This window comes from Prionailurus viverrinus, chromosome D2 (assembly GCF_022837055.1).
Source record: "Prionailurus viverrinus isolate Anna chromosome D2, UM_Priviv_1.0, whole genome shotgun sequence".
NCBI lineage: Eukaryota > Metazoa > Chordata > Mammalia > Carnivora > Felidae > Prionailurus > Prionailurus viverrinus.
In genome coordinates, this window is record NC_062571.1 from 20,176,128 (window position 1) to 20,247,859 (window position 71,732).

Consider the following 71,732-nt stretch of genomic DNA (forward strand, 5'->3'; position numbering starts at 1 on the left):
TTTCAAAATCTGAAACGTGCACGGGCACCTGGGTGGCTCATTTGGTGAAGCATCAGACTCCTGGTTTCACTCAAGTCATGATCTCGTGGCCCACTAGTTTAAGCCTCGCGTCAGGCTCTGCACTGACGGTGTGGAGACTCCTTGGAAATCTCTCTCTCCCTCTTTCTGCCGCTTCCCAGTTTCTTGTAAGTAAATAAATAAATGCAAGAATACACACATACATACATACATAAATGAATAAATAAATATACAAACAAATAAACCAATAAAATCACACAAAAATTTAAACGTGCATGGACTCCTGGTGACTCAGTTGTGCGAGCTATTGACTTGTGATATAGGGGTTGTATGTTTGAGCAGCACACGTGTGTACGGATGACTTAAAAAAGATAAAATCTTCATGAACATTTTTAACATGCACGTGAAATACAACATTGCAAAAGAGCCAACAATCTGCAGCCTCTGCGGGAGGGTACTGTGTCTCTAACACACCCCGCATGCACACATCAGTGTATAACTGATGCCTGGCAGGGATTTTAACGAGGGACAGGAAAACCAGCAGGGCCTGCAGGGACAATCTGGCAGCATCCACCAAAATTTTACCTTCCACCTTCTGTGACCCGGCAATTCCTCTTCTAGAAATTTACGCTTCTTAATAATCACTTCTGTCAATGACACAAGAGAACAAGATTTTTAACTTCAAAACCTGCACAGCGCCTGGATCCCATGGTCCAGAGAAGAAGGACGTACCTTGGGAGACTTGGGCCCTTCACACGACTGGGGCTGAGGTGCCATCCGAAGGACGACAATCCCCCTAAACCCATGGAAGAGACAGGAGTGCTCGCACACGTTCAGGTAAAAAGGCTGCGTGAGTGTAATGTGGGCCTGTCTCCCCAGGTCCTGTTCTGGGGACGCAGGAGGCATCCCACACGAGGGGGCCCCAAGCGGTGAGCATGTGCTGCCACAGGCTGACCTTTCTGTGACTCGTGTTTCTCGGTCATGCCCTGGAAATTGAAGTCCACGACACTCTTGTCCACGTGCTTTGCCTTCAGGCTGTACTTGATGCCAAAGTCGCTCGAGTAATTTTTTTTTTTTTTAATTTTTTTTTTTTCAACGTTTATTTATTTTTGGGACAGAGAGAGACAGAGCATGAACGGGGGAGGGGCAGAGAGAGAGGGAGACACAGAATCGGAAACAGGCTCCAGGCTCTGAGCCATCAGCCCAGAGCCTGACGCAGGGCTCGAACTCACGGACCGCGAGATCCTGACCTGGCTGAAGTCGGACGCTCAACCGACTGCGCCACCCAGGCGCCCCATCGCTCGAGTAATTTGAGGGGACTGGACAGGGCTCGGGGACAGAGACCGACGATGGACTGGTCTCTCGTCTATCACTCACGACAGCAACATTCCGGAATTAGGAGTCACCAGGACATGACGCACACGTTTGAAAACACCACCCACGGTCACACACCAGGGAGCCGGCCTCGGCCTACAACTTGTGCACTGGGCAGCGAGGACCCCAAGCCTGTGATGGGCACCTGCTTCCTGGGGCAGAAACGAGCCGCGTTCCCACTCGGGAAAGTAACACTTTGGAAGCTACGCACTTATCATCCCTTTCTAAAGGGACAGGAAATGCCCACACCTGGCCACAGCACCCGCACCCTGGCTCATCTGATGGCAAGCAAGAGGTGGAAGTAACTGGCTTGCTCAAGACACATCAAGTCCTCTGAGAAGGTGACACTCTTTCATTGCTAAAAAAGGTTCTAAAACATGGGCACAACTGAAAGGTCAGCTAATGATGTATTAGAGAGCACCCGTGTCCAGTAAAAGTGCACCATCATTAATTGAAAGGCTCGGGTTTACATTGTTGGGGGGGAAGTTAGCTCTTCACTGACCGGGCCCCAGAGACAACTTTCCAGGGAACACTGCTCAGAAAGACAGCTTCCGTGGCAGTGACACAGGACCCACACACCCGGAGAGCACAGTCTTCCCCAGAGGAGACACCCCACTCGCCAGGAAACCACCTCCGGGGACATTGGCCTCTCCCCCCGCTCGACTGGCCTCAGGCCTTACCTTTCTGAGAGGCGTGTTTCTCAGTTTTCCCCTGCTATTCAAAGCCCACAGCAGAGTGCAATTACCACAAGAAGGGAAACACGTTTTTAGAGGTCTCCAAAACAGGTCATCTGATCCCAGAATGCATGTGAAAGGATTGAAACCGCAAACCGTGTTATTTTTTGACCTCTGCCTTCCTAAGCCATGGGCAGGCCAACCTCATGCCCAAAGCTCTGGGGATGGAATCTTTCGGCCATGAAACATTCTGCAACGCCCAGCAGGCAGTGCGGGTGGACCGGTAGCCACCCGCAGGCCCTGCACGGCAAGTTGTGCTCGTGGACTTCAGCCCCCCAATGCCAACCCTCGGCGACCCCCTCCCGCCACACGCACACCTGCTTTTCCATGAGCTCTTCCAAGAACAATACTATCATCAGTAACGACAACGGGCATGGTGGGGGGGCATCTGCGCACACGGCCCTAGGAGACAGGAATCCCCGTCGCCCCGTTTTACAGGCAGTTAGCCCAGAACCGCAGCTGACATGTAGTAAAGCCTGAATGCAGACAGAGGGTTAACTCCAAAACCCAACTGCTGTGATGTAAAACAGGGTATACACGGCCCTCAGTCAAGACTGAGAGACTGAGGCCCAGAGGCGCCAGGACACCGGGCTTTGGCCCTGGAAACGGTCACATGTGCCGTACTCTGCCATGCCTGCCCTGAACACCACCGGGTCACAGTGATACCCATGCAGGGAGGCTGGCTAGAAATGGTCCCCATGGGCACAGTCTTAGGCAGTGGAAGGCTGTCTGTCCCTGGTCTATGTGATCTGTAGATACCAATGTGGGGGATTTCTACAAGAAACAGTGTTCCTCTTCTCACTTCTTAACCTGGCAAATCATCTCAGAGTCAGGGACTGGGGCGGGGGGCTTCTAGAAGCTCTGCACCTGGACGGCCACCCCACAGGCCTGAGTCGAGGCGCTATCTCGAGAGGCCCAGTGCATACCCTGGTCTAGAGGGAGGGGCTCCATCACCTGCACTCTGGTTCCCATGACGCCTCACTCACCTGGTCAACGCTGTCCACCTGGACACCAAACTTGCCTCGAATGCCCCTGATGGAGTGGACCTGGGACGAGTGCTTGGAGAGCTTCGACTGATACTCGTGGCCGACAGCTGACTGAAACAGGTCGCAGAGCAAAGGTGTCAGTGCCGGGCATAGAAGCTGTATCAGACACCCCCGGGCATGGTCCTCGAGGAACAGGCCCCACCTTTGTCCACACCAGGGCTCCTCCTGGGAACAGGCTCAGTGTGCAAGCTGGTGGAGGAGGGATCCCCGAAGCCACCCAAGACCCTACCAGGTGGGGCTTGTGATCTGAGGGGCATGGGGAAAGGGCCATGGGGCCGGGACCATCCACAGCCGAGTCTGACACCTGGCACCCACAGATGGTGATACAATCACTAGCTCTGTAAAGCGAGGCACTTGCCTACCTTGTGGCATAGGAATGAGGACCAGGGATTTGCGGCGACAGGCGGAGACAGACTCACGCGCTTGGTGACAACATGCACTCCACCACTCTACACAGAAACTGCAATTGCAACGCCCGCTCTATCCACATACAGGGTCTGCCACGCAGGAAAGTCTAGGCTTCCTGCCACTCTGGCCTCAGCGGGGTCAGCCACCCATAGCCTCCGTGCCACTCCGGGCACCACAGCACTTTGCAAACAAAGCTTCTGGAATGCAGCCCCCACCGAGCATTTATATATAAGCCCGGTTCTGAGATCTGCCCACCAAATTCAGTAAATGCCAGATGTGCCACATCCTCCAAAGCTGAAAATATGGACTACTGAGCTCCCAGGCAGCCCCTGGCCCTGCCTGGCCTCCCAGCACCAGGCTCTGTCCCCAGTGTGGTCGGCCCAGACGTGTGACCCAGTGCAGGCATCTGAACCTTCCCTCTTACTGCCTGGGACGCGGTGCATAGACACCCCTCCACCTGGTCTCTCAACGGCCCTACCTGATACCTGGGTCAGGAGGAGCCGGGATGAAGAGGAAATCAGGAGGCCCTTCTCAGCACAGTTCAAGGGGGAGAGCGGCGAGGTTTATTCCAAACTTCGGAGCCCTGCCACTCTCTCCCCTCCCCGGCTCTGCTCTGATGTCCATCCTGCCTGGAGACCTGAGGCACACTGGCCTCCCACAGCCTCCAGGCTTCCACTCAAAAGTGCTGACAAGCTCCCCTGGAGGACAGCCTGCGGAAGGGACTCCCCAGCACAAAACTTAGCAGAAAGAAGTTGTAAGAGAGTTTCTCTAAGAGTACTGCCAGAGATGCAGAGTGGCAATTTTTCCAAGTTTTTTTTTTTAATCAAAACAGGTTGATCCAACTGAGAAAATCATGCGTATAACTAGGCATCAGCACCAGGGAGGGTGTGGTCTGAATGCCTAGTCTCATGCTCCAGGCAGGGGGTTGGGCCAAGGCCAGGAACGAGCCCAGGAGCGAGAGCAGGAATGAGGTCCGCCTCACTGGCTCACCTGCAGACAAGGGCAGGATGCCAGACAGCAGTGCAGACTGGGGCCTGGCGGCTACCACACCTGCCCAGGCCACACTCATGCAAACACGTGCCTGCCTGAGCAGACTTTTGCTCTCCAAGACTCCATCACATTCTCCTCAAATCTTAACACAGGGATCTCAGGGCTCTTTCCAACTCAGAGAGGACAGGTTACAAATAACTTCAGAGTTATGCGTTTTTGAGTCTCATTTTCTTATCTTTATTTTTTATTTTGAGTGAGACAAAGACAGAGCATTTCAGGGAGGGCAGAGATATTGAGAGAGGGAGAATCCCTAGGAGGCTCTGCACTGACAGTAGACAGCCCAATGCAGTGCTCGAACCCAGGAACCGAGAGATCATGACCTGAGCCGAAACCAGGAGTCAGACACATAATAGACTGAGCCACCTAGATTTCTGACAAGTTGGTCCAATCTGGAAGAGCTGGAAGCCAAGCTTGCCTACAGGTGCAGGGTGGCACGGAGAGAGGGGCTGTGATCCCATGGCAGCACCCCACCAAATTCCTCTGTAAGGGCAGTCTCCCCACTATACCAGGTGTAGACACCTGAGCATTTCCGTCAGCTGTCTGGGTACCATCACTGCACCGGCTGGTAACTCATGAGATATCGCTGAGCGCCTGCACGGTGCCAGGCCAGGCACCAGGTAAGGAGGACAGGTCCCAGCCCCAGAGAGCCTCCACGGAAATACAGTAATGTCCAGGGTGAGTGAAGGACTACAGGCAGAAGACATGGGGGAAAGGCAGCTGCAGACAGGCTGGCGGGAAGGAGGGCTCCTCAGGGAAACTTCGGGGCCTAGTAAGGCCAGAGCCCAAGGTGTTGAGAGGACAACAGAAGCAGAGAAGCCAGCAGTGACAGCTTTGTTGTTACTGCCATCAAGCTTCTCCTTGATAGATTCATTGTTTGCCCCAATGTGTCATTTTGCCAACCCAGAGCTAGAGACCCAGACAGACCATGAATTTCTCTCCGTTTCAAATCCCTACAACCCCATGGGCACAGGCTTTGTTTCAGGAAGGAAAGGCCTCTACCTGTTTCTCTCACTGTCCGAAGCACACGGGGGTGACGGGTTGTCTGTACTGCAAAAGGCAACCAGGCAACTTTGTAGAATCCAAAGATGATTCCACTCCCCACTCTGCCTGTCTAGATATCTCCGGGAATGACAGCCACACCAGGAAACATCCCTGTCTGTTTCCTGTAGCTCACTCTTGGTCCAACCCCAGCGTAGGCAAATTCCAGACCTGGTGTGCGGTGCCCCTAGGATGCCCCAAATATCTGCTCGGTGTGAACACAGTTCAGTGTGGCTCACTGTGACCCAGTGGTACAGTTCTGCACTTGGATCTGAGCAGCATCTGGAATTACAAGGGACAGGTTAGAATTATAGACCAGAAATTCCGTATCAGCTGATGGCTTCCTTCTATTCAGAACAGAGGCAGACATCTGTTGGGTCAGAATAAGAGACACTGCTCAAACTGGGAAATTCACCTCTACAGGGAGGTCTGCAGAATGTACACAGGTACCTCCCTGGAGAAACATGTAACACACCCACCCCTGCACCGTAGTCTCTTGCATGGGGCATGGAATAGAGCGGCCGAGCTCCGGGTGTCTCAGGACAGAGGATGCAAAGTGCCACCAAAGGCTGATGTGTGCAGTCAACCATGCTGAACCCTACAGCTGGATGGCAGAGGAGGCCCGCCCACTGTCCTCAGTGAGTGCTCTCTCCTGGACTCACGGGAAGTGACTCTACACAGAGGGCCATGTTGGACTGTTCTGTCAAGGTCGTCAATGCCTGAAGGACAGCAAAGCACCTGGTGGCTGAAGCATCGCCTGCGCACTGAAGGACAGCCCCAGATCTGGTTCTGGCACCAGCTGGCTGAAGGCTCGCCTGCGCCGTGAAGGAGAGTCGCTGATCTGGTTCTGGTCTGCAGACCTGCTCAGATTAGGCTCCTGGTGAACTGGGGGCAGCAGTGACACCAACACCCACACTCAAGATCCTTCTGGGCTTCTGTCCTCCACCCAGAGCCCCCCCCACCGCCCCCCAGTAAGGCCTTCTACCACATTGCCCAACCCCGGCACACATGAGAATCCTAAAAGAGATTCTAAAACGCAGGAACACCTCATGAGGAAGGTCAACTGAGGAGGATCTCACCTTCACCGCATGGACTCAAAGGTCTTCTGCAAGAAGTCTGAGCCCCTACTTCACCAACTCTGTGCCCGCAGTGAACTGGTACATGCTGCCAACACTGACCTTGTCCATCCAGTCCTACCACATGCCAAACATCCTGCCATAACCATGAGAGGCTTTTGTTCCTCTTTCAAGCTCTTTTCCTTGAGGGTCTGGTGTTCTTAAAAATCATTCTCTCTCAACTTGTGAGAAGGGAAGGAAGGGAAGGGAAGGGAAAGGAAGGGAAGGGAAGGGAAGGGAAGGGAAGGGACGGGAAAGGAAGGGAAGGGAAGGGAAGGGAAGGGAAGGGAAGAGAAAGAACTGGGAATGGTGGGAGGGCGTCGGTGCCTTCTAAGATGACACGTGAGGTCACGTGGTGGGATCTCTACACCACTAGGCCCCATTCCTCCACACCCCCAGTCCCTGCCTTTGCCAGTCTCCCCTTAGTCTGCCAGGCCCATCTTGTCAGTAGAGCTCAGAGTCAAGGTTACAGGGAAAACAGAAACTAATGTGCTCCGGGCCAGTGAGTCATCCCAAATCCAAGAGTAGCTGACCTAAAATGGGAATTTTCTATATTCATATGGAGAAAAGGTTCTCTTTCATCAGGTAGCGGGATTAGGAGAAGCACTTTTGCAAGCCTCAGCTCATAGCAGAGGTGGAAACCAAGTCAACAATCCCACATCGCAGAGACTCTGAGGACGCTAGTCAAAGACAGTGAGGCAAAACGTTTAGACAGCATCTCTTTACTTGAGGTACTACTGCTTTCACATATTCTTACACATTCGAAGGTGACACAAGACACTATCAGAATTTATGATCTAAAGCCCCTTTCTACATTTAACACCGGGAATAGTGAAGCAGATCCCAAGCTGTGGTCAAAATATGGCAGATCAAGAAGCCTTTAGAGCTGTCCCAATCAGGGGACGACAAAATGGCACAAAGGCCACCCCACAGGGCTGTCCAGGGGTCACCACGTCCACACATCTGGATGGCAATCCCAGAGTATAGCGAAAAAGCAAACGAGCCCTGGCCCCTGCCCAGTGTCCTTGGGAATGGTGACGGGAGTAGAACCGGCTCCAACACCTGGAACGGCCACCGGGTGCCCACAACTGTCCCAGGGGTTCTCCCAACATCAAGCATGTTTCAAAGCCACGGGAACAGAAACGACGATGAGAGCAATGGTGACTTCACCGGCTCGGGAGTCGGCTCCCAGGGCCTCGACATCCTCACGTGGCTTCTGTGGAAGCTGTGGGCTCAGCAAGTCAGGGAGGAATATACACTGTGTCTAAAATACCCACACTACAGACTTCACCTCTTTTGGGGATGATTTCCTGGCTCTGCCTCAGCCAAGAACAGCTTCATTTTCCTGAAAGATATTGGGGCCAAGGAAGTCAAGCACCACAGGTGACCCAAACAGATCAGAGGGATGGTCCCTCACAGTAGGGACGGGAAGGTCCAATCGGAAGCCGGTGCATCCTAAAGAAAAGTCTGAGCACAGTTTCAAGGTTCCTTTTACCTACACTTCCTGACTAGGAAACACCACCGGGAGAGGTGGCAGCATAAGGCCATGCCGAGTCAGGTGCAGGGCCCGCTCTCCCACGGGACAATCCCTCGGCTCTCCTATTTGGGGATTTTCATGAGAATATTGGACTTAGAAAGCAGCTCCCCAGTATACCCCATGCGCAGTGACAAAGCAGGAAAATTAGAGTCGTGGAGGGGAGTTTAAGGTCGGACGTATTCAAAGACATTGTGTGTGGCAGGAAAGCCCACTTGCAGAGAGCATAGGTGACCGAGTCCCTTGATGAAATTTCCTCTCTTGAAGACAAGATGCTAGAATCATCAATACAGGAACTGTTTGTGATGGGAGATTCTAAGCCACCACGTACCTATGCAAACACATGTATAGAAACATGGAGTCACGTGTTGTGGGAACGTCAGCTCCCAAGACAGACCAAGTCGTGCCAGTGTGGGTTCACAGGAAAGCTGTGTCCCCCTGGTCTGTGTCTCTGCCTTTCAAAAGACCAATTTCACACCAGTATGAAGATAGTCTCTTCCTTGATGTGCTCATGGTGCCCAGAAACTTTCACTGTCTTGGCCCCCATCTCTGCTCTTTGCCACTTACATCATTCAGAAAAGTGTAGTCAATGAGGAGTGAAGCCCACACAGGGGACTGTAAGAAACACAGACAACCCAAATGAAAACAAGAGGAAAATCACCTTTGGGAAAAGGGAGACAGAAGGACACTGGTGACTCATACCACAAAAAAGGGTCAGTCTCCCATGGGTCTCATCAGCACACCCTCATCCTGGGGAATGGACATGGTGTGGCATTCCTAAGATTCCACATGTGAAAGAGCAGGGCCCGGGGTCAGGGACGCCTGGGAGAACGGCTCTCAGAGGCCACCCAACAAGCTCTCTGGCCACAGTGTGACAGCTCTCAGCCTGGGGGGGCTGGGCAGCCGGGCCACCAAATGCCCACCCTCAGCCCCGTGCAGGAATGGCTACATCAGACACAAAAGCAACATCATGTGGGATTTCTAACACTGCTCTCAAAGGGCATCTTAGACCATCAGAAACATTCCGGCTTCAATTCAATTGAGAAAATGTTCTGGAAAACAAAAAGTCACCCATGCATTCAAGTCATCCATTAAGAATACACCCTTCCAGGGGCACCTGGGGGCCTCAGTCTCTTAAGCGTCTGACTTTGGCTGAGGTCATTATATTGCCGCTCGTGAGTCCCAGCCCCACATTGGGTCTGTGCTGTCAGTGCAGAACCCACTTTGGATCCTCTGTCTCCCTCGCTCCCTGCCCCTCCCCCGTTGCAGCTCTCTCTCTCTCTCTCTCTCTCTCATTAACAAGCATCAATAAAGAAAAGAAAGCAAGAAAGCAAGCAAGTAAGAAAGAAAACATGCCTTCACTAAGTCATGACAACAGTGTTGTCCAAACATGAAGGAGCCCAACAACGTGAGCGATTCCTAGGTTCCGTGGACTTCCTCACTTCAAAGAAACAACAGGAATCATTTCGATTTCAAGTACTTCCTGGAAGGGTAATAGTGACATCCCTAACTCAGGCTCTGACAATTGTGTCCATTTTTTCAAGTCATTTCTTGGAGGGCTGCTTCACACCTCGCAGAGGAAATATCTGGCTGGTACAATGTGGACTTTTCTCCTACCGGGAATCTCAGAGGATGTGCTGTCCCCTCCACCTCCAGCACATCAGTGCTAGAAGGGTCCATCTGGCACCGAGACCAAGGGCAGCAGACTCACACCTGAACAGGACAAGACTTTTCCCACCCACAAATGTAAACTCGAACTTTTACAGGTTTCAAGAGAAAACTATGTATGAGACCCGACTCGTTTTCCACACCAGTACTAGTAACAGTTTGCTAGCAGGTAAGGCAGGATCCACACTGTCCCTTCAAGGCCACCTCAAATCTCGCTCCCCTCTCTCTAGGTATCCTAAGCCTGGCACGAATTTCCCAGATGCAATCTACTGTGGACGCAGTATTAAACATCAGACTCAAATCTCAGTCCTGGGAGGGGAAACCAGGCAGTGTCTCGCCGGGGCGCCCATTCACAAACAAAACAATGGCAGAACGGAAGTCGTGTGATTTGTACACAGTCTCTGCCTCTCCAGCCAAGTGTGCCCCATGGCCCCGAGCTGGAAAGAGGCCACCCAACTGCATGCACGACTTCAGCTGCCTGCAGTTCGGACCAGGGGAAACTGTCACACGAAAGGACAGGGTCTCTGGGGAGGGCCGGTGAGGCTAAATCTCCCGGAAGGTGAAGGTCAAAGAGGGCTTTGCCTGTTGTTCTAGACTCACCAGGAAAACTTGGCAAGGCCACACCATTCCTGGTCCTTCTGGAAGCCAGCTTCATCAGAGGGCAGGGTGAGCACCTGTGCCCGATTCCTCACATCCTGCCTGGCAGCCATGCCCACGGTCCATATGCACCTGCTCCCCAGCTCCTGAGTTCTCTTTGAAAACCACAGGCAACACTGGAAACACTGAGCTGGATTTTTTAAATGTTATTCATTTATATTGATTGATTGATTGATTGACTGATTGATTGATTTATAGGTAATCTCTACACCTAACGTGGGGCTCAATCTCACGACCCTGTGACCCCGAGATCAAGAGTCACATGCTGTTCCAACAGAGCCAGCCAGGCGCCCTCTTGACTTTACCTTATAAACAACAAAATATCCTCCCCAAAAAAATTTCTATCCTGACGTGATCTCCGCACACCCAAAGGGAGAATCCCCACCCCATCCTTGCCCAGGGACTCACCGCTGTGGTCCGAGGGGAAGGAACACCATGGTGACAAGGCACAGACTTCTTTTTTGTTTTAATTTTCTGGTTTTTTTTGTTTTTTTGTTTTTTTGTTTTTTTATAATTTACCTCCAAATTGGTTAGCATATAGTGCAACAATGATTTCAGGAGTAGATTCTTTAGTGCCCCTTACCCATTTAGCCCATCCCCCCTCTCACAACCCTCCAGTAACCCTCAGTTCTTCATATTTATGAGTCTCTTCTGTTTTGTCCCCTTCCCTGTTTTTATATTATTTTTGTTTCCCTTCCCATATGTTATCCCTTCTGTCTCTTAAAGTCCTCATATGAGTGAAGTCATATGATTTTTGTCTTTCTCTGAGTGACTAATTTCACTTAGCGTAATATCCTCCAGTTCCATGCATGTAACTGCAAATGGTGAGATTTCATTCATTTTGATAAGGCACAGACCTTTCTTCCTGGCGGAAGGTGAGAGGCTGTTCACAGGTCTCTCTCTGAAACCCAGCGATCCATTGAGGAAATCCCAGGCATCTGGAGGGATCCGTGTGTAACACGATGAAGAGTAAAAACGTCAGGAGGACGTCTGCCGCCAGGGCAAGTCATCAGGCGTGCAGACCTTTTCAGGACTCCAGGACATCCTCCCACACTTCACACGGCTTTGTGAAGAAATCCGAAGGAGGGAAGGAGGAAGTGCATTTGACTAACCAAATAGCTCAACCGGTTTTCAGACACATTGAGAAAATACAGAAAATGACAAGTTTCCAAAGATTTATAGCTGCATAAAGTTTTCTCTTCGTGCCAACAGAAATCATTACTGCAACCTGCCAGCATACATCTTCTCATGGCCTCCTGTGTTTATTCCTTGTAAATGAAGACTTTGCTACAAGTGAAAAAAATCTATTACTGTGAGTTAAACACATACTCACACACGCAAACACACACATCCACACACACACACCCACCCCACCCCACCCCACCCCCACACACCACCTGCGTGACTAACCAGATTAAGCATCCAACTTTCGACTCAGGTCATGATCTCGAGGTTTGTGGTTCGAGCCCTGCGTCCACCTCTGGGCTGTAAGCTGGGAGCCTGAAGCCTGCTTCTGATTCTGTGTCTCCCTCTCTCTCTGCTCCTTCCCTTCTCACATCCTATCTCCCTCTCTCAAAAATAAATAGACATGAAAAAATATATAAATAACCCAAGGAAACCTCTCTGAAGGGATCGTGATGCACCTGAGAGACAAGCACAGCACAGGGACTGCTGTCTGGATTAGAGCAGGGTGACTCGGGGAGCAAGGGAGAAGCCAGCTGCACTTCTCATGAACGGTCACTGCGACTGCAGAGAGACCAAGACACCAATTCATCCACCCACCGACTCCCCACCCACTCCCACAAATGATACACCAACCTCGACAGGCACTGCATTGTTACGAATTACAGAGTAGAGAAATCAAGTCCTCTCTTCCCCTAGAAACCAGCCAGTGCCAAGCATGCACCGCTTACATCTGTGAGCAACTCTGTCACACTCAAGAACCACAGGTTCCCCGAGCATCCCATCTACACATCCATTTGGTCAAGCATGTCACCGAGGACGACCCAGGCTCAAGGGGAGGCCTTAGACTCCACCTCTCAAAGGGAGTTGGAGACAAGCAACTACCTCTCATCGTGACTTTGATGTCATCATAGGCCACGTTTTAGCAGGTCTAAGATGTCACCACTTGTAGGAAGCATCCTGATGTCACACGAATCAAAATGTGAAAGCAAGGTCAAGATGGAATCGTGACGTGTAGGACTTGCACGCTGATTTGTGATGGGAGATGTGTCTCCGTTGCCGGTACAGCTCAAAGTTTGAACCCGGGCTACCTTCCGTTCCAAAGTGAGGGCCAGGGAGCAGTCGTTCCAGGCTGAGACCATCTATTGCACGGAGGGGATCCCTAAACAGCTACTAACGTTTTCTACTCTAGAAACTTCTGCTCAAATGCCAAAGGAAGATGTACAGTAAACCCTCATGAATCCATCACCCATCTTCCACCAGTATCAACCCACATGGTCACTTAATCATTGATGCATACCCTGACCTAACCCAGGGCGTCGAATTCCCAGAGGGTGGCTGAATTCACCTGTAAATCCCGGGGCATAAGGTGGCACCGTGAGCCCTTTGTGTTGTCCTCCTTGCAATCCACGTGGCTGAGTGATACATATCGCTTTATTACCTAGATGCCACTGGGTAAATCTGAAGTGGATGTGCCAGGGCTTACACTGAACACACATGAGTTAGCAGGTAAGTAACGGGACAAAACGATTAGAATACTATCGCATGGGGAAGGGAGGGGAGTAAGAACCAGGGTGGGGCAATTCAGCCGCAGTTTTCCTTGAAATAATGAGTGTGGTGGCACTTTGAGCAAAACATGAAAAACAGGGGCACCTCGGTGGCTCACTTGGCTGAGTGTCCAACTTCGACTCAGGTCATGATCTCACGATTCATGAGTTGAAGCCCTAGGTCGGGCTGTTTGGTGACAGCTCAGAGCATGGAGCCTTTTTCGGATTCTGTGTCTCCCTGACTCTCTTCCCCTCCCCCAGTTGCACTCTGTGTGTGTCTCTCTCTCCCTCTCAAAAATAAACAACCATTAAAAAATTTAAAAGAAACAAAAACCAGGGTCACTCAGCTGCCACAGTGAAGGGAGTATACAACTCTTGATACCTGGGTCGTGGGTCTGTGCAGAAGTTACTTAACATCTTTAAAAATAAACTGAAATTAGGGGTACCTGGGTGGCCCAGTCAATTAAGCACCTGACTCTTGATTTCAGCTCAGATCATGATCTCTCTGTTCATGAAAAAGTTCCCACATCAGGTTTGTGCTGACATTGGAGGGCCTGCTTGGGACTCTCTCTCCCTCTCTGTGACCCTCCTCCCCTCTCCCTCTCTCTCAAAATATATCATTTTTAAAGTTTAAAAATTAACATAAATAAAAAAGAAAATAAGATGTTGGAGACTAAGACAATCTTAGCCCTCTATTTTTGCCATGTGACAATGCCTTACTCACTGCTTTAATCACGAGTGAAAAATTTTTTTATTTTTGTAACTTTATTTTTATAACTTTATTTTGAGACAGAGTACATGCGTGAGTGGGGGAGGGGAGAGAGAATCCCAAGCAGGGTCTGTGCTGCCAGCCCAGGGCTCGATGCGGGCCTCAAACCCACAAACCATGAGATCGTGACCTGAGCCGAGGTCAAGAGTCAGACGCTCAACCAACTGAGCCACCCAGGCTACCCTAATTAAAAAATTTTAAATTAATTGACATTATTATTCTCCTGAAAATGTTTACAAATAGCTTTTACTTAATTTTCCCAAAGCATCCTGGCCTGAAAACCAGAGCCATGGCCCTGAAGCACGGAGGCTAGGCTGTGGGCCTCCCCTCAGCACCAGTGGAGAAAGGTTCTGTTTGCCTCCTCTAAGGATGGCTGGCCGGACGCACTGAAAACAATCCAAGCAAGTGGGACGGCAGCCACCATTTGCGCAGGAGAGGCTGACCTACCCTCTAACTGCTGGATGTGCTCTGGTGTGTGTGCCCCGAAACCCTGTGGGCGTCACCCATGCCCATGGCTCACAGCGGACGGAGGCCTTGGAGGCGGCACAGTGGGACACAGGCCTCCCTGCACCTGGCCCTCACCACAGCCCAGCCTGGCTGGCATCCTGGCTTCCAGGCCTGATGCTGCTTCCTCTCATGTGTGGCAGGATGGTTTCCTCTTGCATCACTGTCTCCCCCGCACGTCCCAGTGCCTTTCTAGACTGGTTCCTGTCTCAGGGGTCCCTGAAAGTGCCTTCTACCAAAGCAGAGAACACTCACCCTCACCAGGCACACATAGGCTCGTGGCTAGGAGAGACCCAGCACACTCGAGTGAGAAGATCAACCGGCAGTAATCCTGATGCACGCCAGAGGTCCTCTTGACTAATTTCCATCTTCCACCTTCTGCCTGGACAGTCTAGAGCCTGTTGTGTGACCCAAGAGTCCTCTTCCCCGTGGGAGGGTTGGGCCCGTCCTCCCCACCCTGATGCCTCCGGGGTAGGACCGGGCAGAGCAGGCCTTCTCCAGAAACAGGTGGACTGGGGAGGTGGTCCCGTCTATGTCCAAATCTCTGGAACCTGTGCATGTGACTTTATTTGGAAAAGCAGTCTTTGTAAGTGCAGCTACGTGGAGGACCTGGAGACCACCCTGGACTCCCTGGGGAGGGGGCTGGGCAGTACACGGATGAATGTTCTTAAAAGAGGAGTCAGGTAAGATACACCGAGAAGGGACAGGGCACGGGGGCCAGCAAGCACCGAAGCCGGGCAGGATGGAGCCTCCCTGCTCCCGCTGAAATCTGCCCAGGCACCGGGTGGTGTGGACACAGCGCTGGCCTCAAGTCAGGACTGGGAAAGGTGCCGCAGCAAGACAAGGAGGAGAATCAGCAGAATCCACGCCACTTCTTCCCACCGAGGACTCAAGCGACAGGGGGGTAGGAGAAAGCAGAACATCAGAGATGTTGAGAAACACCATCAAGTGAAGCCACATCATCAGGAAGGAGGCAACAACCCCTCTTGGGCATGCGCCTGCTGCCCCTCTGCAGGAGCCATGGGGACAGACCCCTCCCGGTACCGAGGAGCACCCACCTGGGAGGTGGCAGGACTCGGCCAGCAAAAGGCGAGGAGGAAAGTGTGAAGTCACAATTACATTCAGAACACTCGACGTCACACACAAGAAAGGACCTTAAGGGTAGCAGTGAGGAGGGTAGAGGGCCTCAAGGAGGAGCGTGTAGCGGTAGGAGAGTCAAGGGTCTTCGGTGGGACCTGGCGGGTCTGTGGAAACGCCTGCACGCCCCGGAACATTCAGTATGGGGAGAGCACAGCCAAGGATGGCTAACGCGTGTTCTCAGAGAGGCCACACCCCTCGGACATCTGCTCGGTGCTTGGTCTGTTTCTCAACTGACATTTCTTTTTTAAGCATAATTGGATTCACCAAATCAAGTTTTAATAAATCATGTGCAACCTAATGTACCCGTGGGGAATTGGTCTGTTTCCAGAAACTCTCAGATGCCGAAGGCTTGCCCAGCTTTGGTGGGGAAAAAACAGAATCTTAGATGTAAAACGCAGGGAAGCACTTTGTTGTTCCAAACCTCACACTTAACACTAAGGACTAGGAAGTGCAGAAACTAAAGATCAGCCAGCAAAGGTTCTGAACAGGAAGACACAGAATGACCTAACTATGCCCTGACAGAAAGGAGAAGGGAAGTCTTACTCCACAGAAAGAAACTATGTATCCTTCACAGTAGTAAACGATCGGCCCTGGCGGGAGAGACAGTACAGGAAGAGGAAATCCCAGCGATTGTCAGCTGTGCCCTCCACACAAGGTCCACGGGTCAGGGCGTCCATCCCTTGACCCAATGGCCATAAGCTCTCTGTGGCGGGGAGGGAAGGAACCATCCCAGAGTCGCCTGAGCTATGAGGGATCTTGTGCCAGAGCCTCCTGAGGTGGCCTCGTGAGGGCTGCTTCGGAATCTGTGTCTTCTCCTGTCTCTGCCCCTCCCATGCTCATGCTCTGTCTCTCTGTCTCTCAATAATGAATAAACATAAAAAACTTAAGCAAAATCTACGAATGGAGAATGAGGTCCACTCTTGAAACTGGTTCAAAAAAGAAATGTAAAACGTTGATTTCCGTAAGAACAGTAAGACCTTTATTAGAGTTGCACTACATTATTTCCAGGGTCTCACGCCTTCCTCCTGGGTGCACACGCAGCACCCTGCCCCGCGGTGGGAGCCCAGTCCTTCCTGATTGGTCTTCTGAGAGTTTGGGTGCCAGGGAGCTCAGGGTGGGCGTGGGGCACGGTGGGGGGAGGAAGGGCCCAGGTCCCCCCCGCCCAGGCTTGCCATGGCCTCAGCTCCCAGGTTCTGCAGGTCACTCCAGGCAAGCTGCCCAGGCCCCCAGGACTAGGCTCTGATAGAGCCCACGCACTGAGGACACCCACGATGCCTAGCTGTAGTAGGTGGAAGAGCACACTAATATTCAAGCAGATAAGCAGAAGTTAGGAGTCATCTTAGACCATTGAAGCCTGAGAGGGCCACAGCCTTGTTACCTACGAAGTCGGCCATTCTCCACCATTGTTCACATTCCAGTCAAAGAGCCTCCCGTGGTGCCGTCGCCAAGGGGCTGAGGCAGGTCAGCATGTCACAGACCGATGACCAGCTGCATCTTCTTTGGCTGCATAGAGGACAGAGAGGAAGTGACCCAGAAGTCTGCAGGGAGAGTCTCTGCTGACCCAGCAGCTAAGTCACAAATGTCCTTTGGCCTACATTGTTTTCTCCAAGAAGGTGCCTTCCTAAAGTTTTGTCATCATCCAGAAATCCAGACTGATTGGAAATTAAAAAACAAAAGTGTATACTAAAGTTACCAGCCCTTTAAAATGACCTCGCTCTGCAATTTTGTTTACAGGTATTTACCCCCATTCCTGACAGCCATCGGGCCCCCTGCCCAGAAGGCAGCCCCAGGGGGTAACGGGAGACAGGGCCACACTTGTGCCAGGACCCTGACCGGGCACAAGTCAGCAGAGTCCTGGGCTGCCTGGGCCTGCTCCACTGTCTATGTGAAATCACCTCCCTGCCATAGAAGATACTACCTTTCCGTTTTCCAAATAGTCTTTAAGCTGCAGACAGTGCCACACGCTGGGACAGTCCCACAGCACCCTTGCCCTTGCCCTGTTCTCCTCACAAGCATGTGTTCGTTCTTATGGCAATGACGACAGTTTTAAGTAGTGGTGTGGGAGGAAATCAGTCCTGGTTTTGTAGGAGAATGCAACGTTTTGTGTCTTTTCAAATAAATAACTGAAACATTCCCCCAGAGCACAGGGCCCTGGATTGCAGTGAGATATCCAGCTACCCCCAAAACACAACTTACAGGCTCTATTCCCAGGCTGCAGCCAGCGTGTTATGATGTCCAAAATATTTCTGAAAACTATCAGTGTCAAATAGCAAAAATGAAAGAAACCAAACTCCTCACCTCTGTGAAACTATTGGTTCCTCAATAGCTAATTGGTTTATTTATTTTTTATTGGTTTTTTTTTCATTTTTGAAAGAGACAGAAACAGCAAGAGAGGAACAGGGGCAGAGAGTTCGGGGGAGAGAGAATCCTAAGCAAACTCCCCACTGTCAGCAGTGAGCCCAATGCAAGGCTCAAATTCACCAAGTGTGAGAACATGACCTGTGCCAAAACCAAGACTCAGATGCTTCACTGACTGAGCCACCCAGTCGCCCCTGTTTTTAGAGTTTGAGACAGAGAGAGAGAGAGAGAGAGAGAGAGAGAACGAGTGTGTATGAGGAGAAAGGGGCAGAGAGAAAGGAGGAAGAGGACCCAAAGCAGGCTCCACGCAGAAAGCAGCCAACCCACACTTTTCGTTACCTCTGAACTTACAAAAATACACATTTCGGGGAGCACATTTCGGGGTGGGAGAACCAGAAGGCACTACCACGAATCTTACTGTTTTCGTTACAGAAAGTATAAGGATGTGAAAGAAAACACATCAGCAACATCTAAGGGACAGAATTTTCCAGCATGGTTGCAGGAGCAAAAGGTCTACTTTCAGTATCAAATTGCACATGGCCAGGTGGCAACTATCCAAGTTATTGTAAAACACTTTTATACACTTCAAACATAGGAACATTCAAATCAGACCACTGTTGAACAGTTTCTACAAATTTCCATGCCCAGGGAACCAAAAGCCTGAGGGTTCCTACGGAATTGTGAGCAGTAACAGAAATAACGGCATTTCAACTGAAGTACAGCTGAGTGTGCCAATCATGATCCTTATTATGAGTTCTGAGAAGGAGACTAGATTGAGGCAGACGGAAAGAGAAACCAATGGACAAGTCCGGGGACTGAAGGGGAAAGAGCCTCTAGCGGAAGGGGCCCTGTGGGCCCACTGTGGATGCGAGGAACCCCACTCCAGACCTTGTAGGCACTAGGGCCACTGAAGAGTGGCCACATGCCTTGCTTGCTCTCCAGTGTATCACAGAGCCCACTGAGTTCTTCCCTGGCTCAAGGCCCCGTCCCATCAATTGGGAAAATGAGGTCACAGAAAAAGGTCTCCAAGGAAGGCATCCTAGCCCCTGGCTCCAGTGCAAGCCCGCTAGCTGGGCCCTGTGGAGACAGGGTCTCCCGGGCCCAGCAGGTGCAACGCATCCCTGCGGCCCAGATGTCCCCGAGGTGGAGCAGCGCCTGCCCCCAGTCAAGCTGTCGTCCTGCGTGTCTGCACCACCTCCTGCCCAACTGACCGGAAAGCACTCCTGTACGTCCCTCTGGCCTTCACCTGCCATCAGCCCACGTGTGCCAAGGCACTTGCTGTGATGCCAGGTGACCCCAGGTTTTCCTCCACCAGCCACTATCGGGCACCCCAGGGGCATCTGCCGCAGGATCCTCGGGAACCACACCTCGCAGCTCCCGTACACAGGAGGTGGCAATGCGCCCGGTGTTTCAGAGGCAAAAGCATCTCTGGCCTCTGTGCAGTTAGACTAACAGACAAATATCCCCCTTGGCCACAGAAGTCTCCAGAAAAGTCCCATGGAGCCCTGAGCCCCTAGGGCAGAGACACTTAATTGGGCTGTCAGCTGCTCCCCTCAGCAAAGGCTCTGGGCACGAAGCTCTGGGCAGCAGCTGTGAAGGAGGACCCGCCAGCCCATGTGACCGGCCTCAGCCAGGGGCTCACCCTCCACACTTGAACCCTGAACGGGAGTTCAGTGGCGCCTAGCTCTCTGGAAAAGAAGAGAGGCTGCCTTCCATTTCACCAATCCTTATGGTCTCGGGAGACAGAACACGCCCATCTGTTTCACATCAACTAAAGAGGGGCCCCTGGCGTCACCCCTTGTGGCCTGGAGAAAGAGCCACCACGACAGGGCGTCTCCTCTGTGGTGCTTCAAGCTCTTCTCTGCGGCCTTTCAAGAAACGTCATTGACACGTGCTGCCTCAAGGTACTGATTGCTTCTAAGACAGCCAAGTCGTGACTGCCCGCTGGCCAAAACCATCTTCCCCTCCTCTGGTCCCCCCATTCACAGAACAACTGCTCACCTGAGCTCAGGTGGTCTAGCTTCACCGCTGTGGGGACACGACACATCGCCAATCGGGGAGAGCCACACACGCCACCCCGCATGGGACCTTGGAAGGTTCGTGGCTCCTCCAAGGAGCGCGTGTGTCCCCTGACTCTGACACCCTATCTCAGGCTCCCTGGCTCCCGACCCCACCACCCTGCACCCAGTCCTATCCCAGAGCTCTCTCCCATCTGCCCCGCCTGCGTGTGGAAGTGGGTCTGACACCTTTCTTTTCCTCTGCAACCCAGACCATGTCATCTTGCTAGAGGACTACACAAACAGAAGACGTGGCTGTGAGGTCGTGCCAGGAGGGCTCAGCTGTCCAGCCTGCCTGCCACCTTCTCAGTCTCGTCCCCACGGCCTCTGGCCGCTCACGGCGACACAGCTCCCAGCAGCCTCTCTTCTGCCACCAGACGAGAGAGCACTTTGGGAGACGGCTTCAAACAGACCCTGTTCCTCAGCCGGTCTCCTGCCTGGGGTCTTCTGACCACAAGGCCACCTGTGACCGCGGCCAATGCCTCCGCAACCACGGGAGCACTGCGATCCTCTCTATCCTTCTCCTTGGCCAGCTCACCTCAGGCGGGTGACGGGCGTGGACGTCCCTCTTATGGCAACTGCCCCAGGGTGCCACCCTCCAGGGGCCTGCACAGCCCCTTCCCTTCAAAACTCCAACATGCACTCGAGTGGCCTGCACCGCATCCACTGTTTGCTCCCTTGGCCTCCTCACACATACCCGACTTCAAGCCCTGGAATGGTGACACTCAGCACACTGGTGTCTTGCTGGCGAGGATCTCCGTCAGCCAACCAAGAGGCTGCTCTGTGCCTGGATCTTCCTGGGTGCTTCTCTCTCCGGACACACATTCGCTGTGCCACCAGTAGTTCCGTGGACAGGGAGGGCCGCTTGTGACTCTACCTGCACTGACTTTTCTCTCCTACAAGCAGGCTCAACAAGGACAGCCACAGCACACCCTCGACTCTCCCGAGAGCCCCCGTCAGCAGCCGCACAGACCCCAGTGAGGTCTGAGTGGGCCAACCTTTGGAGCAGGAGCCTCCTTCCTGCACCTAAGGGGGCCCAGTCAGCTACTCGAGGCACTGTCACACCAGAATGACTCTCACATGGTACCCATTTCCTACAAAGAAGCAAGCAAACCTTTTAATACCTTGCTGACAAGTACTGTCTGTAGGACGCAGCTCACAAGCCGGCTGACCCACTCACTCACAGGCGACTCACCAACGGCCCAACAGAGTTACAGCGATTACATTTCATTCTCCAGTCTTTTCAAACATGTAAGAAACTGCGAGCACTACGCTAACCCCACCAATGTCAAGGTGACCTTCACAACCATGGCCACGTGTGCACTCCCATGGTGACCCCACTGGCATTGCGGAAGGGACCATAGCTTCCAGGGATGCTGGGCCGAACCTGGCACGCTGGACCCCTCCTAGCCCCACACCATCACTGCCACACTCGGTGGAGGGAGGCCGCAAAGAAACCCACCCAAACACGAACAGAACTTGCCCTAACTTCCACTCCTCCTCCCATGGCTGCGAGCTCTGTCATGCCTCCCGGTCTCCTGAGATTCCAAACCTAACCTCTGGAATGAGGTTGTACTTCTCCCTCTTGCCAACTACTAAGCTACCGTCTCCCTGAGCTACATCCAGTCACTCTGCCCATTCGGCCAGAGGATTCCTCTGGAAGATACACAGCAGGTGCCAACATAGGTGTTTGTGAGGTGGTTCATGTTAGGCACGGTGAAGGGCAGTGTCCCCCCCAGCCCCGCCCCATCATCAGTTAGCCGGTCCCTGGAAAATGGATCGCGTCAGACTACAACACACTCAGGGTTATTGTGTGTAACTCTGATCCGGTTCGGGTCATACCATAGCACACCCATGGTTTTACTTTGGACGATGAGCTGGTTCAGGTCATACTGGTGACAGAGGGAAGCCGCCCCCAGCCGCATCTCAAACAGATCTGTGAACCGGGAAGTGTCATACCCGTGGTGAAGCGAAGAGCCTCTCACTCTTGCCCGCTTTAATACGGCCCTCTGTGCTTCCATTTATCGTAGAAGGTGTTCCTGCAAAGCAGCAAATGACAACGACACTCACTGCAAGCAAGGTTAACTAGTCTTGGCATCAAGAGTCCGTTCAACACAGAGCACAAACTGGTAGTGGCCAGAGGAGAGTAGAGTAGGGGCGGTGGGCAAAAGAGATGATGGTGATTACGAGGCATCAGCATCCAGATATCAAATAAGGCCGTCTCGGGGATGAAAAGCACAGTACAGGGAATACGGTCCGTGATATCCTAAGGACTCTGTATGGTGACACATGGTGACCACAGTGATGGTGACGAGCACAGAGTCACGTGTGCAATTGTTGAAACGGTATGCTGTCCACTTGAAACTGATACAACACTGTAGGTTCATTAGAATTCAGGAACAAATGGAAAACACTACTTGCATCAAGTGTGCTGAAATGCTGACCATCATAACCACGATGGGTAAATTCAGCAGTAACAAACCCCAAGACCATTCTCTCCAAGAGTCCTCCAGTAAACACCCGGATCCCACGTGAACGTCCTAAACCCTACTGAACAGTTAGGTCTCAGGCATAGCAAGGTTACAGAGGAGAAACACAGAGCCACTAAGACTTCTTCCTAATTGTGTAGAGAGGAGCAGGACTTTCTGGGCTGTGGGGGAATAGCCCTTCTGTGCAATAGGCACGTGCTCCGTCATGGACCCTCTGCAGCCCAGCCTCACGTCTGCACACGCAGCACCAGGGAGCAAAGCCGACGAGGAGCTTCGGTCACACAACTAGCCCCTAGGCAGTGCCGTCCCAGGCGAGAGACACCGCCGCACGTGGCTAACTGAGCGCCCAAAATGGGGCTGGTCCCGACCACAGGGGATGGAACTGTGAGATGCCCCGTGGGTTGCAAGGACTGAATGTGGAAAAACATTGTAGAGTAGCTCCTTCATGTCTACACTATTTACATGATACAATAACATGTTGCCTGCATTGGTCTGCATGAAAACTAACATCACTCGTCTGTTTGACCATTTCAAATGCAGCCGCGAGAACCCTTGGGATGACACACGTGTCACCTGTTACCTTCCTGCTGGGCTACGCTGCACTCAACGAAAGGTTTACGCGAACATTTTAGCTTTCGAGCGAACCCCCAAAGGGACTCAGAAATCTGAACCCCATAGGCTGCTCGGCTCCAACTCCGCCACATGCGTGCCATTCAGACTTTCGAGCGTGGGGCCGCTCGAAAGCACAGTGGTGGCTCGCCTTGGAGGAATGTGAGCCCCAGAGGTCACCTGCTCCTTTCCAGTCTCAACCGATCACTGAATGATTGAGAGATGGAAATACCTTCTCACGTTGCGTTTCTTATAAGTGTTTTTTCAGATTGCCAACTTCTCCTAACAGAGACTTCTGAGAAAGGTACTGACAGTCCTTTAGTGTTGATTCTTTCAAACGTTCCACATGCTAGAGCATGCCGACGTTTCTCTTTACAATAACGCAGCACCACAGACAAGGCATGGAGCGGATGGCCCTACCAACGAACCGGGTCACATGACCACACAGTGAAATGCTGTCTGTGAAACTGCAGTAACAGCCTTTACTCATACTTTGTCCATGTACAATTTCTTCCCAGATCACTGTCTGACTGTAAGTATGACAAGTTCCTAAGTTTACTTGCAGTAGGTACACTGGTTTGTACTAGCTTTTAGGGTCTGTGATGCCTCAGTCACTTGGGAAACCTGACCTAAGTTTCGTAAATATACTTCCAATCTCACATACAACTTTCTACCGAAAGGCTGGCCCCAGTGATCAAGGTAGAACCTCACGTGGGGTATAATAACGCACCTCATAATGGGTTTTACCCAAAACAAGTGTGTCGTGGAATTAGCATTGCTCACTGGTGTCTCCAAGTGCCAATCTTAGGGAAGATCCTGGGCTCATCTACAGGGACACAGGTGTCACCAGAACCGGTAGTATCAGGTCCGCATCCAACTGTCCCCACCAGAGCTTCTCTCACAGAGATGCTATGATACTGCTTCCCTCCCGTTACACCTCAAGTGTATCTGTTATGATGGTGTAAGAGTCCAGGCTTCAACTCTTTGCAACCCAGATGAAAAGAGGGAAGGCAGGACATGGATCAAGAGAAACTCTGTTTTCAGCTGGTTAAATGCCTGACAGAACTGCGCACTCCTACCGCTCGTTCTGGACGAAAGAGGTAGAAATTAGCTCCCCAGACAAGAACCAGGCTGAAGGTTCCAGGACAGGGGTGGCAAACGAGGGCCTGCTGACCACATCCAGCCACCGCTGGGTCCTATCAACAAAGGGTTATAGGCACCCGGCCCCTCCCCTTATTTATATACTGCCTATGGCTGTTTCTGTGCCCTTCTTTGATTAGCATGAAGCTAGCTTACTCCTTACGTCTCAGTTAGTAAAAGCCTAAAATACTTACTCTCGGGCCCTCCCCAGACCATACTCCACTTCTAGACAGTGAGACGCACCTTCCTGCACACATACGTCGGGCAGGCACAGGACACTGGGAACTTAACGCAGGCAGTGGGTAACAGACTGTAGTTTTTCCGCGTGAAAGAATCATTTCTACTTTCTGCAGTGGCTGTTAGCCTCTGCTCCACGCTGCTCCTCAGGATCACAACGTGAGCGTCTCCTTTGTGAGGACGGGGGCACTCAGGCCACTGTCTCTCATGTCCTACCTTATCTTCGGCAGCAGCCATTCTCTCCTTAAGATGATGCTGCAGACGCTTGTCAGATTCGGAAACGAGCTGGTCAATAGTGCCCGACAAATGTTTGTTAGTCTCTTCCTTCAGTTTTTCTCTCTGCCTTACCTGAAAGAGAAGATGCAGGCTTCAAGCAAAAGTGCGAACACTGGCTCAGACGTGCGAATGGCCAGCGGTGTGACCCACACGCACGGCAACCTCGGCTGCCCCTTTGAACGGCACTCTTTGGCGTGCTTGTGCGTCACTGCCAGCACCGACCTAGCGGGGCACAGAAACGCAGGAACCTGCTTCCCAGGGGTCATCACTTAGCAGTTCCCTTTGTTTCTGGGAAACAAAACACGCATGGGCCCTCAAGAATATTCTCATTATTAGCTCAGGTGGGCTCAGGAGGCAGATGTACATGCAGGAAAGAGCATATTCTTAAGGGGACCAGCTTATCTACACACAGGAGGAGGAATATTCCGGGGCGGAAACAGAAGCTCGGATCTGGCCTCAGGGGGAAAGAAATGAATCCATTGACAAAACCCAAAGATAAAAAAAATCCCCTTTGGGAAAGATTCAGTGGTGAGAAAGACTTTCACCTGTTTTTCGTGAAATTCACACATCTCCTGAACATTTTGTAATGGAAACTTGTATTACAAATTCATAACTAATTACCTCCAGTAATTTCTGAACGTAACTGCAAAGTTCACAGTTCTGTGTTTTAACGAACACTCATCAATTTTATGGTTTAAAAACTTGTTTCTACCGCATATCCTGAATTAACCCAAAACAGAAGCGGCGAGGACAGGCCGGCAGGATTCAGGGGCTCCTGCCGGGCGCAGGGCCGTGGGGTACGGAGTACACATGTGCCCTGCAGTCGGGGGGCCCAGGGAGGAGGAAGAGCCCTCAGGACACACCCGAAGGCTAGGCAATGGACAGTCCCTCCAGCCTCGGGCTTCCTCATCTCTAAGCCACACCTGCTGGCACCTCTTTCCTTGGGAGCAGGCAACAGAAAGCACGACCACCACACCTCACACGCAGCAACAGCCATCACTTGGAAAAGACCCTGGCCACCCCACAAGAAGGGATCAGCACCCAAGTATTTTTCAAGCAAAGCAGCTTAAAAGTGTCCTTGCAATTGTCTCAGTTATAATAGAATCCTTATCTCAACACCTGTCCCTCCAAACTACCATGCAGTCCTAACAGCAATGAAGTGCTTCTCTAAGTAGGTGAGGTCGAATTCTCGGCCCAAGAGGCTAGCGTCTGGTTGTGCTCGCTTGTGTGCATGTGTCATGGCGGGCTGGGGTCGGCCAACACAAGCCGTCACGCTGGCATCAGAAGCTTCACTCCGCGGAAACTCATGTTTTATTCTCTGACCCTGAGGGCCAAGCACACGAGCTTCTGGTGTAAGTTAAGGGTGAGTGTTTTGAGTTTTCTGGTGAAAAAAACCCCGATGGCCTTGGATAGACGTCCCAAGTTGGGGAAGCTGCTGCCTGCTCTGTCTCCTGGGTGTTTCATGTTGACTTCCGACCAGCTCCCGCAGGGAAAATCTCAGGGGATTCAAGGGACACGGGCCTCCCTTTCGTCAAGGCTCGATGACGCTATTCCTCTTCATAGGAACATCAACCCTGACCTGTGCCTTTACATCTCAAGTAGAAATTCAGGATGTGGGGACCAAGGTCAGGCCCGTGACCTGATTTCAGGACCTCAGTGTCATGTCCTAAGGAAGGAGACCCCTCCTCTAGGCTGCCCTACCCCAGGCCAGTACCTCCGCTTTGGCCAAGGGACACCCACGAGGTCCCGCGTCAACCGTGAGTAGCTGCTAATGAGCTGGTGGGCACGGTGGGCTGTGCGGGTGCCTCCACCCCTAGGCGGCACTGCCTATGGGGCCCCTGCATCCAGACAACATTGTCCATATGCTAGGAGTGTTCACTAGAATCCAACTCGCACAAGAGTCCACTGTACCCCTGATGGGATCGACAAGGGGCCTAGCGTCCAAGTGGGGAGAAGTGGGAAACAAGGGACCACTCCCTACCCCCACACCCCCAGCCTGCGCCTCATCCTCAACCACTGCCAGCTGCACGGCTGCTCCGCCCGGACTCGTACCCGCTGCAGTTCTTGGTACTTTTCCTCCAGCTGGGCCTCAATCTGGCGAAGCCTTTCCTCGATGTTGTCACGCCTGTGCTCGGCCTGTGGGCGACAGCGGGGTCAGAAGAGATGGCTGCCCCACACCACACGCTGTGCCTATGCACGACATGCTGTGAGCGGCCTTCTGCCTGCTCACAGTCCCTACCGGCTTCATGCGTGCCAGTGGGAAGCAGTGGGCTTCCATGCTGGTGACCGGGGGTAGGCAACGGTCTCGTCCCCACCCCGGGTCCCGGATCCTTGGACGGTGCCTCGTCCCCCGGGAGACACCCCTGTCCACTCAGCACGGACAGGAAGAAGCAGCAAGCAGAAAGAGCAAACAGGCGTGCTGCCTTCCTAAGCTGTGAAGTCACTTCCCATAGTTGAGCTTCCTCAGCAGCACAGTGTTCAAAGACAAAGGGTCAGGCTACACGGCTGACCAGGGACAGGAGACAGGACAGGCGAGAAAAGAAACGGAGACTTGACAGGCAGATCGCAAAGGAGGAGAGGCTCTGTTGGAGCCTGGGCCTGTGGGCGCCCAATGCCGCCTGCCCGACTTGATGGCAGCCTTGAGGGCCAGTATCCCGTGACGAACCCACCCCCCTTCCCACTGGGACCCTCACTGCATTGGAACCAGTAACACAGAAGCACCGACAGGCTCCCTGCTACAGGTTCCCTCAGCCCCGGTTCTGGAAGGACTGACTGGCTGCCCAGTCATGTGCTCCCTCGTCCTGTGTGCATCACTCGATCCCAGCACCGACTATATCATGTCTGGAAACTACCTCTTCAACTGCTGCCTTCCTCCGTGGGTGGTGAGGGCTGTGAGAACTGGGAGGGAAGGGACTGGGTCTGGCATGTTCCTCGACTCTATTTGTGGAACCCCCGAGTGAAATCCTTAAAGATTTATATCTACAGGGGTGTCTGGGTGGCTCAGTCAGTCAGGTTCTGACTCTTGGCTTCAGCTCAGGTCATGAACTCAAGGTTTGGGCATTCGAGCCCTGTGTCAGGCTCTGTGCCGATAGCATGGAGCCTACTTGGCATTCTATCTCCTTCTTTCTGCCCCTCCCCTGCTCATGTATGTGCCCATGCTCGCCCTCTCTGTCTGTGTCAAATAAATGAACATTTAAGAATTTTTTAAATAAACACGATTGTGTTTAAAAGAGGATAGGATTTTCTCATTTCTCGGAAAAATTCTATGCTTTCTTTGTTTTTTTTTTTTTTCCTTCGGTAAGCTCTACACCCAACGGGGAGCTCAGACTCATGACCCTGAGATCAAGAGTCCCAAGCTCCACTGACTGAGCCGGCCAGGCACCCCTGTCCTTCTCTTGCCCAAGGCTACTATCTTGAGCTTTGAGTCGCTGACTTAAGTCTGAAAAGCAGTGAGTCTTAGATGCAGCCAACGGCAAACAGCACACGTCGGACAAAACCGGAGGGAACAAAACTGGGGATGATGCCTGCCGTTTGAAAAGCATTCCAATCTCAGACAAAGTAGCACCGAAAACAGATCTCAGCTGGTTCGCGGACTTTGGCACGCCGACGTTACCGGTGAGAAATGAGATACAAGAACGGACCGCCATGAAAATGACATTCCCACCATGGGACCCAGAAGGAAACGGGGGCCCCACCTTGCAGAGGGTGGCCACCCTCTGGGCCGGCTCGGCTTCCACCTCGGGCAGCGACTTGGCCTTCCTCGGGGTCTGCTGCAGCCTCCGCTCCGCCACCTCCAGGCGCTCTTGCAACTGGCGGTTTTGATCCACAGTCTAGGAAATGAAGGCAAAGCATCAAAGTGTAGCAAGTCTTCTCTCCGTTTCCATTTTTAATAAAGTGAAACAAAATCTAAATGCAGAGATCTACTGTTAGTTCTGACCGAAGCCAACAGTTTGGTAGGTGCTTCAGAGTAAACCTTTCCTTTCTGCAAGGAGTCACCCACGGCCTTGGTCCTCCTTTCACTACGCAAAACATGTCTTGCCAAACTCTTTGCTCTTCTTCAGTATCTTCAAAGAAGTCTTTCCAAAGACAAAGTTCCCACACATTAAAGAAAACCCATCTTCTGGAGGAGCTTGCTCGTTCTTCCTGACCAGTTAAGGAGAGAAGGGTTCGGTCCTAACCCTTCGTAAACATATTTATACTGGGGTCCGAGGGCTCGCTACATAGGACATTCTGAGGTGGGCACATCAGCCAGCACAGAGCTTCTGAGAGCATGCCTGATGCCAATTGAGTTCTTTTTGGAAGTGTACCATTATTCAACAAAAACACTCCCTCTTGACCAAAAACGTGGAAACCTTCAACGTGGAAAAGTTAGACACGAGATTTTTTGTTAAAGGACTTGTAGGGAAGCCGAGGTGGCTCAGTCGGTTAAGCGTCCACCTTCGGCTCAGCTCATGATCTCATAGCTCATGGGGTCAACCCCGCCTCGTGCTCTGTGCTGACAGCTCAGAGCCTGGAGCCTGCTTTGGATTCTGTGTCTCCCTCTCTCCCTCTCTGGCCCTCCACTGCTCATGCTCGCTCACTCTCTCTCTCTCACTCTGGCTCCCTTTCTCAAAAATAAATAAGCATTAAAAATATATAAAGTCATTTTAAAATCACGTACATGGTGAGGTTTTTGCAAGGTTAACGTTTGTTCCCACAGACTCCTTCCATCTTCTGTGTGCATATAGCTCTGTGTGTATATACAGACCGTGTATCATGCTTTAAAACCCTCCAAAATAAATCACATGCTGTACACATAGTATTTCGTGATCTGCCCTTTACACTCCTGATTTGGAACATCTTACGTGCTCTAAAACAATATTCCTCCATGTCATTTTAATGGCTTCCTAGTATTCCACTTTGATTATCATTTTGGGTCGACTGACACATTTGACAAACACACCAGACAAAGCTCACTCTGTTTCCAAGAAGCTGGATGTGGTTTTCCTGTTCAATGCCGGATGACCTGAGACAACCAAGGAAGAGACGTGCGGCTTCCCAAAGCACAGGGTCTCACATCCTCACGCCAGACTGTGCTTCTGCCCCGGCCATTCCCCCTGATCTCAGGTACTAACCAAAATGGCCAGCTGCCTACACATTCCCGGCCACTCCCTGCTCCTTTGTAAACAGTGCTAACAGGCAACAGAGTAACGTGCATGTAAGACAAGACAAAGAAGGAATCAAGGAGGGGAGCCCCATAACATGCTTCATAAAATTCGAAAGAATTAAACCCTGGACGTTGAAGTAACCCCGCTGGTCAACACAAGATTCTAAGATCGTAAAACCTTGACATTGACACTTGGTCCTTAACTTGACTTGTAATTAATAAAAGTGGAATGATGTTGAACGAAACCAACGACCTGTCGATGCACAGAGTCCTTCTTTGGGATCTCGTTTTCAAGGTTATCTTTGAGGTCGTGCAGAGAGGTGGCTTTGTGCTGTGCCCTGAGGCAGCGCTTCTCAAGGGTAGTGATCCTGTCTTGCATGTCTTCCTTCTGGGCCACGGCCTACAGCAGGTATTTCAGAGGGAAAACAGGGAAAGAATTAACGGACGACACATTAACATGCTCCCGACACAAAAACCAGACAAAATACTCATTTTCCAAACAAACAGAAAAGTAGCTTCCTCGGGGTACCTGGGTGACTCAGCCGGTGTCGCTTTGTGAGTTGGCGCCCCGCATCGCCTCTCCTTTGGCGCCCGCCGCCCCTCCCCCCTCCCTGCCTGCGACCCTGTCTCCCCAGGGAGCTGCGCTGCTGGGGCCAAACACATGCCAGCCACTGCTCCCTCAGGCCCTCCCGGGCCAGCAAGGCGGCCCTGCCTGGCCCGGCCACGCCCTGCCTCGCCCTCCCGTGCCCGCACACCCCAGGGCGCTTCCAAGGGGCACGCTCTCCACTCCCGGAACCCGGCCAAATCCCACTGCAGCGACTGGAAGCCACGGCCCAGCTTTGCACCTTTCCTGACACACCACCCAAACCCGCACCCGCACCCGCACCCGCTCCGAGGGGGGTGGGGGGGTGGGTGGCGGGTGCGGTGTGTGGGCGGAACCGGAGACCAGCGCCTGGGGGCTGGAGGGTGGGGGCTGGGTGGGCGGATACAGGACCCAGGAGGGTGCCGGAGGGGCAGCGTGACCCCAGACTCCGCATCCGCCACAGGCCTGGGCTCCCTGGGTCCTGGACCTCTTCCCTCCCTCGAGCCCTCATCCCCAGGGCCCCTGGCATTTCAGGAGGCCCAGCTAGGGCAGCGGATTCGGGCTGCTGATGTTGTCTGGGGGCGGTGGGGACGCCGGGGTGGGTTTGCACCAGGTGGGGCAGAAGGGGAGGGAACGGCCTGGTGGCTGGCTGCGCTCGCCCTAGGGCTGCGGAAGAGGCGCTGAGAGCCCCGGCCGGCCGGGCGGGCCCGGAAGGCACGAGCGGCCTGATGCTCCAAGCTCGCTGCCCCCACTTCCCAGGGAGCAGCCCAGCGTGCTGTGGTGCGGGCCTGCGAGGTGCCTTGCGGCGCGGTTCAGGATGGAAGCGGAGGCGGGCGGGCGGCCCAGCCGGGAGCAGCCTGCAAGAGTCCCGGGATTGCAGAACGCCGGGGCTTGCGCCAGAGGGCGTTGCCAGGGTCCGGTTGCGCGGCCTCTGCCACCCGTCCGGGGCTCGGGCCTTGGCCCGCGGCGGAGGGCGGTGGCAGGCAAGCAGGCAAGCTGGCAGGCAGGCCGGCAAGCGGGCAGGCAAGCAGGCAGGCGCGTGCATGGGTGAAGCGCGGCACCCGCTTGGCTTGGGACGCGGGGAGCAGGCTCTTGATGCGCCCAGCCGCAGCCACTGGCCTGTTCGGCCTTACCGGCCAGAACGCGCCCGACCCCGTCTTTTCTGGGAAGCGAAGCAGGGTCGGGGCTGGTTCCCACTTGCATGGGACACGGCCTGGGAATACCGGGTGCTGTAGCCTTTTGCCTTTTAAGCCTGTGGCCTCCATCACCTCTCCTTGGGCGCCCGCCGCCCCTCCCCCCTCCCTGCCTGCGACCCTGTCTCCCCAGGGAGCTGCGCTGCTGGGGCCAAACACACGCCAGCCACTGCTCCCTCAGGCCCTCCCGGGCCAGCAAGGCGGCCCTGCCTGGCCCGGCCACGCCCCGCCTCGCCCTCCCATGCCCGCACACCCCAGGGCGCTTCCAAGGGGCACACTCTCCACTCCCGGAACCCGGCCAAATCCCACTGCAGCGACTGGAAGCCACGGCCCAGCTTTGCACCTTTCCTGACACACCACCCAAACCCGCACCCGCACCCGCACCCGCTCCGAGGGGGGTGGGGGGGTGGGTGGGGGGTGCGGTGTGTGGGCGGAACCGGAGACCGGGGCCTGGGGGCTGGAGGGTGGGGGCTGGGTGGGCGGATACAGGACCCAGGAGGGTGCCGGAGGGGCAGCGTGACCCCAGACTCCGCATCCGCCACAGGCCTGGGCTCTCTGGGTCCTGGACCTCTTCCCTCCCTCGAGCCCTCATCCCCAGGGCCCCTGGCATTTCAGGAGGCCCAGCTAGGGCAGCGGATTCGGGCTGCTGATGTTGTCTGGGGGCGGTGGGGACGCCGGGGTGGGTTTGCACCAGGTGGGGCAGAAGGGGAGGGAACGGCCTGGTGGCTGGCTGCGCTCGCCCTAGGGCTGCGGAAGAGGCGCTGAGAGCCCCGGCCGGCCGGGCGGGCCCGGAAGGCACGAGCGGCCTGATGCTCCAAGCTCGCTGCCCCCACTTCCCAGGGAGCAGCCCAGCGTGCTGTGGTGCGGGCCTGCGAGGTGCCTTGCGGCGCGGTTCAGGATGGAAGCGGAGGCGGGCGGGCGGCCCAGCCGGGAGCAGCCTGCAAGAGTCCCGGGATTGCAGAACGCCGGGGCTTGCGCCAGAGGGCGTTGCCAGGGTCCGGTTGCGCGGCCTCTGCCACCCGTCCGGGGCTCGGGCCTTGGCCCGCGGCGGAGGGCGGTGGCAGGCAAGCAGGCAAGCTGGCAGGCAGGCCGGCAAGCGGGCAGGCAAGCAGGCAGGCGCGTGCATGGGTGAAGCGCGGCACCCGCTTGGCTTGGGACGCGGGGAGCAGGCTCTTGATGCGCCCAGCCGCAGCCACTGGCCTGTTCGGCCTTACCGGCCAGAACGCGCCCGACCCCGTCTTTTCTGGGAAGCGAAGCAGGGTCGGGGCTGGTTCCCACTTGCATGGGACACGGCCTGGGAATACCGGGTGCTGTAGCCTTTTGCCTTTTAAGCCTGTGGCCTCCATCACCTCTCCTTGGGCGCCCGCCGCCCCTCCCCCCTCCCTGCCTGCGACCCTGTCTCCCCAGGGAGCTGCGCTGCTGGGGCCAAACACACGCCAGCCACTGCTCCCTCAGGCCCTCCCGGGCCAGCAAGGCGGCCCTGCCTGGCCCGGCCACGCCCCGCCTCGCCCTCCCATGCCCGCACACCCCAGGGCGCTTCCAAGGGGCACACTCTCCACTCCCGGAACCCGGCCAAATCCCACTGCAGCGACTGGAAGCCACGGCCCAGCTTTGCACCTTTCCTGACACACCACCCAAACCCGCACCCGCACCCGCACCCGCTCCGAGGGGGGTGGGGGGGTGGGTGGGGGGTGCGGTGTGTGGGCGGAACCGGAGACCGGGGCCTGGGGGCTGGAGGGTGGGGGCTGGGTGGGCGGATACAGGACCCAGGAGGGTGCCGGAGGGGCAGCGTGACCCCAGACTCCGCATCCGCCACAGGCCTGGGCTCTCTGGGTCCTGGACCTCTTCCCTCCCTCGAGCCCTCATCCCCAGGGCCCCTGGCATTTCAGGAGGCCCAGCTAGGGCAGCGGATTCGGGCTGCTGATGTTGTCTGGGGGCGGTGGGGACGCCGGGGTGGGTTTGCACCAGGTGGGGCAGAAGGGGAGGGAACGGCCTGGTGGCTGGCTGCGCTCGCCCTAGGGCTGCGGAAGAGGCGCTGAGAGCCCCGGCCGGCCGGGCGGACCCGGAAGGCACGAGCGGCCTGATGCTCCAAGCTCGCTGCCCCCACTTCCCAGGGAGCAGCCCAGCGTGCTGTGGTGCGGGCCTGCGAGGTGCCTTGCGGCGCGGTTCAGGATGGAAGCGGAGGCGGGCGGGCGGCCCAGCCGGGAGCAGCCTGCAAGAGTCCCGGGATTGCAGAACGCCGGGGCTTGTGCCACAGCGCGTTGCCAGGGTCCGGTGGCGCGGCCTCTGCCACTCGCCTGGGGCCCGGGGCCTTGGCCCTCGGCCGAGGGCGGCGGCAGTCAAGCCGGCAGGCTGGCAGTCAGGCAAGCAGGCAGGCGCGTGCATGGGTGAAGCGCGGCACCAGCCTGGCTTGGGACCCTTTGAGCAGGCTCTTGAGGCGCCCAGTGGCAGTTGTCTCCTCTTAGGCCATAGCAGCCTGAACGCGCCCGACCCCGTCTTCTCTGGGAAGCTAAGCAGGGTCGGGCCTGGTTAGCACCTGGGTGGGAGACAGCATGGGAATACTGGGTGATGTAGGCTTTTGCCTTTTGCCTTTTGCCTCCTTTACCTCTCCTTTGGCGCCCGCCTCCCCTCCCCCCTCCCTGCCTGTGTCCGTCTCTCCTGAAGGGTCTTTGCTCCTGGGGAAACACACCCCAGCCACTGCTGCCTCAGCCCCTCCCGGGCCAGCAAGGTGGCCTGGCCTGGTCCGGCCCTTCAGGCGTGGCTGGCACACCCCACCGCTAGTCAGATGGGGCATGCTCCCTGGTACCCGCTCCCCTTATCAGGCCAAATCTTTCTGTTCTGGCTGGACGCCACTCCCCAGCTTTGCAATTTCCCTGACATACAACCCACAGGTGCAGGGAGGAGGAAGAGAGGGCGGGTCTGGGGTCTGGGTAGGGGTTCCGGATGTTGGAGGTTTGGGTTCGGGCGCGTTTATACAAGGACCCAGGAGGGGTGGGAGGCGCAGGGAGATCTCAGATATGGACTATGCCCCAGTCCTGGGCTCCCTGGGTCCTCTACCTCTGCCCTGCCTCTCAGCCCTCATCCCCAGAGCCCCTGGCAATTCACAAGGCCCATCTAAGGTATTGGGCTTGGGCTGGTGAGGTTCTCTGGGGACGCTCGGGGCTTCCGTTTGGCTTTGAGCCAGGTGGGGCAGACAGGAGAGAATGGCCAGTGTTTGGTTTGAGCTAGCCCTCTTGGTGGGGAGGAGGGGCTGAGAATCTGCTGGGCTGCAAGGCAAGGCTGGTCTTATGCCCCTTCTTCAGCGCCCTGGTTCCAAATTAGCAGCCTTCTTTTTTTTTATGGGTTTGACAGAGGTGTGTTTCCTTCCTGGGGCAGCCAGTAAGATATGTACTTTTCAGCCCAGTGATAGAGTGTAAAGTTTCAACTTGTAATGGTTTGTTGAAACTATCGATTATTGGACTAAGTGAATTATGTCAGTCAGAAATATACAAGTACCATGTAATATTGTAATCATTCATGGGTTAGAAGTAAAGAATCACCGGAAATAAGAGAGCGAGGTCGTGAGGAAGAGACAAAGTGAGAGAGTGAGAGCGAGTAGAGTATCCAGTAACAGACCCTACTATGGTAATAGTTTGATAGTACTAGAGGGAAGGTGGTTGCTGGGGTAGTTTTCGCACCACGTGAAGGAGATTGAAATGTGTACCTGCAAAAATGCACACTGGGTAATATTTGGACCCTGAAACTACTTAACTCTTTGTATTAACCTTTTGAAATCAAAGAGACTACAAAACATGCAATTTGAAAAAGAAACAAAATGAAATGAGTACCTGTCCAATCGTTTAGTAGGTGAATTACATGAGATTGTAGTTATGACACCCTTGCCAGGACTGCTGTGGCTTCGGAACTACGTTGGGGGGGGGGCACATGGGTGGCTCAGTGAGTTGAGTGTCCGACTTGGGCTCAGATCATGATCTCGCTTTCTGTGAGTTCGAGCCCTTTGTCAGGCCTTGTGCTGATAGCTCAGAGCCTGTGTCTCCCTCTCTCTCTGCCACTTCCCTACTCATGCTGTGTCTTTCTCTGTCTCTCAAAGATGAATGAACATGAAAAACCATTTTAAAAAAAGAACTACCTTAGAAGAAGTTACAATGTCCTCTAAGTCACATTGCGTAGAGACTCCTCTCTTTCCCGTGCAGAAATAGCAGTAGTTGTGCAGGTATTGAAGAAGAATGAGGATGACAATGTCTTACAGATAGACAAAGGCAGCTTACCAACGGAAGGTTAGTGGGAAATACTCCGTGCATGCCATCCTGGGCCTGTAGTTTTGACGCTCATGACGCAAGTCAAAAACAGGTTCATTTTGTATGAATTCCTTTAAAGGCCACCCATCCTTCCTCTGTGTCCAGCACTATATCTTCATTAGTGACCGGGACAAAATGTGATCTGTGCCCATGTGGAGATCACTGCCAATGAGGAAGACAGAGGTGAAAAGGGGGTCCATGTGGTTAGTAGGGATGGGAGACAACAGCATGGGTCATTGAGAGCAGAGATCTGCACTTCAAAGGAAACGTCCTCCGAAAGGAAAACTTGGCAGGAAGGTCTTGGAAAGGAATGAATTAGAGCTTTTGGAAAAGTGTGTTTTTATATTGAATAAAAGATGTGTTATCATCTCACCTGTGTATTTATTCCTAGAACGTAGGTTTAAAGTGGAGGGGATCGGGTATCTCTCTGGGAATTTGTCTCACCAAATTATAGCATTGTGGCAGAAATCTGCTAGGCCTCTTTAGTTTTTCCAAGGACTTCTCTATTCCTGTGACAATCAAGTCATTCTCTTTGGAAACCTCCATTGGGTCCTCTTCCTTATTGACTTTCCTTAGATTTTGAAGCAGCTTAACCAAACCAGGTTACATTTGCCGGTAGCTTTCTGTGTTCTTTGCATAGACAAAATAAGGCTGATGAAGGAAATAAGAATCCTGGCATTCAAGGGCAATCACAGCCTACACTGTTTTTCTACCTTAAGCATTATCTTCAGAGAGTGGAATCACAATGTGAGTTTGGCTTTTTTGTTGGGCAAACTGTTATGTTTCTGTTTTTATTCTTATTTTCATTTCATCTGGGTAAACCCTACTTCGTATCTTTAAATATCCATTTACATTGGTTTTCAATTTTTTGTTACCCTACTCCTCATAGGGAAAAAGCTTCACCTGCTGCCAGTGCCCTTAACGGTACACATCAATGGGAACAACAAGTAGCCATAGAAGGGGGAGCGCTTGTTGACGTTGCTTCTTTAAAAAGTCATAACAGGGGCGCCTGGGTGGCGCGGTCGGTTAAGCGTCCGACTTCAGCCAGGTCACGATCTCGCGGTCCGTGAGTTCGAGCCCCGCGTCGGGCTCTGGGCTGACGGCTCAGAGCCTGGAGCCTGCTTCCGATTCTGTGTCTCCTTCTCTCTCTGCGCCTCCCCCGTTCATGCTCTGTCTCTCTCTGTCCCCAAAATAAATAAACGTTGAAAAAAAAATTTAAAAAGTCATAACAGGGCGGCTGCACCAGTTTGTATTGTGACCAGCAGTGCAAGAGTGTTCCCCTTTCTCCAAATCTCACCGACAACGGTTCTTTCTTGTGTGGTTCATTTTAGCCATTCTAGCAGGTGTGAGGTGGTCTCTCATCATGGTTTTGCTTTGCATTCCTTAATGCACAGTGATGTTGAGCATCTTTCCATATGTCTGTTAGCCATCTGGAAGTCTTCTTTGGGAAAGTGTCTATTCATGCCTTCTGCCCATTTCATAACTGGGCTGTTTGGTTTTGGGTGCTGAGTTTGATAAGTTGTTTCTAGATTTTGATCCTAACCCTTTATCAGATATGTGTCTTGCAAATATCTTCTCCCATGCTGTGGGCTGCTTTTAGTTTTGTTCATTGTTTCCTCCACTGTGCAGAAGGTTTTGTCTTGATGAGAATATTACTCAGCCATCAAAAGCATGGAGTCTTGCCATTTGAAACTATGTGGATGGAACTAGAATGTATTGTGCTAAGCTCAATGAGTCCCTCTGAGAAAGACAAAGATACAATTTCACTAGTATGTGGAATTTAACATATGAGAAGGTGAGGACGAGAAGAGAGGTAGACTTAAAAAAATTTTTTTTAATGTTTATTTATTTCTGAGACAGAGAGAGACAGAGCATGAGCGGGGGAGGGGCAGAGAGAGAGGGAGACACAGAATCCGAAGCAGGCTCCAGGCTCTGAGCTGTCAGCACAGAGCCTGACGCGGGGCTCAAACTCACAGATTGAGATCATGACTTGAGCCGAAGTCAGACACTCAACCGACTGAGCCACCCAGGTGGACCTAGAAAAGAGGTAGACTTTTAATGATAAAGAACAAACTGAGAGTTGATGGAGGGATGTGGGTGAGAGATGGGCTAGATGGGTGGTGGGTACTAAGGAGGGCACTTGTGATGAGCACTGGGTGTTGTACGTAACTGATGAATCACTGAATTCGACTTCTGAAACCTGTATGTTAACTAACTAAAATTTAAATTAAAATAAGAAGCAGAAATCTAAACAGCCCACTCCCTCGGTCATGGTCCACTAAATGGTCTTGACAACAGTGTGTGACATTCTCTCTGGCACCATCATTCTAGATGCTGTATCATGGTCCTGTAGCCAGAGGAATCGGATCCTCTCTGTCTGAGAAGGAGGTGTCCCATTCAAGGCTCTTAGAGAAAAAGCAGAGATGACACATGCCTACATGAAAGTCTGTGCAAATCCCTAGTCACTGTCTTTGCTCTCCAGAATCAGACCCCTCCCCACCGGAATCAAAGGTGATGGCAACTGAAATCATGGCAACAATCACCCTCCAGTAAGAGAGTCGAGGCCCCTCTCGCTACTGAAAAATGAGTGCCCTGATCTCTAATGCACAACAAGGGGTCTAGTTTCAGGAGTGTGATGAGTTATTTTTGCTCGTTTTGTGGATGAGAAATTACACCAAACTCCTCGTCCTATGTTCACTTTTCTAATGACGAGTGAGGCTGGATGTTTACCACTTCCTGCCATTTCCAAAATGTAGCCACTGTTCTCAGTTCTGGGGGAGTCTGCTGAACACACTCTCCTGGACATTCCCCGGGGACACAGACAGTGATCTGTGTCCAGTCAGGAAATGTCACTCCTTGTGAAACCACTAAGCTGTTAGTGAGGGGAGGTCAGTTTCCAGATTTCAGGACAGAAATTCTGTCACTTCTTACTTGCTTTGTCCCGTGTTTGTTCCATCTCTCTCTGTCTGTCTACTCCTCTTTCTTTCTCTCTCTGTATCTCTCTCTCTCTCTCTCCTTCCCTTTTCCCTCTCTCTCTCTGCTCTCTGTCCTCATTTGCTCCCTCTGTCTCTCCGCTAACCCTGGAAATGGGGAATCAAACACTTCAGTTAGGGAATACCATATGAGAACATGATATAGGAGAGTAAGAAGCAAGTTTCCAAGTCAAAAGATTAAAATAGGCTCTCAGTTGCAACTGAGTTCTGACACTGTCTGTGTGAGTGAGCTTGGAAGGAAAGTATCACCCTTTTGAGTCTCCGTTGAGACCACAACCCTGGCTTCATAGAGACTTACTTTGAGGCAGGGTCACACAGCTCTGCTGTGACTGGATTCCTCTCCTACAAAAATTGTGAGCTATTCATTTGTAGTTTTAAGGTTCTAAATATCTAGACAATTCTGTCAGAGAGGAATGGAAAGCTAATATATTAGTCTACCAGGTCCCAGCATCTGGTCTATGCTCTGGCTCCTCTCTGCCTCTCCCCTCCCAGGATCCCACAGCCACATTAGCCACCTTTCTGATGTGTCTGGACAAACTCGATTCTGTCTCCTATTCTTGGCCACAGCAATATCTTCTCCTGACATGTTGCAGACACGGGCAGCGTGGTTCCCTCTTGTCATTCTGGTCCCAGCAGATGTCACCTCCAGTGACTCCCCAGGCTGTCCTCACAGCACACTTGTTTTTTTCACTATTACAGTCCTTGAACCCCTTCCCTTTTGATTGGGACAAATCTTGTCTTTCATACCTTCGTTCATCTCCCCACCAGACTGTGGAGACCTGGCAGGCGGGGACCGCTTTGTCATTGCCAGCCTTTCAGTTAGTCCCACCAGATCCCCTAGCACAAAATGCGTGCTTGGAGCAGTTACTGAATGAAGAAATTGAAGGACTGTGGAGCCCTCTGTCTAGATTTAATGGGCTTATTCTGTGGAGATAACTGCTACTCATGGGAGATTCCCGTTGTATCTGAGGCAGGGGGATTCCAGAATGACCTCTGCACGAACTTTCCCTTGTTCCGTTCTTCCAGCAAGTCTCAGTGTGCACCACGGACACAGGAGGCTGCCTGTTCCCTGGTGCCCGGCGCTAGCACTGCAGCCACAGGCATGAAGACCACCAAACAGAATCAGCGCCCTGACCCCAGCTTAACCTAATCGGACCTAAACCTAAGCTAACATGGCCTTCGAAGGTCCCTGAGTAAAGCTCATAAGCCACACACCCAAGAGCTGTGCTATGGACCTCAGGTTTCTGTCGTTCCCCTTTGTCTATCCCCAGTGTATACTCGTGACTTGTGAGGCATCCTCCCGTCGGCAAGCAAAATGAACCCCCCGTTTCCAATGAAGAGCCTGGGGACCCCGGACTGTTACTGGACTTGGGCTCTGGGGTCAGTGTACAGGGCTCCGACATGTCCTTCCGTATCCCCACCCCTCACCGCCCCAAGTCCCCAAACCTCTCTAGGTTCTAAAGGCTTCAGCAAGTATCAAGTCCTTCTCTAGTCTTTCAGAACACAGTGAGGCATTGATCGAGAACCAAGGCCAGTTGACACTTTATGATTTTACGGAACTCAGGAGAAACCTACTGGCAACACAACTGGTTATGGGAGAACACCAAAGTCTTTTCTTCTTTAGCTATTGTGAAACTACTGGGAGTTAGTTCATCATAATTCCAGGTTCCCAGAGAGGTGGACTGTAGGACACTAGTCCTTTCCTCTGGAGGCTGGGTCAAGGATGGTCCTGGGTGCAGCAGAAACCTACAAACATTAAGAATCTCTTGCCCATTTTGGGCCTTTGTGCATGCAGCTGTGACAATGGATGCTGCTGCCCCATGAAAGAGCTCTCGCTCACCTCTTTCTTCCTGCTGTCTTGTTATTGCCCAGTGTCCAGTCTCTCTTGAACACACCGTTCAGTGTGTGTGTGTGTGCCAGTACATATGTGGGAATTAGGATAGCAAGGTGAACTCAGATGGACAGGAAGTGCTGACATGATTTCTCCTGGAATATTTGTCTCTCATTTTTAGAGCAAACGTGATGGGAGAGCTTTAAGCTATTGCCAGTTGCACCAAAGAAACTTTGTCAGTTACATAGAAATTACCCTAATGGAGAGGTGTAAAATCTGTACTCTGAAATCTCATGAACGAAATGTAAGAGGACACAAAGAAATGGGAAACCTCTCCATGCCCATGGTTTGGAGTACAAAATGGTTAAAAGGTCTATACTACCCCAAGCAATCGACACATTAGCGCAATGCCTATCAAAATACCACCACCATCTTTCACAGAACAAAAGATCCTAAAATTTGTATGGAATGATAAAAGTCCCCAAATAAAGCGATGCTAAAAACCAAAGCAAAACTGGAGGCATCATTGTGGACATATTACAAAGAGGACTGAAAACAAACAAAAGAAATAAAACAAAAACCCTAATGATCTATTGTGAATGACTCACTTATTCCAAGAATATTTCTATTTAGTTTCTCTTTATGCTTCTACCTCAGCAGTAGTCGAATAAAATCTAATGTTTGCCACTCAGATATTTAGAATAAATGAAGGAAAATAAGACAAAAGAATGTGCTGTCATGAAGATTCAACGTTTCTTTATGACATTTTCTACTCTCAGGTGTTTCTAAATATGCGACCTCCTCATTTCTAGGTGATAGGAGAACGTGACCGCATGCAGGAACCACAACTGACAGGCTGTCTTTCAAGTGGTTTGAGATATTTCTATATTTCTGTCAGATATCACTTTCCTGTTTGGCAATCCCGCAGACGTACTCACAGCTCAATCATTGGGAGACTTTGCATTTTAGCAACATAGGTTATGGTAAAGTCTATGTGGCCGGAGACATAAAAACACACAGTGATGTGTCCCTGTGTGATGAATGCAGTCCAGAAACAGGTGTCATGCTGCAAAGCAATCAGGTTAGATGTTAAATAGAATAGAGAATATAAGACGCTAATGCAATTCAAAGCAGGTGGTGCTGGAAAGAGCCCACCTCACGTCAGGGTCAAGAAGAGACTGGGATCAGGGGCCAGATTCAGGAGCAACTGGTCTGTCCTCAGACAGTGACAAGAAGCTCTAGGCGAGCTCCCACTCGGTGGTGTGCTACCCCACAGCAATTCGTTTGCCATGTTGGGGAAGAAAGAAAGGTTGTCCTTGCATTCCTAAGAAGTCAGGGCCAGGCAGGATTGTGTTGGCTCAGATGGTTACTTCCTGCTCTCTCCCAACCTCCTGGAATGCCTGTGCTTCCTAAGTTCTGAGATGCTAATGGTTTGTCCAAGCAAAGTGCATACCTTGCCTAAGGAGGTAGAAACAAGAATCTCCATAAGTAAAGATCAGAGACCATCTCCAGGGACTTGGGGGTCAGCCAGGAGCCAGATAAGAAAGATCCTTCAAATCACCACTGCTCTATCGCTGAAGGAAAGGAATGGAAGAAAGTGATAGCCCTTTTACATACAGGGCTCCTAAGTGTAGCTACCGGAGGTTCCCCTGAGGCCTGGCCCACTGAGGTTAGTGCTGACACCAACCTGGCCCAGGAAAAAGTGCTAGTGACTTCATTGGAAGCTTTATACCATTTTCTTCGGTGAGGAAGACATCTGGCCTTCAGTGCATCCCTTCAGATTCCCTTGCTCTTTCATTAATGAGGATATCATTATGGGACATTCACAGACATCATCTAGGAGCATTTTCTGATGGTAATCATGGAGTTGTGACCAGTTGCCAGGAATCTAGGATGGCCTGGGCAATAGGAATCCATGGGCCTCCTCTGCAAGACCTACCTTGGCCAAAGATGTCATCAGGGATCGGAACTGTTCAGCCCAAGAGGCTTGCTTTGTGCACAGGGGCCGAGGAGGTTCGGAAGGATCCGATCTCCTTTCTGGATCAAAGGCCTAGGGCCATGTTGAGGAGCTACAGGGCTGTCAGTCAGACAGTGCCCAGTCCTTCCCGGGGAACCTGCACTCACACCGTGTGTCATCACATAGCACTTAATTTCTGGTATCGAAAAGGAAAGGTTGACCTCCTGCCAGTAAGAACTCTGTGTCTGGCTGGTTTCTGTTGCCATGGGACCATTGCCCTGCTCTCTACCCACCCCTTTCGGGAAAGCCTGAGCTACCTACCCCCTGAGACACTCAGGGACCGTGCGTGTAAAGTTCATTCACCGAGCAGGTTGGGGCACAACAATACTCCAAGACTAAAATACCAGAGCCTGAATCTGAAGACTTGCCAGGAGCAAGAGCCTACCTTGTGAGTCACAAAGGCCTCTATCCACAGATGGGAATGGCTTGAAACCTGGCCAGAGCTTGACACTTTGCTGACCATATTGCCGTTGGGGTGCATGATGCTGCTCACGGGACTCCCTGGTACAGCTAGTGGGTGTTCCATTTCTCTTCAGGCCACAGGTCTTTTTCACTCCTTGGAACCCACACTTGCCCAGGGAGTTGTGCTAGTAACATCAGCTCCAGCTTCTTTCTGTTTTCACCTGAGATGAAGAACCTTAGCCCTCAGTGTATCTTTTCAATTTTCTTGCATTTATCCTCACTGTGTGTTCATTGGGAGACATTCCGTGCTGGAGTCGGGCAGCCTTTGTCTCCAATTTTATTGGTGGAGTCTTGCCAAGTTCCCATCAATTTGGAATCGCTTGAGGCACTGATGCTCTTCTGGTGTCTGCCAGATGTATCTTGGGAACAGGAGGTACTGGGGACATGAATGTGTGAAGCACAAGAGGCTTGCTTGTGGGTAGTGGCAGGTGATATTGGGAGACAGTTGGCCTCACTGCTGTGGCAAAATTTGATAGAGATGTGGCCTTTAGGGCCATAGTCAGAAGGAAAAAAGTAATCACATGATAGTGTTATCTAGTCTTTTTTTTCATACTTTACTGATAAATTAGCTTCCATACCACACCCAGTGCTCATCCCTACAAGTGCCCTCCTCAGTGCCCATCACCCATTTTCCCTCTCCCCCACCACCCATCCACCCTCCATTTGTTCTCTGTATTTAAGAGTCTCTTATGGTTTGCCTCCATCCCTTTCTGTTTGTAACTATTTTTTTCCCCTTCCCTTCCCCTCGGTCTTCTCTTAAGCTTCTCAAGAAGCACATGTGAGTGAAAACATATGATATGTATCCTTCTCTGACTGACTTATGTCGCTCAGCATACAACCTTCCCGTTGCATCCACGTTGCTGCCAATGACATGCTTTCACTCTTTCTCATTGCAGATAGGGCCGATTAACTCCCAGTGAGCACACATGAAGGTTGTTTTCAACCCCCCGAACAACTAATTTCTGATATCAACGAAAACATGTTGTCCTCCTCAAACCGTTGGGCGTTGAAGTCTCTTGTTTGTGCAGTGACTATTACTGTGCTCTTTGCCCCCGCCATAGACTGCCTCAACATCCTGCTTTTGGAGACTTTCAGGGATCCTGCATGCCCAGTCGTTGTGCCAGCAGGTGATCGTCAAAGAAACGACTCAGAAAGAACTAAACAGAATCAGAACCCAGTCCTACACACTTGGGCATCAGCTTGTATTTGAGACTCTGCCTTCCAGATCACAACTTCTTTTACCCACGGACAGGAAAAGCTGTAAAGATGGCAAGCGCCCCAACCCCCTTACACTCTTTGAAGTCAGATGTTGGGTTTCTTTTGCTACATTCAAGCTCCCAGGTGTAGCTAAAGTAGGTTTTATTTCTCCATAAACCACAGGTTTTCCATAGTCATAGGACACGAAGCTTCCCTGGGGAATTGTGCCGGTCACTTCCTTCACAGATTTATTTTATTATCATCTGGGACAGAGATTTGGGACCCAACTGTATCCCTTCTGATTCCCTTGATCTCTTTCTAAACAGGTTTTCCAGTGAGGGACTGAGTTTCCTAGCCTGGAACTATGTCTCTCTGATTTTAATTGTGGAGTCCTGCTACGTTGCCCTAGATCCAGGGGAACATGGACAATGGGTTCTCCATGGACTCACTTGTGACACCTCTCTTGGCAAGAGAAGGCAAAAAGTCTTCTGGATTGGGGCAAGTGTTATTGGGAGGGAGCCATCTTCACTTGTGTGCAAAGGGAGTTGGAGATCAGAGGTCGAGTCAGGAACCACGTAACTGTTACTCAGAGAGTGCCCAGCATTCACAAGCAGCTAACACATGGCGATTCCCAAGGACACATTGCCCTCCCTTACTGAGACCTGTGTGCTTGTTAGCTTGAGGGCTGTTGGTGCCCCTGTTCCACGGGTCGCTGTGAGGTAACCACATGATGAGAAGTCCAGTGTTGGAGCATGAGCATTGTTCTTCCCCAGGTGGTCAGGGCAGACAGTCCATGCAAAGACTCGGGGACCAGAGCCCAATTCCACAGACATGGCTGCCAGCCAGCACAGAGAAGCCAACACTGAGATAGATCACGAGGGCCTCTGCCCACTGGTTGTAAGTGGAAGGCCAGAGCCAAAAGCCTTCCTGCCCTACGTAGCTCGTGATGCAGTGCGCTTGTGTTTGGTACTTCCTTTCATGCCAACCTCACAGACGTTACTCTCAGGACACCTAGCTTGCCTGGAAAATAGTGCTCATGTCCGCAGGCCCATTTTAATTCCATTTTCATCTGAGCTGAACAACTTATGTCCCCAGTGTGTTTCTTCTCCCTTGTTATTCTTATTTTGATTATGATTATCATCATACTCATCATTGTTATTTATTGACCAGTTCCTCCTTGTGGGACTTTGGTGGAAGCAGTCTGGAAGCCTCCTTTCTGATTTTTAATCATCATCTCTTTGATAGCAAGTTTCCTGGATGTGGGACGGCTTGCAAATTTACTGCCTCATGCCCTTCTCTGGCAAACTTACAGTGGCACAGAAGCAGCTACCCCAGTGCATTGGAAAGCATTGAGCACAAGAGGTTGGCCTGTAGACAGAAGGCCGGAGGGAAAGCAACCTGCCTTTTTTCTAGGGCAAAGGAAATATATCAGCAAGAAGGAGTCAGGAGCAATGCAGCTGCCACTCAGACAGCAATCTCTGGCAGTTTCTCTAATTTCACAACGTAATATCCTCCAGATATATCTGCAAGTGGCAAGATTTCATTCATTTTGATAGGACACAGACCTTTCTTCCTGGCGGAAGGTGAGAGGCTGTTCACAGATCTCTCTCTGAAACGCAGCAATCCACTGAGGAAATCCCAGGCATCTGGAGGGATCTTTGTGTAACACGATGGGGAGTAAACACGTTAGGAGAACGTCTGCCGCCAGGGAACTCCCGGGACTCCAGGTTCACACGGCTTTGTGAAGAAATCCGAAGGAGTGAAGGACGAAGTGCATTTGAGCTAAGCAAATAGCTCAACCGGTTTTCAGACACGTTGAGAAAATACAGAAAATAACAGGTTTCCAAAGGTTCGTGGCTGCATACATTTTTCTCTTCATGAAAACAGAAATCATTCCTCCAACCTGCCAGCATACATCTCCTCATGGCCTCCAGTGTTTGTTTCTTGTAAATGATTACTTTGTTACAAGTAATAGATTCTATTACTGTGAGTTAAACCATTCCTCACACATGCAACCCACACACAAAAAGGCCACCAGGGTGGCGCAGTATGTTAAGGCTTGGACTTCGATTCAGGTCATGATCTCGAGGTTGGTGGGTTCGAGCCCTTCCTCCAGGTCTGTGCTGTAAATTATGGGTGTTGAGCGGAATGCAGTATTCTCTATTTATTTTTTAGATGAAATTTGTAAATTGCGAAATTCAGATTTTAGTAACCACTTTCAACCAAGTAAGGAATAAGCGAGAATGAGCTTAAAAATATTACTAACAGGCATATCCAAAATATTATTTCAGTGTATAGCCAGTGTGAGAAAAAATAAAGATTTTGCATTCTCTTTTATCATGTCTTTAAATTGTGGTGTGCATTTTATACTTTCCACACGTCTCACTTTGAGTAGCCTCATTTCAAGTACTTGCATTAAAGCAGGTGACCCTCTATTGGACAGCCCTGTCCTACTCTGATTACACCGATCTGTTAGGTAATGGGAATATATCTATTTTTAGAGGCAGGTGCATTTTAAACTGACCCCTGCTTGATTCAAGACTTGTACTGCTTCCCTGACACTGTTCTCTCCTTTTATCTTTTCTTTGTTTTAAGATTTGTTTTTTGAGAGAAACCTACTACAATCGGGTGATGGGCAGAGCAGAAAGGGAGACACAGAATCTGAAGCAGTCTCCAGGCTCTGAGTCATCAGCACAGAGTCTGACGCGGGTCTCCAACTCACAAACCGTGAGATCGTGACCTGAGCCAAAGTCGGACACCCAACTGACTGAGCTACCCAGGCGCCCCTGCTCTTTTCTTTGACACTTGAACCACACTGAACTCCTCTTTTCCTTTTTTTTGGGTAATATTTTAAAGTATTAGATGGATTTTGGCGTTGTTGTCCTTGTTTCGTGCACTTAATGATTGTTAAGGTTTGTTCTCATAGTTACCCTTTCTGTTGTGACGTTGTTCTGCAAGCCTTGTTTTTTCATATTTCTTTCAGAGACTACGTTTCTTTTCTGCAACAGTGTGCTTTAATATTGCTTTTAGTTCGTGTCTGTAGTTGATGTGTAGTCACTGTGTGTGTGTTGTTTTTGTTTGTTGTTTCTGTTTTTATTTTTGTTTTTGCTTCTGTTTTGCCTGAAACACATCTTTTTCTTCACTTGGAAGAATATTTCTTTTATGTAAAGACTTCTGGGTTGGTGGTTATTTTAGTTCAACTTTCATACATGCCAATCCATCATCCGGCTTCATTTGCTTTTCTTGAAGAGTCAGCTGGTAGTGTTATCTCATGAAAGGCAGTATCTGTGACTTCTCATGACCCTTAACATCTTTTTGCCTCATGTGTTCTTTGTGGAGTCACTGTCATCGTTATCAGTTTTATTCTTATCTTTGTAGCGATATGTTACTACCCACTCTGTGTTTCCTCCACATTGTGGGTTCCCATTGGATATTTGTACCATATCTTCTGTGTCTTTTGGGCTTCTGTATTTTCTTGAAGTTTTCTCTGTGTATGGCCTAGATTTATTTTTACCTTCCTATCTTTCAGTTTACTGAGTCTATTCACCTGTGTCTTGTTTGATTTGAAGCCCACTGAGTTCTTAATTCAATTAACAAGATTTTTTTTAGTCTTTATGTTGGAGAGCTAGACAGGTTGGGAGCAATGGATGAAGAGAGAGAGGGAGACATAGATGCCCAAGCAGGCTCGTGCCCATGATCACGAGATCATGACCTGAGCTTGTCAGATGCTTAAGCAAATGAGCCAATCAGGCAGCTGAAGGTCTTATTTTTAGCTCCGATAATTTGCAGTTTGAGAATCTGTTTTGAGTCTCTGAAATATGCCATTTGTCAAGAATAGTTTTTGGACAGTTGACTTTTGCATCCAGTAATTCCAGTCTATGTGTCTCCTCTTCGTCTCTGTTCTTTCTTCTTTTGGTCGACATGATGTAAAAATTTTTTTTATAGTTATTTATATTGCGGGAGAAAGAAATTGAGAGCAAGTGTGAGTGTAGAGGACGGGGGAGAGAGAGGCCATTTTGAAGAGAGGCTCTTTTCTGTCAGTAAAGAGCCCAACACAGGGCTCAAATTCACAAACATGAGCAGAAAACAAGTGTTTGTCCCTTAAACGAGTAGCCTGAACTATCTTTCTTTCCTTTTCTTATTAAAAGAATTTTTTGCTAATAGTATTTACTTTTGAGAGAGAGAGAGGTAGAGACAAAACCTGAGCAGGGGAGCGGGAGACAAAGAGGGAGACACAGAATCCAAACAGTCTCCAGGCTCTTCACTGTGAGCACAGAGCTCGACACGGGACACAAAACCATAAACCCTGAGATCCTGACCTGAACCTACGTGGGGTGCTTACCGGACTGATTCACCCAGGCATCCCTTTTCTATTCTTTTTTCTTTTTCTTTTCTTACTTTTCCTTTCCTTTTCTATCTTCTCGTCTTTTTTTTTCTTTTCTTTTCTTCTTTGTTATTTTTTTTCTATTGGACATGATGTAGAAGCATAGAGGCTCTTCTTGTGTTTGTATTCCTTCAGCCTTTCATCCCACACAACCCGAGTGCGGCGGTTATTGGGCTCAGTCAGGCGTGAGTTGAGACGGGCCCAGTCTTTGTAAGGTGCAGTCTGAGCTGGGCTCACGCAGTCCCCCACTCCCGGGTGGGCCTCCAGGGTCTCCATTTGGAGGCCTGGCGTATTTCCAAGGACCCTTCCTTGATGCTAGGTCCCAAAGCCCAGTTATTTTCTCCTTAGCACAATCAGATTACTGAAGTGTCAGCTTCTCAGGCAGTGCTTGTCGAGTGGCCGTCTCATTTTCTGTGCACCTTATGCTGTCCACAGCTCGTTTAGCTGCGACTTTCCGCTTGCCTTTCTGTTAGGTTTCCTTTGCAGCTCGTTGGTGTATTGCCACCAATCCCTGAGGAAATTCAGAATCCTCACATGTCTTGAGGGAGAGAGAGGACTCTGAACATTAGAGTTGGCTCAGTGGGCTTCCCTTTTGTTGGAGTCTCAGTCCTTCCAGTTTTGACTACCTCAGTGTCTTCTCATGCCTTTCAAACATCCTTAAAATTGAAATCAACTTTCCTAGCTCATGATGGGTTGACTAACAGACTACTCACACCTATAAGAGCAAGCCGGAAAAGACTAAGTCATAGTGAACATTTTGGTCATCAGCCTTTGTTACAGGAGTAAAAAAACCCCACTGGTCCTTGCCTAGTACCCATCGTTCTTCTAAAATGACCATCCAGTTTGCCCTCAGCCAGCGACCATGGTGTGGTGATGGTGTCTGCGTCCCAGCCCCACCCCCCTACACCACCGCCCTCCTCCCCTGTCCGGTGCCTGCCCAGGGCAGTCTTTGTGGTGCCGGGCTGGCTGTGCCAGGGCAGGCAGAGGAAGTGGGTTGCTTAATTGACAATCTTTGAGTTTTTGATCAGTGTTCTTTGTTTTCTAATTTTCCTAATGCTAATTTCTTTTTAGAGAGGCAAAGAGTGTTGCCAGAGGAGGGGCAGACGGAGGGAGACCCAGAAACTGAAGAAAACTGGGGACAGGATGCCCTTCAAGTGTACATTGCAACTCCCCCAACAAGGGTTTCTGTGTCGGTGCACCTGAACGATCTGCAGAGACAGAAATACCCAACTTGGATGCGCCCCTTTGTGATTCTGCACAATTGTGAGTGCCAGGTTCTGGCTTCTGTGCTCCTCGGAGATGGTGTTGGAGGCATATCTGAAAGAGTGTATCTGAAAGAGTGAAAGGGTTAAGAGGAAATGCTTACTTGCGCACGGTGGTTAAGGAAAGGCCTTTTTCGGAGAAGTCGCTCAGGAGCTGAGGCTGACCGAGCACCCACCCAGCAGTCTGACTCCGGGGCCAAAAGTCGGGGTCCAGGAGGAACTTGGTTTTGTATTAAGCGATGGAAGCGGAAGCAGAGCCAGGTGAGGCACCAGGCAGCTGGTGTTGGGAAAGAAACTGCCCCGTAAGGAGTTGGCTTTTCAGATAAGGGCCTGGGGTCGTTGTGTCTTTAGGGGGAAGGGCCGGCATTATTTTGTTGAATTTTTTAAAAGCTGGTGATTGTACTGTGTGCAGAGTGGCCTGGGGGAGGAGACAAGAATGGATGCAGCGTAGACGTCATTGGGTAGGGAGGCTCCTTCTAAAATGAGGGTTGAGCTCTAAGATTCGTGCTTTAGGCAACAGGTACAAGCCCTTCATATCACCCATCACATAAAGCACAAGACAGTGTGCGTCTTTTTATCCCATAAAGAACTACGTAATGTTTAAAAGCAGCGTGTGTAATATTTACGTGTGTGGGTACAAGGCGTACACTAAAGTATTCACCTGTTCCTGGAGTGCGTGGCAGGCAATGTTCTAGGTGCTGAACACTGAGCATTTGCTGCAGTCACCTCGCCCACAGACGTATGTGGTTTTACGGAGAGCAATAAAAGGGCATGGGAGTGTGTGGTTCGGTGGAATAGGGGGAACGTGTGCACAGCGCAGCTGCAAGATGGCCGTTTTGTCCCATGGGTTGGCGTGGGTCAGACTCGGGGAGGCGGTTTTCCTTAGAGGTTCGGCTGCCTTGAGTTCTCCATGCACCCCACTCTGTCTCCCGGAGGCCTTTCCATGCACCTTGTAGTGAAGCTCCATCTGGGCCGACTGTGGGCTGAGTTCCACACGGGCCACCACCCTCCTCCCGACGACTGTGCCTCCTCCTGGAAACAGAGCAGCTTGCTCCCTGGTCCCGTGGTCAGAAGCCAGGGAGATGGCTTTGCCTCTTTCCTGCTCTTCCCTCTCCCTGCTGGTCCGTGGTGGGTCCTGTGGTGTGGAGCTTGCCTGTCTCAGAGGCCATCTGTGAGTTCTCTGGAGATCTGTACCCTGTCATCGCTCGGGTGGACTCGGGGAGGGGCGGAGTCCTCCGGCAGCCCCACTCACCTCGCAGCTTCTTGGGTGTGGGGCGGGGGGAGCCTCCTGCTGTGCGGAGATGCTGGTGTCCTGCCCCATCCGTGTACAATACTCCTCGCTCTCTGAGAAGACGGCCTTTCTTTCTGAATCTGTGTCCTGCTTGTTGGCCCTTAGTGCTGGGTGTTCCTGAGCAACTTGGTCACTAACTCCTTTGGGGAAACACGTATGCCTTGTGTACAAGGACCGTCTCAACTTCTTTTCTGCTCCTAGGTTGCTCAGTCAGTTAAGCGGCTGACTTTGGCCCCGTCATGAACTTTTTCTTGGTGAGGGAATCCCCGAGACGGGCTCTGAGCTGACAGCCCAGAGCCTGGAGTCTGCTTTCAATTCCTTGTCTCCCTCTCACTCTGCCCGTCCCCTGCTGCTCTCTGTCTCTAAGAAATAAACAATGACAATAAAAAATTAAAACAGATAATCTATTTCTATTTTCCTCTTTTCTGTTGTTCACAAAGGTCGTGCTTGCTTCGTTCTTCCCCAAGGATGAGTCGAGCTGACCATAGAACAACTTGGTGTTCGGGGTTCCACCCTGCCCACAATTGAAAATCCATGTATAACGTTTGGTCCCCAGAACACTTAACTGTTCAAACTCTCCTGTTGTCCAGTAACCTGAGTAGAAACACAGTGCATTAGCACCTGTATCTTGTATGTGTTATATACTATATTCTTCTAGTCAAGTAAGCTAGAGAAACAGTTTTACGTCACAGAGAAAAAGGTGCACAGCTCTGCGCTGTATTGATCCCTAAGTTTATTCTCCGTTTGTTTCTAGAATGAATTGTTTTATCAGAACCCACATCAGTGCTGACTTAGGTGACACACTACGCTGTTACGTGTATCATTAGCACTATGCATCAGTAATGGGAGGAATTGGAAAGATTCCTGTGTATTTACGGATGTCACAATTCATGCATTACCAATGAAGGGTGAATGCTTCATGATGGCCTGGTGTACTCAGTACGATTGCTTCGTCATGGCCTAGGAGATACATGGGTGAATGAATGGTTACAAAGCTTTTCTAGCCTGCAGTTTTACAGCCATATTCTTAATACAGTCTGGACACATTGTTACATTACAAAAACAACCTGTGATAGTAGGCTGAGAGACATTTTCTCTGGGCGGGGACAGAGAGAGGCTTGCCAGAAGGAAATGTCATTTTTTGAAAGCCAGGTTATGGAACAACACGTTATTCGTTTTACGTCAGATCTTACTGCCCTTATGCCCGTGTGAGGATAGGCTGTCCAAGTGCACACAAGTCTCGCACACGATGTTCCTCCTGTTGAACGCTTAGGTGGTGGTGACACACATGTGTCCCGGGCGGCCTGGTTGCATGCTCCCTCGATTTCCACGCACAGACGTGTGCATGGCAGTCGAAGTGGTTCACTGAGCACCTTGGTGGGGATTTGCTGTCTGGAAAGTGGGGGTGGGTCCTCACAAATGTGCTGATATGCAGACCTGCATGGGGTGGGGGGGACCCTCTAGATGGGGCAGTCTTGGGCCTTGGGGCCTGGCGGTACGGGGGAGGAGGCGGGCACTGTCTGTGCAGCTTTCCACAAGGGCCTTTCTGTTCCTGGCCAATGTTTCCATAGAGAGCTTGCTGGCTTTAGTCCCAGCGCCCTTGTCACGGAAGGGTCCATGTGGGAAAGGAGCCGAGACTCTGCCGGATCACTCCTGGTGGCAGCGTGCTTTCCAGTGATGACACTTCCATGCTGCCTTCCTCGCCCTCCGTCTGCTTCGCCAGATCTCCTCTCTGTGCTGTCTTCTTCTGTGACCTCCTCTGGGCTTTTCTCTGTGCTCGTGACCTGTAGGATACGCATTTCGAATACCTGCATCCCCCAACTCTTTTCCTTTTCCTTTTTCTTTTTTTCTTTTTGCCATATGCACAGTCTCATTCATGAGTTCCCTGATTGGCTGTGTCATAGGTCCTGGAAATCACGCACGTCGTATGGACAGTCATCTCTAACAAGGATTTCTTGATTGTGTTGGGTTTGGTTTTCCCAGAGTTTTTGGTAACGTCCTTTCGAATCTTCCTGACTTTCATAATGTTCCCTCTGTGGCAGTTCTCTTTGGTAGCATTGACTGTCCTTCTTGTAAAGTGACTGTGTCATGAGCCTCACAGGTCCTCGTGGCCCCTGGTCCACAGGCTTAGACCCGCTGTGCTCAAGAGCAAGTGAGCCGCCAAGACACGTTTGTAGGTGACCCGTGGGGTTCTGGGTGGCCGACATTGTCCAATGTCAGAAGAACTTCAGAGGACATTCCTTTGCTTTCAGCGTACTTCCCGAGTTGAGGGACAGAGCCGGGATGGAACTTGTCCGGGGCAAGGGCTCTGGTTGTGCAGCAGACCACTGGCCCCTGGGACTTGCCTTCAGTACGCTATGGTGAGCTTCCTACACAGGGCCATCCGCCCTGCTCCCACCCCCGCCTGTATCCGCTCAGTCGGTTGCTGCTTCACCCCTTCCTACCCAACATCTTGGTGCTCACTTGTCATTCTTGTGAAAAAATGTTTGTGGCAGTTTTCTTCCTGACAGGGCTCCTCCTTCTGCATGAAAAACCTGTGCAGGTAACTTTGTCTCCACAAGCGATTTTCTTTTCTTTTTCACTTTTTGTGTTTGAGTGATTGACATGCGGTGGGCTGTAGCTCCTGCTTCTCTACAATCCTCTCTGGGGACTCTCGGAAACCGTGTCCTTCTTCTTCGTGGTGGAAGCTGTTTCTTCTATTGCCTTTTCCAAAGGCAAACTCGTTTCTAAAATCACCAAGCTATCCTTTGCCTGCATTGAATTGTTCCAGTTTTTGATCCTTCCTTTCCTTCGGCCTTAAGTATTGATGTCAGGTCTTCTCTTGTCTTGCAGTTTGAGTCGAGCCTGCAGGTGTGCCCGTCTCATACCTGTCCTACAACTACAGAGATGCCACATTTTCAACACGAGACAAAAAGATGTCTCACAGCAAGCACCAAGTTTTTGCATGTCTTGGGGTGTCTGTAGCGAGAGCGTCGAGAATTTTCTTTTGTCTCTGTCCCCATGGACCCCATCGCTGGCCGGCTGGCAGCTGCAGCTGAGGACCTCAGTACATGTCAGGCCATTCAGCCTGTTCATGTCATACCATGACTCTTCTCTGCATCGCGGGAGAACGTCCAGCATCTCTGGGTAAACTTCTGACGTGTCCCAGGGTGTAATTCAGGGTTCAAGGTTGTGCTTAACACACTGAAAAATACATAGGAACCCAGAGAAATCACTTTTACTGTGATATGTGAGTTATCATAGAAAGGAACTGCTTCTGGTTGCTGATCAGCAGATTCGTGCAACTCTTGAGGTGACCTCAATAGCTACAGGAGGTTTTGCACACTTTCCCCCAGTACAGCGTTTGTTACAGCTCATTTTATGCCGTTAGGACTTAATCCTGCGTCTCCACATTTGTATGCCTTTCTCTTGACTGCAAATGGCACCATGTAAGGTCTGTTTACATGCGCACATTTTTGTGACTCTTACCTTGTTAGAGTAGATTTGTGTATGCTTTTGGGTAGGAAATGATATAATAGCCAAGTATCTGCGTATATTTCATGCCCTCGTGCCCTACCTTTTACTATTTTTGATATTTTGAAGCTGCCCAGCTCGACTGCCAGTCTTTCCAAATGTCACACATCTCTAGAAAAGTTTCCAATGTATTTATTGGAGAAAAAAATCCCCACATAGAAATGGGTCTGCACAGCCCTACATGAAGAATCACACATGCGTCTGTGGGTTCACCTTGTCAAGGCAGATTGCAAGGAACGTGGGTAGTTCTGTGGTAAATTCCCCTTGATTAGGAAAAGGTTAATTCATGAAGAAACGACCTGTTTTTACAATGATTTTCTAGCATTGACGAAATCAACCACTCTCGCTATTTGGAATTTGAGTTGTTAAGTGAACCTTGTCCGCTTGTTTGTCTTCAGAGTCAAAACTTCTGGGCCGCCTAAGTGGCTCAGGGGGTTAAGCGTCTGACTCTTGGTTTCAGCTCAGGTCATGATGTCATGATTCACAGGTGGAGCGCTGCACGGGCGCTGCACTCTACTGACTGGAGTGTGTGCGTCCACCTCTTTGGAGCCCACCTGTATGCCGTGTCTTGGGCGAGCGCTCAGTATTGGCGGGAGAGAAACCCCACGCGCGGTGACGGACCCTGGCATCCCTCTCTTCAGAAACCCTTCGTCCATAGTTCCTGCTTGACTAAGGAAATAAGACTTATACTCTGCCTTTCGTCAAGAGTCGTACAATCATTTTTGAAAAGTTCATTTCGTATGGGCCAGGTGTTCAGTGTATCACAGGGCTTTTGAATACAGTCAGCCTTTTCCCACTGCCGTTCCACAAGCCTGCTTGCCAGACGAGGCCAGAGGCTGGGGATGGGCAACAGGGTTCTCAGGCTGTTGCTCCCAAGTCAGCAAGGTTCCTAAATCATAAACCTGCCAGGCACCTGAAAATGTCTGTCCCCTTGAGAGTATGTCCCTACGAAAATCCCCGGGACTCCTGTGGGTGGTGATGAGGGGACTCGTGTGTGTTGCTACCTGAGGTTGGTGAGTGAGTGTACTCTGGAGAGCCACGGAGGCCTGGTGCGCTCTTGCTAATGACCCCTTGTGACTTTCCACTTTTCTCCCCTCTCCGACCCCTGGAGTGTACAGCCCTTGCTGAGGAGCTCAACAGCTGTAGGAGCAGCTCTTGCAGAGAAAGTAAGAGGTCGTCGAACTGAAGGCAGAAACAACACCAGGGTCAGTAGGCGCAGTGCCAGTGTCTTTAAACACACGACAGCACTCCTCTTGTCCACATGTCCTTGTGGAGTTGGTTTGGACCCATTTTTCTCAGACCTCGTTTGATCTGTGAGAAGGCTATCTTACATTCGTGGGGGCAGCTTCCTAACTGGGTACTGAACTGAAGTGGTTCAGACTTGGTTTTGTATTTGGTGAAATTGAGGCCCGCAATTGAAGGTGTTCTTGAAACACCGTTTTCCTTTTGCCTCTCCTGCCAGCTGCTGCTGGAACATTTGGGTTCCTCGTCTCCAGGCACTAGAGATCTCTTCGGAAAACAGTGGTGAGGCTACAGGCGAAGACTACGGCCGGCGTGTGCAGTGAGGCCGAGGGGCTGAAGGTCTTTGAACTCCATATTGGAGAAGGACAAAACGGAGGATGAAACGGTGTGCCTCGCCATGGCGGTTCTCGACTTGTGCACATGCTGTGTGTTATCAGGCATACATTGCGTTTTTGTGTGACTGGAGTTTCCTTTTAAGCTTCTTGAATTCTTGTAAGAAGCCGGGTTTTTATGGATAAAAAGCAGTTGTTGGTGGAAATGTGTGTACAGATTTGCTGGTAAAAATTGCATAATATATTTCGGGGAAGATTTTATCCAATGTAAATTTGAAAGCTGTTAACAAGCAAATTTGTGAAGATGAGCATCCGTGAAAGTCTTTACCAGCATTCTGTCATGTTACTTGTTTTTTTTTTTAATTTTTTTTAATGTTTATTTTTGAGACAGAGAGAGATAGAGCATGAACACGGGAGGGTCAGAGAGAGAGGGAGACACAGAATATGAAACAGGCTCCGGGCTCCGAGCTGTCAGCACAGAACCCGACGCGGGGCTCGAACTCAAGGAATGCGAGATCATGTCCTGGGCTGAAGTCAGATGCTCAACCGACTCAGCCACCCAGGCGCCCTCTGTCATGTTAATTGAAGCGAATGGGACCTTAGGGTGGCTTTAGAGTACGGATTAATGAAAAATCCTCCGCGCACAAACTCAATCCCTTTGGTTCCAGGTGAGAGAGCATTTATGTGTGGCACTGGAGTGGTATAGTTTCTTCGAAGAAGAATCAGGGGCCACATGCAAAGAGTAAGCTCCAGACATCATCACAGGATTTGAATGGAGGGGGTTTCCTTTTTACCCCTTTAAAAAAAAAAAAACAAAACAATGAAGACCAGCAGTGGAGGCGATCACATGTTGCTTCCCTTTCTGGCTTTCAAAGGTGCAGAGCCAGATGAAGGAGTGCCTAGCTCTCCTCTCCACTCTCGTGGCCAAGGTGAAAGAAGATTTAGACAACGCGTGGAAGGATGTCATCATTGCAGAAGTAATGAACACCATGTTACGATGAGATGTGCATGAAGTGAGAGGCAGTTGAGAAGGCCTCGCTCTCCTCAAGTCAAATGTGGGGGGTTTGATTCGGTCTTTGCCCACTCTGTCCTTACTCTCCTACATTTTTTGAACGTTTGGAGTTTGGTAGAAGTAGCTGCAGAACGGAACGTTATTCCAGGGCCTGGCAGCTGCCTCCCCGTCTGTATGATAGAATCTGTCTTCCCTGGGCTCTAACCTACCAAAGCCTGGTGGGTAGGCGGCGTTGTGCCTTCAGGTGTGGAGTGCGTGCCACCTGAGCTTGTCCCATGCCGTGCATTATAATGGTCGGTTCTGGTAACACGTTCAGCACATTCGAAACACTGTGGTGCATCCGCTCTGTTACTGGCACCGTGTCCGGGGCTGGCTCTGGTTGTGCATGTATTCTGTGCTCCCGGGTCACGGCGTGGAAGGGGTGCCGAGGGTTCTCGACTCAGGGCGCTTAGAGTCCAGATCAGCTTGGGAGGGAGAGTGTGAGCTCCCTGGAGGCAGCCCTCTCCGGCAGCTGCTGGCCTGTGCTTCTGACTCATGTGGGGCAGTGTGTCGTGTGCCAAGCACACGTGGAAGATGCTCTTCCGTGCGTCCCCCAGATCCACAGGATCTCTCTCCCATTCTAAATGAAAGATTCCCTGGATAAAGGATTCTCAGCTGGATATTTTTTCCGTTCATCACGTTGAAGATTTCCTGCCATTCCTTTCTGGCCTGCCATGTTTCAGTAGAGGGATCCGTCACGAGTCTTATCGGTGTCCCTTTATATGTTACAGCACGTTTATCCCTAACGGCTTTCAGAATTTTCTCTTTATCCTTGTTATTTTGCCAGTTTCACTATGATATGTCGTGCAGATAGATTCAAGTTATGTCTGAAGGGAGTTCTCTGTACATCTTGGATATCAATGCCTTTTTCCTTCCCCAGATTCGGGAAGTTCTCAACTACGACTATCAGTACACCTCCAGCACTTTCCCTCTCTCTTCTCCTCTGGAATACAATTTATGTGTAGATTATTTCTCTTCAGTGTATAATTAGTTCTCTAATTTTCGCCTCGTACGCCTGAGTTCTTTTTGTCTTTTTTTTCTCAGCTTCTTCTTTTTCCATAATTTTATCTTCCAGTTCAGCTATTCTCTCCTCTACATCTTCAATCCGAGTTGTGGTTTTCTCCGTTTTATTTTTCAGCTCGTTTATAACATTTTTTAGCTCATCCTGGATGTTCCTTACTCCCTTGATCTCTGTAGCAGTAGATTCTCTGCTGTCGTATACTGTTTATAAGCCCAGCGATTAGTTTTAGGACTATTATTCTAATTTCACTTTCTGTTATATTGTTTAAATCCTTTATGATCAGTTCAATAGCTGTCGTTATTTCCTTGAGATTCTTTGAGAGGAATTCTTCCATTTGGTCATTTTGAATAGTCCTTGGATTTGTGCGGAACGGTGGGGCACTTCTGTGCTGTCTTGAATAACGCGTTGGTGGGCGGGGCCGCAGTCAGACGTCTGCTGATGTCTGCCAACAGCCCACCTCTGACCAGCCCACAGTCAGACTGGTAGGTACATTCTGTTCCCCTCTCCTAGTGGCGGGATTCACTGTGGGTGGCGTGGCCCGTCTGGGCTACTTGCACACTTCCAGGGTTCTGGTGCTGGGGATCTGGCGTATTAGCTGAGGTGGATAAGCAAGGTGCACAGGGTCCGGATAGGCAGGCTCAGCTCACTTTTCCTTCAGTGAGCCGCTTCAGGAGGGACCCTGCAACACCGGGAGTGAGTCTGACCCGCCGCCGGAAGGACGGAGACGCAGAAGCACAGCATTCGTTGTTTGCACGGTGAAAGTTCCCTGATAAGAACTGGTTCCCTTTGAGGTATTGGCTGGAGGGATGGGCGAGGGAGATGGCGTTGGCGAGCATATTTGTTGCCCACCATGCTGAGCTCTGTCGTCTGTGGCTCAAGGGTCCCTCCTGTTGTCCTCCAGCCCTCCTGCTCTCCAAGCAGAGCTGTTAGCTTAAAACCTTCCAGATAAGTCCCGCTTGCTCCCCGAAAACACTCCATCCGGTCCCTCCGCTTTTGCACGCCAGACTCGGGGGCTCTGCTTTGCCGGTGGGCTGCCCTTCTCCCTCCCGCCAGTCTGTTTAGCATGCACAGCCTCTCTGCCCTTCCTACCCTCTTCTCTGAGCCTGTCGTTTACGCTTGGCTTTGGAGAATCAGTTCTGCTAGTCTTCTGATGATTTTCTGGGTTATTTAGGAAGGTATGGGTGGAATCTAAGTGATTAGCAGCACACGGTGACCCCAGTGTCCTCATATGCCACCATCTCCCTGAAAGCTCCTCAATCTTATTCTCTTTTAAACGTAATCATTTTTTATTAAAAAATTCTTAAAGGTTCATTGCTTTTGAAATTCACACAGAGAGAATGGGCACATGCATGCGTAGGGAGGAGGTAGAACGAGAATCCCAAGTAACCTCCATGCTGTCAGCACAGAGCCTGACATAGGGCTTGAACTCAAAAACCTTGAATTCATGACCTGAGCTGAATCCAAGAATCAGAAACCCAACTGACTGAGCCACCCACATTTGTAAAAAACCTTTTTAAGTAAATCAGTCCAAAGTTCAACAGTAGAGGAAAGGCATGGGCCAAATTCCCTGCCCTCATAGCTCTCACAGCCTTCACCACCCATGGGGGAATCCAGCAGTTGAAGATATAGTTTCTAGACATGATGTCGGTGCGGGATCGAGTGCAGGATGAGGAAGCAAGTGACTGGGCAGTCAGTCCAACCTTCCGAAGCCTGGGCTGAGGGATCTTGTAGCAGGAAGCATGTCACTGCTTCTGTGTCCCCGATTCCATTGTTGTGAGGGTACCAGTGGGAAAGGGGTGGGGTTGTCACGGTTTGCTGAACCAGAAGGCTGCCATCAGATCGGGCAGGCAGTATTGGGACCTCTCAAGCCGACAGCTCCAACTGAGCTTCTCCTCCTTTGTGATCTGCATGTCAAGTCTTCATTTCTTTTGTCCCCTGTCTTCTCTCCTGTCCCTGGTTGACCGTGTAACCCAACAGTTTGTCTTTGGACACTCTGTTGCTGAGGAAGCTAAACTGTTGGAACTCACTTCCCAGCTCATGAAGACAGCACGCCTGCTTGCTCTGTCCCGCTTGCTGTTTCCTGCTCTCTGTGCTGAGTGGCTATGGGTGTCTGCTGGGGGACGAGGCACCAAGGATCGGGGCCCGGGGTTAAGACGGGACAATTAGCTAGACCCTGTCACCACCATGGAACCCACAGGCATGCATGAGGCTACCCACAGGCACGCATGAGGCTGGTATGGACTGTGAGCAGGTTAACAGGATGTCCAGTGTACGCACAGCATGTGGTGTGGGACAGCCAGTTCTTTTGACCCCGCTGTCTCCCACAGGCCAAAGAGAGGAATAGCAACATCAAATAAAGGCTGCGCGAGTTGGATGCCCACCTGGAGGAAAAGAACCAAGAACAGCAGAGGATATGTGTACAAGGGAGCGGCCGCACACCTGGCAGTGGTTGAGGATGAGGCCCAGGCTGGGGGTGTGGGGATAAGGAGTGTTGCCTTTTTCCCACTACTCCAAATGTGGACGGCAGTCCCCTTCTCTATCCCATCAGGGGTACAGTGGACAATTGTGAGTCAAGTTGCCAACTTATGCCCCGGGATTTACACGTGAACTCACCCACTCTCTGGGAATTCTACACCTTGGGTTAGGTCAAGGTATGCATCAATGATTAAGTGACCATGTTGTTTGATACTGGTGGAAGATGGTGATGCATTCATGAGTTTACGGTACGTCTTCCTTTGGCATTTGTGTAGAAGTTTCTAGAAAAGAAAATGTTAGAGGTTGTTTCGGGATCACCTCTGTGCGATAGATGCTCTCAGCCTGGAATGACTGCTCCCTGGTCCTCAATTTGGAAGTATAGTAGCCCGGGTTCGAAATTTGAGCTGCACCGGTAGCGGAGACACATCTCCCATCACAAACCAGCGTGCAAGTGCCGATTCCATTTGACCCTGTTTTCACATTTTGATTCCTGTGACATCAGGATGCGTCCTATTAGTGGTGACATCATAGATGCTGAAAAGTGGCCTATGTCGTGATGGGAGGTAGGTGGTTCACTACTACTCCCTTTGAGAGGTGGAATCTAAGGCCTCCCCTTGAGCCTGGGCTGGGCTCAGTGACGTGATTGACCAAATGGATGTCAAATGGAGATGTCAATGGATGTCAATTGGACCAAATGGAGAGAGGGTGTGAGCAAGGGAGGAGCAGAGAGACAGAGAGACACAGAATCAGAAGCAGGTTCCGTGCTCCTAGCTTACAGCACAGAGCTGGAAAAGGGGTTCGAATCCATAAACTTCGAGATCAGGACCTGAGTAGAGGTCACACGCTTAACCTACTGCGCCATCCTAGTGGCCCTTTAGTGTGTGTGTGCGTGTGTGTGTATGTTTGCGTGTGCAGATGTTTAATTCACAGTAATATAATTTTATCACTTGTAGCAAAGTCCTCATTTACAAGAAACAACACTGGAGGCCATGAGGAGATGTATGCTGGCAGGTTTCAGCAATGATTTCTGTTTGCACGAAGAGAAAATTTTATGAAGCTATAAATCTTCGGAAACTTGTTATTTTCTGTATTTTCTCAATGTGTCTGAAAACCGATTGAGCTATTTGGTTAGTCAAATGCACTTCCTCCTTCCCTCCTTCGGATTTCTTCACAAAGCCGTGTGAAGTGTGGGAGGATGTCCTGGAGTCCTGAAAAGGTCTGCACGCCTGAAGACATGCCCTGGCGGCAGACGTCCTCCTGACGTTTTTACTCTTCATCGTGTTACACACGGATCCCTCCAGATGCCTGGGATTTCCTCAGTGGATCGCTGGCTTTCAGAGAGAGAGATGTGAGCAGTCTCTCACCTTCCGCCAGGAAGAAAAGTCTGTGCCTTATCAAAATGAATGAAATCTTGCCATGTGCAGCTACATGGAAGGAACTGGAGGATATTATGCTAAGGAAAATTAGTCAAAGACAAAAATCATATGACTTCACTCATATGAGGACTTCAAGAGACAAAAGGGATGAACATAAGGGAAGGGAAACAAAACTAATATAAAAACAAGGAGGGGGACAAAACAAAAGAGACTCATAAATATGGAGAACAAACTGAGGGATAGTGGAGGGGTTGTGAGAGGAGGGATGGGCTAAATGGGTAAAGGGCACTAAGGAATGTACTTCTGAAATTATTGTTGCACTATATGCTAACCAATTTGGAGGTAAATTTTCAAAAATAAAAAATATATAATTATAACAAAAAAGAAAAAAGAAAGGTATGTCCCTTGTCACCATTGTGTTCCCTCCACTCAGAACACAAGAGTGAGTCCCTGAGCAAGGAAAGGGAGGGGATTCTCCCTTTGGGTGTGCAAAGATCAGATCAGGACAGAAATTTTCTGAGAGGATATTTTGTTGTTTGAAAGGTATAATCAAGAGGGCGCCTGGCTGGCTCTACTGGAATAGCCTTGACTCTTGATCTCGGGGTCATACGGTCGTGAGTTTGAGCCCCACGTTAGGTGTAGAGATTACATCTACAGGGAGGTCTGCAGAATGTACACAGGTACCTCCCTGGAGAAGCATGTAACACACAAGCCCCCTACACCATAGTCTCTTGCATGGGGCGTGGAATACAGCGGAGGAGCTCAGGGTGTCTGAGGACAGAGGATGCAAAGTGCCACCAAAGGCTGATGTGTGCAGTCAACCATGCTGAACCCTATAGCTGGATGACAGAGGAGGTTCGCCCACTGGCCTCAGTGAGTGCTCTCTCCCGGACTCACGGGAAGTGACTCTACACAGAGGACCAGGTTAGACTGTTCTGTCAAGGTCATCAATGCCTGAAGGACAGAAAAGCACCTTCTGGCGGAAGCCTCGCCCGTGCACTGAAGGACAGCCCCAGATATGGTTCTGGCACCAGCTGGCTGAAGGTTCGCCTGCGCCGTGAAGGAGAGTCTCTGATTTGGTTCTGGCCTGCAGACCTGCTCGTTTTGAGCTCGAGGTGAACTGGGGGCAACAGTGACACCAACACCCACACTCAAGATGCTTCTGGGCCTCTGTCCTCCAACCAGAGCCCCCCCACCGACCCCCAGTAAGGCCTTCTACCACATTGCCCACACCCCGGCACACATGAGAATCCTAAAAGAGCTTCTAAAACGCAGGAACACCTCATGAGAAAGGTCAGTCAACAGACGAGGATCTCACCTTCACCGCATGGACTCAAAGCTCTTCTGCAAGAAGTCTGAGCCCCTACTTCGCCAACTCCGTGCACGCAGTGAACCGTCACATGCTGCCAACACCGACCTTGTCCATCCAGTCCTACCACATGCCAAACATCCTGCCATAACCATGAGAGACTTTTGTTCTTCTTTCAAGCTCTTTTCCTTGAGGGTCTTGTGTTCTTAAAAATCATTCTCTCTCAACTTGTGTATGCTTGAAGGGAAGGAAGGGAAGGGAAGGGAAGAGAAGAGAAGAGACAGAACTGGGAATGGTGGGAGGGCGTCGGTGACTTCTAAGATGACACGTGAGGTCACGTGGTGGGATCTCTACACCACTAGGTCCCATTCCTCCACACCCCCAGTCCCTGCCTTTGCCAGTCTCCCCTTAGTCTGCCAGGCCCATCTTGTCAGTAGAGCTCAGAGTCAAGATTACAGGGAAAACAGAAACTAATGTGCTCCGGGCCAGTGAGTCATCCCAAATCCAAGAGTAGCTGACCTAAAATGGGAATTTTCTATATTCATATGGAGAAAAGGTTCTCTTTCATCAGGTAGCGGGATTAGGAGAAGCACTTTTGCAAGCCTCAGCTCATAGCAGAGGTGGAAACCAAGTCAACAATCCCACATCGCAGAGACTCTGAGGACGCTCGTCAAAGACAGTGAGGCAAAACGTTTAGACAGCATCTCTTTACTTGAGGTACTACGGCTTTCACATATTCTTACACATTCGAAGGTGACACAAGACACTATCAGAATTTATGATCTAAAGCCCCTTTCTACATTTAACACCGGGAATAGTGAAGCAGATCCCAAGCTGTGGTCAAAATATGGCAGGTCAAGAAGCCTTTAGAGCTGTCCCAATCAGGGGCCCACAAAATGGCACAAAGGCCACCCAACAGGGCTGTCCAGGGGTCACCACGTCCACACATCTGGATGGCAATCCCAGAGTATAGCGAAAAAGCAAACGAGCCCTGGCCCCTGCCCAGTGTCCTTGGGAATGGTGACGGGAGTAGAACCGGCTCCAACACCTGGAACGGCCGCCGGGTGCCCACAACTGTCCCAGGGGTTCTCCCAACATCCAGCATGTTTCAAAGCCACGGGAACAGAAACGACGATGAGAGCAATGGTGACTTCACCGGCTCGGGAGTCGGCTCCCAGGGCCTCGACATCCTCACGTGGCTTCTGTGGAAGCTGTGGGCTCAGCAAGTCAGGGAGGAACGTACACTGTGTCTAAAATACCCACACTACAGACTTCACCTCTTTTGGGGATGATTTCCTGGCTCTGCCTCAGCCAAGAACAGCTTCATTTTCCTGAAAGATATTGGGGCCAAGGAAGTCAAGCACCGCAGGTGACCCAAACAGATCAGAGGGATGGTCCCTCACAGTAGGGACGGGAAGGTCCAACCGGAAGCCGGCGCATCCTAAAGAAAAGTCTGAGCACAGTTTCAAGGTTCCTTTTACCTACACTTCTTGACTAGGAAACACCACCGGGAGAGGTGGCAGCATAAGGCCATGCCGAGTCAGGTGCAGGGCCCGCTCTCCCACGGGACAATCCCTCGGCTCTCCTATTTGGGGCTTTTCATGAGAATATGGGACTTAGAAAGCAGCTCCCCAGTATACCCCACGCACAGTGACAAAGCAGGAAAATTAGAGTCGTGGAGGGGAGTTTAAGGTCGGACATATTCAAAGACATGGTGTGTGGCAGGAACGCCCACTTGCAGAGAGCGTAGGTGACCGAGTCCCTTGATGAAATCTCCGCTCTTGAAGACAAGATGCTAGAATCATCAATACAGGAACTGTTTGTGATGGGAGATTCTAAGCCACCACGTACCTATGCAAACACATGTATAGAAACATGGAGCCACGTGTTGTGGGAACATCAGCTCCCAAGACAGACCAAGTCGTGCCAGTGTGGGTTCACAGGAAAGCTGTGTCCCCCTGGTCTGTGTCTCTGCCTTTCAAAAGACCAATTTCTCACCAACATGAAGATAGTCTCTTCCTTGATGTGCTCATGGTGCCCAGAAACTTTCACGGTCTTGGCCCCCATCTCTGCTCTTTGCCACTTACATCATTCAGAAAAGTGTAGTCAATGAGGAGTGAAGCCCACACAGGGGAACCTCTCTGTAAGAAACACAGAGAACCCAAATGAAAACAAGAGGAAAATCACCTTTGGGAAAGGGAGAGAGAAGGACACTGGTGACTCATACCACAAAAAAGGGTCAGTCTCCCATGGGTCTCATCAGCACCCCCTCATCCTGGGGAATGGACATGGTGTGGCATTCCTAAGATTCCACATGTGAAAGAGCAGGGCCCGGGGTCAGGGACGCCTGGGAGAACGGCTCTCAGAGGCCACCCAACAAGCTCTCTGGCCACAGTGTGACAGCTCTCAGCTTGGGGGGGCTGGGCAGCCGGGCCACCAAATGCCCACCCACAGCCCCGTGCAGGAATGGCTACATCAGACACAAAAGCAACATCATGTGGGATTTCTAACACTGCTCTCAAAGGGCATCTTAGACCATCAGAAACATTCCGGCTTCAATTCAATTGAGAAAATGTTCTGGAAAACAAAAAGTCACCCATGCATTTCAGCCATCCATTAAGAATACCCCCTTCCAGGGGCACCTGGGGGCCTCAGTCTGTTAAGCGTCTGACTTTGGCTGAGGTCATTATATTGCCGCTCGTGAGTCCCAGCCCCACATTGGGTCTGTGCTGTCACTGCAGAACCCACTTTGGATCCTCTGTCTCCCTCGCTCCCTGCCCCTCCCCCGTTGCGGCGCTCTCTCTCTCTCTCTCATTAAAAGCATCAATAAAGAAAAGAAAGCAAGAAAGCAAGCAAGTAAGAAAGAAAACATGCCTTCACTAAGTCATGACAACGGTGTTGTCCAAACATGAAGGAGCCCAACAACGTGAGCGATTCCTAAGTTCCGTGGACTTTCTCACTTCAAAGAAACAACAGGAATCATTTCGATTTCAAGTACTTCCTGGAAGGGTAATAGTGACATCCTTAACTCAGGCTCTGACAATTGTGTCCATTTTTTCAAGTGATTTCTTGGAGCTTCACACCTCGCGGGGGAAATATGTGGCTGGTACAATGTGGACTTTTCTCCTACCGGGAATCTCAGAGGATGTGCTGTCCCCTCCACCTCCAGCACATCAGTGCTAGAAGGGTCCATCTGGCACCGAGACCAAGGGCAGCAGACTCACACCTGAACAGGACAAGACTTTTCCCACCCGCAAATGTAAACTCGAACTTTTACAGGTTTCAAAAGAAAATTATGTACGAGACCCGACTCGTTTTCCACACCAGTACTAGTAAAATTTCACCTGGGCCAGGAAGCAAATGAAACACCATTTTAAGTCGATCAAGGGGAAACTCCACCCATGTGTCTGAACTGGGGACACCCAGTGGGTGCTTTTTGGGTTGCCACACTGGGGTGCTTCTGTGGCTTGAATTCAGCCAGAACAAAAGCATGTGTGGACCCACCCCCTCCAGCTCTACTGGATCTCAAGTCCAAATCCGGGATGGCAGCGAGGGGCAAATCAGGGCACAGCTCTCAAGTGCCCAGATGCGACCCCTGTCACTGTGCCCTGAAAGAGCAACAGTTTGCTAGCAGGTAAGGCAGGATCCACACTGTCCCTTCAAGGCCACCTCAAATCTCGCTCCCCTCTCTCTAGGTATCCTAAGCCTGGCACGAATTTCCCAGATGCAATCTACTGTGGACGCAGTTTTAAACATCAGACTCACATCTCAGTCCTGGGAGGGGAAACCAGGCAGTGTCTCGCCAGGGCGCCCATTCACAAATGAAACAATGGCAGAACGAAAGTTGTGTGATTTGTACACAGTCTCTGCCTCTCCAGCCAAGTGTGCCCCATGGCCCCGAGCTGGAAAGAGGCCACCCAACTGCATGCACGACTTCAGCTGCCTGCAGTTCGGACCAGGGGAAACTGTCACACGAAAGGACAGGGTCTCTGGGGAGGGCCGGTGAGGCTAATTCTCCCGGAAGGTGAAGGTCAAAGAGGGCTTTGCCTGTTGTTCTAGACTCACCAGGAAAACTCAGCAAGGCCACACCATTCCTGGTCCTTCTGGAAGCCAGCTTCATCAGAGGGCAGGGTGAGCACCTGTGCCCGATTCCTCACATCCTGCCTGGCAGCCATGCCCACGGTCCATATGCTCCTGCTCCCCAGCTCCTGAGTTCTCTGAAAACCACAGGCAACACTGGAAACTGAGCTGGATTTTTTAAATGTTATTCATTCATATTGATTGATTGATTGATTGACTGATTGATTGATTTATAGATAATCTCTACACCTAACGTGGGGCTCAATCTCACGACCCTGTGACCCCGAGATCAAGAGTCACATGCTGTTCCAACAGAGCCAGCCAGGTGCCCTCTTGACTTTACCTTATAAACAACAAAATATCCTCCCAGAAAAAATTTCTATCCTGACCTGATCTCGGCACACCCAAAGGGAGAATCCCCACCCCATCCTTGCCCAGGGACTCACCGCTGTGGTCCGAGGGGAAGGAATACCATGGTGACAAGGCACAGACTTTTCTTTTTTGTTTTAATTTCCTTTTTTTGTTTTGTTTTGTTTTTTTATAATTTACCTCCAAATCGGTTAGCATATAGTGCAAGAATGATTTCAGGAGTAGATTCTTTGGTGCCCCTTACCCATTTAGCCCATCTCCCCTCTCACAACCCCTCCAGTAACTTTCAGTTTGTTCTTCATATTTATGAGTCTCTTCTGTTTTGTCCCCTTCCCTGATTTTATATTATTTTTGTTTCCCTTCCCATATGTTCATCCATTCTCTCTCTTAAAGTCCTCATATGAGTGAAGTTATATGATTTTTGTCTTTCTCTGAGTGGCTAATTTCACTTAGCATAATATACTCCAGTTCCATGCATGTAACTGCAAATGGTGAGATTTCATTCATTTTGATAAGGCACAGAGCTTTCTTCCTGGCGAAAGGTGAGAGGCTGTTCACAGGTCTCTCTCTGAAACCCAGCGATCCACTGAGGAAATCCCAGGCATCTGGAGGGATCCATATGTAACACGATGAAGAGTAAAAACGTCAGGAGGACGTCTGCCGCCAGGACAAGTCGTCAGGTGTGCAGAACTTTTCAGAACTCCAGGACATCCTCCCACACTTCACATGGCTATAGCTCAACCGGTTTTCGGACACATTGAGAAAATACAGAAAATGACAAGTTTCCAAAGATTTATAGCTGCATAAAGTTTTCTCTTCGTGCCAACAAAAATCATTACTGCAACCTGGCAGCATACATCTTCTCATGGCCTCCTGTGTTTATTCCTTGTAAATGAGGACTTTGCTACAAGTGAAAAAAATCTATTACTGTGAGTTAAACACATACACATGCAAACACACACATCCACACACACCCACCCACCCCCCCCCCACCCCCCCCCACACAAAAGAGCCACCTGCGTGACTAACCAGATTAAGCATCCAACTTTCGAGTCAGGTCATGATCTCGAGGTTTGTGGGTTCGAGCCTTGCGTCCACCTCTGGGCTCTAAGCTGGGAGCCTGAAGCCTGCTTCTGATTCTGTGTCTCCCTCTCTCTTCTCCCCTTCTCACATCCTATCTCCGTCTCTCAAAAATAAATACACATGAAAAATATATAAATAACCCAAGGAAACCTCTCTGAAGGGACCGTGATGCAGCTGGGAGACAAGCACAGCACAGGGACTGTTGTCTGGATTAGAGCAGGGTGACTCAGGGAGCAAGGGAGAAGCCAGCTGCACTTCTCATGAACGGTCACTGCGACTGCAGAGAGACCAAGATACCAATTCATCAAGCCACCGACTCCCCACCGACTCCCACAAATGATACACCAACCTCGACAGGCACTGCATTGATACGAATTGCAGAGCAGAGAAATCAAGTCCTCTCCCCCTAGAAACCAGCCAGTGCCAAGCACACACCGCTTACATCTGTGAGCAACTCTGTCACACTCAAGAACCACAGGTTCCCCGAGCATCCCATCTACACATCCATTTGGTCAAGCATGTCATCGAAGCCAGCCCAGGCTCAAGGGGAGGGCTTAGACTCCACCTCTCAAAGGGAGTTGGAGACAAGCAACTACCTCCCATCGTGACTTTGATGTCATCATAGGCCACGTTTCAGCAGGTCTAAGACATCACCACTTGTAGGAAGCATCCTGATGTCACACGAGTCAAAATGTGAAAGCAAGGTCAAGATGGAATCGTGACGTGTAGGACTTGCACGCTGACTTGTGATGGGAGATGTGTCTCCGCTGCCGGTGCAGCTCAAAGTTTAACCCGGGCTACCTTCCGTTCCAAAGTGAGGGCCAGGGAGCAGTCGTTCCAGGCTGAGACCATCTATAGCATGGAGGGGATCCCTAAACAGCTACTAACGTTTTCTATTCTAGAAACTTCTGCTCAAATGCCAAAGGAAGATGTACAGTAAACCCTCACGAATCCATCACCCATCTTCCACCAGTATCAACCCACATGGTCACTTAATCATTGATGCATACCCTGACCTAACCCAGGGCGTCGAAATCCGAGAGGGTGGGTGAATTCACCTGTAAATCCCGGGGCATAAGGTGGCACCGTGAGCCCTTTGTGTTGTCCTCCTTGCAATCCACGTGGTTGAGCGATACATATCGCTTTATTACCTAGATGCCACTGGGTAAATCGGAAGTGGATGTGCCAGGGCTCACACTGACCACACATGAGTTAGCAGGTTAGTAAGGGGACAAAACGGTTGGGGAAGGGAGGGGAGTAAGAACCAGGGTGGGGGCAATTCAGCCGCAGTTTTCCTTGAAATAATATGTGTAGTGGCACTTTGAGCAAAACATGAAAAACAGGGGCACCTCGGTGGCTCACTTGGCTGAGTGTCCAACTTCGACTCAGGTCATGATCTCACGATTCATGAGTTGAAGCCCTAGGTCGGGCTGTTTGGTGACAGCTCAGAGCATGGAGTCTTTTTCGAATTCTGTGTCTCCCTGACTCTCTTCCCCTCCCCCAACTGCACTCTGTGTGTGTCTCTCTCTCCCTCTCAAAAATAAACAACCATTAAAAAATTTAAAAGAAACAAAAACCAAGGTCACTCAGCTGCCACAGTCAGGGGAGTATGCAACTCTTGATACCTGGGTCGTGGGTCTGTGCAGAAGTTACTTAACATCTTTAAAAATAAACCGATATTAGGGGTACCTGGACGGCCCAGTCAATTAAGCACCTGACTCTTGATTTCAGCTCAGATCATGATCTCTCTGTTGGTGAAAAAGTTCCCACATCAGGTTTGTGCTGACATTGGAGGGCCTGCTTGGGACTCTCTCTCCTTCTCTGTGACCCTCCTCCCCTCTCCCTCTCTCTCAAAAGATATCATTTTTAAAGTTTAAAAATTAACATAAATAAAAAAGAAAATAAGATGTTGGGGACTAAGACAATCTTAGCCCTCTATTTTTGCCATGTGACAATGCCTTACTCACTGCTTTAATTACGAGTGAAAATTGTTATTTTTGTAACTTTATTTTTATAACTTTATTTTGAGACAGAGTACTTGCGTGAGTGCGGGAGGGGAGAGAGAGAATCCCAAGCAGGGTCTGTGCTGCCAGCCCAGGGCTCGATGCGGGCCTCAAACCCACAAACCATGAGATCGTGACCTGAGCCGAGGTCAAGAGTCAGACGCTCAACCAACTGAGCCACCCAGGCTACCCTAATTAAAAAATTTTAAATTAACTGACATTATTCTCCTGAAAATGTTTACAAATAGCTTTTACTTAATTTTCCGAGAGC

General features: G+C 50.8%; 1 long non-coding RNA gene across 1 annotated transcript; it reads right to left on the reverse strand.

Moving 5' to 3' along the window:
- Nucleotides 1–530: 530 nt before the first annotated feature.
- LOC125147851 (uncharacterized) lies at nt 531–11,918 on the reverse strand. Its single transcript, XR_007145319.1, has 3 exons — nt 11,500–11,918; nt 3,113–3,223; nt 531–665 (listed from the first exon to the last, which is right to left on the reverse strand). It is a non-coding gene; the product is annotated as an uncharacterized LOC125147851 (long non-coding RNA).
- Between the last annotated feature and the right edge of the window lie 59,814 nt (nt 11,919–71,732).